Source organism: Cibotium barometz, chromosome 40 (assembly GCF_041138505.1).
Source record: "Cibotium barometz isolate CiBa-2024 chromosome 40, ASM4113850v1, whole genome shotgun sequence".
Classification (NCBI taxonomy): Eukaryota; Viridiplantae; Streptophyta; class Polypodiopsida; order Cyatheales; family Cibotiaceae; genus Cibotium; species Cibotium barometz.
The window spans coordinates 1882740-1954828 of NC_141085.1; the positions used below are offsets into that span (position 1 = coordinate 1882740).

General features: G+C 41.0%; 2 protein-coding genes across 2 annotated transcripts; one reads left to right on the plus strand and one right to left on the minus strand.

Moving 5' to 3' along the window:
* Nucleotides 1-723: 723 nt before the first annotated feature.
* Nucleotides 724-5023, minus strand: LOC147615102 (putative pentatricopeptide repeat-containing protein At3g05240). The gene is made up of 2 exons (XM_086779077.1): nucleotides 4266-5023; nucleotides 724-4130 (listed from the first exon to the last, which is right to left on the minus strand). Exons 1-2 carry the CDS (start codon nucleotides 4274-4276, stop codon nucleotides 1727-1729), a joined length of 2415 nt encoding a protein of 804 aa, XP_086635203.1. The 5' UTR covers nucleotides 4277-5023; the 3' UTR covers nucleotides 724-1726.
* An 18069-nt stretch (nucleotides 5024-23092) lies between these two features.
* Nucleotides 23093-40588, plus strand: TAP46 (2A phosphatase associated protein of 46 kD). The gene is made up of 10 exons (XM_086779078.1): nucleotides 23093-23225; nucleotides 23535-23663; nucleotides 23750-23872; nucleotides 38505-38591; nucleotides 38690-38794; nucleotides 38906-39067; nucleotides 39461-39496; nucleotides 39634-39696; nucleotides 39805-40082; nucleotides 40162-40588. Exons 2-10 carry the CDS (start codon nucleotides 23547-23549, stop codon nucleotides 40394-40396), a joined length of 1206 nt encoding a protein of 401 aa, XP_086635204.1. The 5' UTR covers nucleotides 23093-23225; nucleotides 23535-23546; the 3' UTR covers nucleotides 40397-40588.
* The last annotated feature ends 31501 nt before the right edge of the window (nucleotides 40589-72089 follow it).

A 72089-nucleotide genomic window follows, 5' to 3' on the forward strand; every position in this document is an offset into this window, starting at 1 on the left:
CACAATTTGGAGGCCAAATATGACTTTTGGGGGCATTATTATGTAGGTCAAAAAGGCCAAACCAACTTTGCATAGTGTGTCACAACACTCCAACTCCCCTTTACTCTCCGTTGGCTGGCCTAAACATGCTCACTGCCTTGGTCCTAGCACCCTCTTCTCTATTGCGCATCAACCTAGGCTATGGCTGCCCTGTATGAGGCTGGCATCGATGCTTTCCACAAATCATAACCCTCTGCCGCCCACATATCAAGCCTAACATACTATGCATAGGCTGTATAGCAGCTCACAATTAGGGTTTCTCGTGAGGATCCTTTCTGCATATGACTCACATATTCCCCCTCTCAGAATATCCACATACAACCATGAGAGCAAACCTAATAAAACCATGAAAGACACACAAACCTTTGTAGACGCATTTAGGTCACTTTGATACAAAGGGTAAGAGGCGAGGCCTCTTAGGCCTGTCTAACCAAGATCTTCTAAACACAGTCCAAAACAAGAATAATAATATTACTTCAATAATACTCTTGTAACTAGCACCCTAATGCTGCAGCCCGACCTTTTTCTCTTTTTCTGGTATTCCCTATCCTATGCATCCTCTTTTTTGCAGCCTCCATGGCTGGGTTCTCCTGCTCCAGTCTGAAGGGGAGCATGTCGGTGGATTATTAACATAATTAATCAGCAGAACTAATAGCATATCACAGATACAGACATAGACAAACAGAGAACAAGAACCCTCCATTGTATGGGTTGACCATATATTGCATGCGCTTAGTGCTGATTACATAGGCTTACATATAGAATAACAATTGTAACTGCCGAATGTGGTGATAAATATTCTATGAATATGTGTCAGTCGGTATCTCTGCCGAAAAGTAGTTGCAGACAACTTGCATGACAGGGAAATGGAAGTGAGATTGCCAGGCAATCTGAAAGTGCAGGGTTTGGAAGGACTAGGCACCTATCAAACCTCTAAGTGCCTGTCACTAAAGTTCAAGCCGTATAGCACAAATTCCTCACAAGACCCAGCATGAATGCTTGGCAGGTCTAACAGAAGCACAAATTGAGCTGGCAAGGCATGTTTTCATGTTGCCATTCATGGTTCTTTGAAGGTCCCTTCCTTCCTGCATTCTCAGCTTCCAATAATAACCTTACACGGTTGCAGAAAGGGTTTCCTCCAAATTACTTCTCACCACAAACAGATGCCCAACAAGTCTCTTGAGCTGGCTGTGGCATTGTCCCGCCAAGTGTTGAATCTGTCACCTGCTCACTGTAACATTAACTTGCACCACTGATAACGGGCTCAGCTTTCAGTTAGCCTTTGATCTCATCAATGCTCATAAATATTGCATACATTTGCCAAAAGTGATGTGTCAATTCACAAGCCATTTAGATCATAACTGCACAAGATACGGTATCCTGTGTTTCTTGCAGAGCTTTTAACAGGCATAATGCTTGTCATTACGGTCAGGTAGGTACCCATGCTCCCTTATTTGTGTAGATAATTATCAACACTTATTTGGCAGACCCGATATCACTTTGCAGGTGGCTTCAATCTCCAACAATAAAACTATGCACCTTGTTCTTAAACTCAATGAAGGCCCTAGCTGGCTTCTTCCAAGCCATTGCAAACTTTCTGGCATCTTCAACTTGGTGTTCAGACTCCAATATGCCAGAATGTGCATATATGTTGGACATAAGCACATAAAAAGAGGCATCAGTGTCATCAACACTTAAAGCATCTCCTTCCTCGCTCTACATCAATGTGTCTCCCACAGTCTTTGAGCAATGATGTCCACCCTACAATGTTAGGTGTCAGAGGCATACTACACAAGAAGTCCTCTGCCTCATTCAAAAGTCCTGCATTGCCAAGAAGGTGAACCATACAGTTGTAATGCTCTAGAGTAGGTACAATACCTTGATCCTGCATCATGGACATAAATATCAAACTGCCTTTATCCTTAAGTCCCATACGACTGCATACAGAGAGAAGACAAACAAAGGTCACAGCGTCTGCCCTCACACCTTCCCTCTGTAGCTCCTCAAAACATTGCAAAGCTCGTTCATTATCTCCAATTTGAGCATATCCAGCAATCATTGCATTCCATGTGACCACGTCCCGCATTGGTAAGCCCATAAAAACCACATATGCGTCCTCGATGCTCCCACATTTAGCATACATGTCAACCAGAGCACTGCTCACTTGTGCATTCATGTTGAATCCAGCTTCAATGAAGCTAGCATGAGACAGCTTTCCCTGATCTGGGGCAAGCATTGTGGAACAAGTTTTTAAAATTGAAACATAAGTAGCCTGATTTGACTCCAAACCTGCCTGTTGCATTTGCTGGAACAGTTGAAGGGCCTCTTGACTCTGTCCACACTGGGCACAACCCACAATCATGACATTCCATGCCACTGGAAGTCGGGTTGGCAAGTTGTCAAAAACCATCTGTGCATCCTTAAAGCTCTCACATTTGGCATACATATTAATGAGAGTGCTCCCGACATATGCATCCAGCTCCCAACCACTCATGGTGATAAGAGCATGTCCCAATCGGCCCAATTCTAGAGCTGCTAAGCTGGAACATACCTTTAAAAGAAAAAGAAATGTTACCCAATTAGGCTCAATACCTTCCCATTGCATCTGGTAAAAACGCACCAGAGCATCGACATTATGGCCATGCTGTGTGTATCCTGCTATCATGACAGTCCATGCCACTATATCTCGCTTGGGCAAACGGTCAAACACTGTGCATGCATTGGTTAGGCTCCCACATTTTGTGTACGTATCAATTAGGGTGCTACCAATAAATGTGTCCATATCAAATCCACTTTCAACTACTGCTGCATGAATCAGCTTGCCCTGATCTAGACTTGAAGCACCGGAGCATGCTTTCAATGTGCTGACAAAAGTCACATTGTTTGGCTGAATCCCTTGTTGCTGCATCTGCTTAAAGAGATGGAGGGCCTCCAAGCCATTCCCTTGCTTGGCATATGCTGCAATCATTGCATTCCATGCCTCCACCGGTCGTCTTTGTAGTTTGTTAAACACACTCCGCGCCATATCAACACGAGAATTCCCACTCATGATATCACGTGTAGAACAAGCCTCTACAAGCTGGAGGGCTTGATCCTGCATCTCCTCTTCTAGGGTTTCTGTCTTGGAAGAAGCCCTCAAAATGCAAAGGAAGGTTATATAATCAGGCTCACTGCCCTCCTCTTGCATTTGTTGGTAGAGATTTAAAGCGTCTTCACAAACACCATGTTGAGCATAACCTGCAATCAATGCATTCCATGTTATGGTGTTTGGCTCTATGCCCTCCTGCTTCATTTCCTGGAGAAGCCTGAGAGCTTCATGGCCTTTCCCCTTCTGTGCATATCCTGAAATCATTGTGTTCCATGTTGTAATGTTTGGCCTCATGCCTTCATGCTGCATTCGCTGAAAAAGTTCTAGAGCCTCCTCACAAAACCCATGATGGACATACCCAGATATCATAGTGTTCCAGGTCACTAGATCTTGCTTTGGCAATCTGTCAAACACCCTCAATCCATTCACTGTGCTCCCACATTTACAATACATATCCACCACTGCATTTGCAACATGTAAAGCTGAGTCAAACCCACTTTCTAGAATGTCAGAGTGAATCAGCTCGCCCTGTAGCAAGAAACCGCCACTGCCACATGCTTTGAGGGCTGCAACAAAAACATGCCCATCTGGCCTGACATCAGAGTGATGCATTTGATAGTACAGACTTACGGCTTTCTCATGCTGCCCAAACTTGACATGAGCAGACAGTATTGCACTCCATGAAAACACATTTGGTTTTGGTATTCTCTCAAAAATCTGGTTTGCTTCTAACAAACTCCCACAAGATGCAAACATACGAATCAAGTGGCTGCTAAGAAAGGAGTTGACATCAACCCCACTTCTCAAAATAAGCTGATGCAGTTCCTTGCCTGCTGCCAAATCCTCCTTGGAGATGCACCTCTTCAAAATGGCATAAAATACTTTATTAGGAACCTGATATCCTTCTCGTCCAAGGCGGTCCACAGTTTGAAACGCTTCCGTCAGCTGCCCTTCTTTGCACAACTTTTCCAGACCTCCAAAGAGACGACAATTCCCTCCTGTCCTGCAACATCACACAAGACAAAGGAATTGAGCCATGGAGAGACTACACACACTAAAGGGGCATCTTTAGAATCGGCTGACTCCCCTTCAGCAAAAGATTCACAATCGAATATGTTCCTGCACGATAAGAATTCACCTTGCTTCCATGTTACTGGCTCTGCTGACATTGATGTATACCTTCGCCAGTTGTTAATCCAGAGGGCCTCTCTCATCATGGCATGCAAAGTCAGTCACCCAATCCACATGGCGAGGATCAACTCAGCAGTGCAATGAAGATTCGAATATTTATACTATCAGCATGAAGAGATTACCAAGAAAAACGATAATACCATTTACCACATGCCCCAGGCATCCATAGGGACATGCCTTCAAGGGCATCATGATAAACACTTATGCATCATGCAACAGATAGCATTCAATGGTTAAGCAGCTAATGCATAAATGCATGCATGATAAATAAGCATGAAATTGACAGAGGCCTTTGAAGCACCTTTACGACTCTAAAAGGCGTCACCAATATTTCCATCCTGAAAAAAACCCTAAACCCAGCTCACAACCGAACCCTAGAACTCAATATCCTAAAACTCTCACCTTTCTTGCTCCGTTTCTGCAAGACTTGTGCTCTCAATTTAAAAAGCCAGAGATAACACGGGGGCTGTTGGACGCGGGCATGCATCCATGTGGCCCGTGGACATGGAAAGCTTGTTTTCACACGTGTGCACTAGAAGCTTTTATGTGGGCTCAAAAAGTGGGGTTAGAACACCCACGAGACTAAATGACATATTATGCATAGGAGGGATCTAAGGTTGAAAAGAGGCGTCGCGATATTGCGTAATCTAGACCGTCGGATTCTCGTCAGGCAAGTGAACTAGGGGTGAACTCAGGGTATACCATGGGGATTTTTGGGACTTAGAAAATTTTGGAGGGGTTGAGCTCAATGCAAAAAAGAGGATTCGAACTTGGAACCATCCGCTCAAGCTTTCAACATCTAACCACTATGCTATACTTTCTAGCAGGTTTTGGAAAGTGTTTTTAAATTTAAATCTTGATATTTTGGTCCCTAATTTACTTTCTTACCGGAAAATGTTTCCCTGGTTCACTTTCTTGCCAGAAAAGGTCTCCCTAGTTCACCTCTCGAGTTCATCACCCCTAGTTTACTCCCAATTTTACCTGCAGTTCACTCGTAGTTCACTTGGGAATCTAAGCGTGTTAATGAAATCTCGATCGCGACGCCTCTTTTCAACCATAGATCCCTCTTGATTCATGATGTGTCACTTAGTCATGTGAGGAACAGAACATAGATCTGAGAGCTGATTAAAAGTAGCCAAGAAGAGGACATGTGACTAGGGTTTGTTTTTACAAGTTGGGGTACTCTCAAGAGAATTGAAGAAAAAATTTGAACCCTCAATAGAAGATTAAAGTACATCCCTTCTCTTAATTACATCAAATTTTGTAAAGGGTTCCTTTTGTTAATATTAATATATATAACTATTGTTTCCAAAAAAAGATTAAAGTAAAAAAATAGCCCTTCTCAAAGAAAGGCAAAAAATGACCTTTCTATCGAAGGATAACTTTTGAGATATATTTTCTATTAATAAATATAAAATCATGCTTGTTATAGCTTCTTGCCATTTAGAGGCTGGTCAACTAAACCTTCTTGAATGCTCAACGACTTGAGGCCAGCCTCCTCTAGACGGACTTGAGTCCGAACCTTGGCTAACCCTCGAAATTAAATTGCCCTCCCAAGTTTTCATTTGAAGGGCTCAATTTTTTTTTGTGAAGAGATTGGAAGGCAATGTAGGGCATACTACTTGCACGATGCACTAGCAAATTCAAATGTCTATGTCTAGGCCCCCCAACTTCCAACTTCCAAGGCTTGGAGTTGCCAACTTTAAAGGCAGTCTATACGTGACGGTTAGCTATCAAAGGTTACGAAGGTCCCGTTTGGGGGCTGACCATTTCCTCGAGCAGCGACCTATTTGCAGGATAACGAGGGAGTTCATGGCTAGCATACTAAAGACCATTCACCCCACGACCTTTACAATGAGTGAAGTGGAGATGCAATCACCATGCAAAATGGATAGCTGAGAGTCGTAGTAGTCAAACTATAATCTCTCGACTCTCAAGTCCAGGCTCCTAGAGCCTCGTGCTGTGTCGACCAATGCCACGATCCACTATTTAAGCTCCCCTACATCACACCTGATAGCCTAAGACATGTTGTCGTTGAACGCCTCTACAGTCCAAGCTCCCACGCTACTACCAACTCCCAAGCTCTATTCATTTCACCATCCACGACCTCAAAGAGATGCAGGGGAGAAGGGAGCTTAAGCTCTTGCAACCACACACACACTCTCTCACACAAACCCTAGAAGAGAACACACAAGGTGAGCGACTAAAAATTGTTCTTCTTGTTCTACAACAAAAGAGGTCTACAAGGAGATAAAGTGACTAACACACATACTAGAGTATATACAAGCGGTCCATAATGTGAACACGCTAAAGTGTAGTGGATAGGTGTGGACTAGTCAGTGTAGTCCAGATGTAGAATCTCTAGTGAAAATATATCGGTGCCAACTACCAAACCCACCAGTGACGTAAATGTTGAATGGTCATGCAGGCGCCTCGTGAGTGTCAGCTCATGTTGAGCTTGACATCTCAATAGTCCCCCCTCAAGCTCAACTCCAACTCGTGAACTCCAAGCATATCTCGAAATCTGCGGAGATTCTCAGCTCCCAAGGCCTTCGTGAAGATGTCAACAACCTGATCCTGTGTGCTAACGTAGGCCAAGTCGATGTCACCTACCAAGACTCTCTCCTTGATAAAGTGGTAGTGTACCTATTTTGTCCGCACATGGAAAACTAGGTTCTTGGCCAACTGTATACTGCTAAGATTATCACAATATATGACAACCTTTCTCTCCACATGCAAGTAGCTTGAGTAACCAAGCTACCTCACACGCTACCACCGCAGCTCCTCTGTACTCAATAAGGCAACTATGGGCTACTTCTTGTTGCTCCATGTCACAGCAGCACTCCCTAATGAATACATAAATCCACTGGTAGATCTCCTGTCTGAGATGCTACCTGCCCAATCTACATCTGTGTACCCACATAGCTCCAATGGTACACCTGCTACATTAAAAAATGCATAATCAATAGTGGCTTTCAAATACCAAAGTTTGTGTTGCACACACTGTCAAGATCTGGTTTGCGCGGAACCTGTAGAAATTGGCTCTCTAAGCCAACAGTGTAACTCAAATCTGGCCTGATGATCGTGACTTAGATTAAACTCCCCAAAATCTTCTTGTACATAGTGGGGTCCTCCAACACATAACCTGCATCCGCACTGAGCTTGCCATTTTGATCTAATGGCATCGAGATTAGCTTACAACTAGCCATCCCATACTTGGACAACATGTCTAATACATACTGTCTCTTTGATAGCCAAATACCATCAGGTGTGAGAATGACCTCAATGCCCAAAAAGTAGCGCAGATCTTCCAAATCCTTCATCTCGAACTTTCTTTTGAGAAGACTTTTCACATGCTCAATCTCTTCCAAGTTGTCACCCCCAACAATAATATCATCTACATAGATGGTGATGATCACAATACCCTTATCACTCTTGCGCACATAAAAAGAGTAATCTACATCTATCATATGAAAACCAATAGTGACAAGATACTCAACAATCTTGTCATGCCAAAGTCTTCTACATAACAACCATCAGGGTTAAACCGCACCTGTAAACCCTGCTAAATCATCTAGCCAACAGAAACCAGATTCTTTGTAATGTTCGGAACATGAAGTACATCTAAAAAGTACTTCACCTTAACATCCTGCATAGATAATGGCATATCTCCAACATAGGCAATTAGATGAGCAGTGTCATCCCCTATTTCAACAAAACTTGGTCTTTCAAGACTCTTCATTTCCTTGAACCACTCACCATGACTTGTCATGTGGTTTGAAGCACCTGAATCAACATACCATGCATCATCTTTACATGTTGCTACATCATTTCCAGACACAACATTAACTACATGTTGCATAACAAACAACTTCTCATTATTCTCATTATTTATGCTAGAGGACGCATAGTTATTTTGCTGCACTTTTCCATTTCGCATGTCATTTTGCTTCTTATAGCAAAATCTTCCTACACATGCCCAGGCTTACCATAGTAAAAATAGCCTCGTGTATCATTATGTTGCCTTTGCTAAATTACCATGACCTCTTTGACTCCCCTTGTCTCTAAACTGGCCTCTTCCACCTGTGTGTTGTTGTGATTCATGGGACTGTTGCTACTGTTTGCTGACCATAATTTTGATTACCTGTTCGGCCACCACCTTGGCCATGCCCATGGCCTCTACCTCGTCCTCTACCCAAACTTGTGTAGAAGGCCTACTGCTCTGAACTGTTTTTGTTTTGTGTGAAGACTGTTGATCTTCGCCCAAATTCTTCTCTTCAATGATCTTCATTGACACCAAATCTATAAAGTTGGGAATGTTTTCCTAAGTTTGAATATATGTCTTGAATGCCTTGTATTGTGGCCTAAGACCACGTAGACATACTTCCACCTTATCATCATCATCAACAAAAACACCAATTCCACAATGCCCTTGATTTTCAAGGCATAATCATTCACAGACATGTTTTTCTTCTCTACAGTATGAAGCTCATTCTTCAACTGAATCTTTCGTGCCACTTCCTCTAATGGCTGAGTTATTCCAGGATTTGGTGTAGTAACTAATTTCTACTTTATTTTCATTATCAAATTTTCCCATGTGGTTACCTTGTTGCTTTGTGTTACTAAGCCTCACTTTGTATTTTGATCTATTTCTCTCTCAATCAATGCAAAATCAAGTAGAATTAAAGGAAAGAAGGCAAGTGGGTAGTCTATTATGAGGGAAGAGCTCTTATTGAAAATTTTCATGAGACCAAACTAATACCTGAACCAATATTCTCTTTCATTTGAAGAGAAGGAAAATATATGAACCTCTTCTAAATGTTCCATTGTTCACGGCTCCTCCAAATGATACTCAATAGTTAGGAAGCATCCTTTCAATGCCATAAACTAGCATAAAATGTGTAAACCATTAGAAGAGCTAGGAATACATCTATAAGACCACAATGTAGCATGAACCTTCTTATCCCAAGAGCTTTTATCTTCCACCACCTCATCTTTCTTAGAAATCATTCTACAAAAAGTTTGATTAAACCATTGGAAGAGCTAGGAGTACATCTATAAGACCACCATATATCATGAACCTTCTTATCCCAAGAGCTTTTATCTTCCACTATCTTACCTTCCTTAGAAATCATTCTACAAAGAGTTTCATTAATTATCTTCTCTACCAATCCATTTGTGCTAGGTTTTTAAGTTTGTCGTGACACTATGCTTCATGAAAAAACTATCTATTAATGTCACCACTACATCACAACAAAAGTTCTTACCTAGACACTAACTCCTTCAAAAAGTAAGTGATAATTCTTTCATAGATGAAGCATGTAATCTCTTCTCTTATGGCATTTTGCATAGGTCCTTCTTCAACACATTTACTTTTATGAATATGATGAAGAGTTCCTTGTGTGGTTTATGTAAAGTTTGACAGATATGATAACCTCATATTGTGTCAAGGATAAATCTAGGCTCATGGCTCTAGTTTCTCATGCCATTTTTGGGGTCCTAAGGGTAGAGTACATATAGGATTAAGTCACACACACAATTGAAACAACACACAATTGAAACAACACACAATAATGTTGACCAAGTACACACTGACCATAACAACTACAGACATAAGGCCTTTCTTCTAATAAACCCCCCTCAAGGGCTATCTCTCTTACTACTGTAAGGATAAATCAAGTCTCGTAGTCCTATTTAACATGCCTATAGTGGTGCTCTCAGTTAGAGCTAATAACCAAGGAGGAGGACCAACCAGATCATACACAATCCACATGGCCTACATCATAAGGTGACTAGAGGTGGTTAAAACTATGATAAACACCATAACTTGGTCTAACATACAAAACATGAACACATATCTTGACATAGAAAAGACACAAAGAACTTTGACACACATAGAGAAACACACACACACACACACACATTTGTTCTGTGTAGTAGCATCACATTTATCATTACCCCCCCCCCCTTGATACCAATTTGGCCTACTCATTTGGTGGCTCAGAGATTAAATAAAGCATATTGTTCATTCATCCCTTGGAAAAAATTAGGGTTTCTAGAAATTGATGCTATAGGAGGCTATAGTAACACTCTAATATTTATAGTGCACCCTCAATTTTGAAAAATGTTCCAAAATTAGGGTTTCTAGAAATTGATGCTATAGGAGGTTGTAGCAACACTCTAATACTTGTAATACACCCTCAATTTTGAAAAATGTTGAGAAATTAGGGTTTAATGCTCTAATTAAGCAAGATACTACAAAAAAAATAAAAAGGCCCAACAAATCAGTTTGTACTTTCTTGTCAGATGCTTTAATTTGTGCTTTGAAATTTTCTCCTTTATTGTGCTTTTTCTCATTGATTTTCTCACCCCTTTTTTTTCTTGATAACAATTTATGCTTTTTAGGTGTTGTTATTCACTCGCCACATGCAACAGCTTCTGATAGGTAGCCACCACAAGGCTTAGCATGGCATGGTTGACAGATTGCACATGTAAACAGCAGCTAGGTCAGAGGTAATAGAGGAGGAGGGCAACATGGAATAGGTTGTGGTGGGTAGCATCGGCAGTAGAGGATAGATGGCTGTTTGATGGCAGTAGGGGAGAGAGGGCTACAAATTGGTGAGCAAATACCAAATGGAGAGCTTCAGCCCAGCTGTATGGGGACTCAAAGGGGAACATGGTTATGGCTATAGCATTACACACAGGAGAGAGAGAGAGAGAGAGAGAGAGAGAGAGAGAGAGAGTCAACACAACAAAAAGGGAGAGTGAAAGTACACAAGTCAATGATATGACACTTGCTTGATACATTCCATGAAAGTACATGTAGCTTTATAGGTTATAAAGATTCTTTTGTGACATCGTTGTTATGTCAGATACACACAAATATCTAGATATTATTTGATACCCCTTTAAGAGGTATTTCATACATAGAGTGAGTTCACACAAGTGAGACCTTAATTCCTAGTAATACTATAGTGATGTTGTCTCCATCACTCCTTTCATAAGCTATACACCTATATCATCTACAAATTTGACCACCACTAGGCCTATCCTAGCAATGATAGAGACTGACAGCAATTTCTTTTTAATGCCTGGCATAACAAGACTTTTGAGAGAGTGATTATCCCACCATTTATAAGAGTTGAGAACAACCTTACTATCTCCTTTTATTGGATACAAGGAGTTGTTTGCACATGTAATTGTTCCTCCTTAAGGAGCAGACTTAAGTGAGAAAAATAAATCACACTGGGAAGTAATGTGCCTACTAGCACCACCATTAAAGTACCAGACATGCTGATCTATTACTAACATACATGCACATGGATAGAAGGATCATAACTGTAATACACAATGAATGCCCAATCATCATGTGTATAGTTTATGACTCCTTCTTTTCAACACGTGGTCTATTGATACGTCAACCATGCTTGACTCTTTCTTCTTCTTCTTCTCTAGCCTTTTTCTTCATTGGTTGATGTAATGGCATGGCTTTTGATAGTAATTGCCTCTCTTCTTAGGTTTATCACCCCCCTTCTCAGTATTGGGCTAATTCTACCTTTAGCTTATAGCCGCCTTGAGAAAAGGCTTTGCCTTTAACACTTGGTGCTGATGCATCAGCTGACTCTTTCTTCTTCTCCTTCTCCAGTCTTTTTATGTATTCATTGATGTAATGGTTTGGCTTTTGATAGTAATTTACGTTTCTTCTTAGGCTTATCACTACCCTTCTCAGCATTCTTTCTGAAAGACTGGGCTTATTTTATAGAGCTGCCTTGAGAAAAGGCTTTGCATTTACCTTTTTGGAATGCCTTATCTCCCACACGTACTAGTTCGGTTTTGCCGAGATTTCTCTTCTTGCAATATCCCTGTAATAACTAACTCATCAAAAGTAAGGGCAAGGGAATTGGGGCTACCAACTCATCAAAAGTAAGGGCATTAGGGTTACCCTTCATCATGAGCCAAAGTGTAAATGTAAAACCCTTGTATGAATTTGGTAGAGCTATGAGAACAGACACCAAAGAACTATCCAAATATGCATCATCATCAATACATGCCATCTACTCCTCCCTGAGATATTTAATCCTTGTGAGGAACTCATCCATTAAATCTCCCTTATTCATATGTTCGGAGCTAGCCACTTCATTAAGAAATTGAGGTAACTTCATTGGAGGTAACTATGGTTAAGATAAAAATAACCTTTTTAAGAGCATAAAATGTAATTATTATGCTTTCATGCTAGTGTATAGGCTTGATATGCAAAGCCATGAAGGTTCTTAATATAGTAAATCTTGAAGGTATTTGATATAGCAAAGCTATGAAGGTCTTTTCAATGGAAGGACATACTTCTTATGCTATTTCTCCATGGTTTCCTTCTTCTTGGTTGAGTGTTGGTGGGAAAAATGGGGTTTGATTCTTCCATTGATGAGGAATTCTTGCTAGAAGAGTCCCTAGTGATAAAGTGATGCAAAATCAACCCATCAATCCTAACCATGATTGATGTAGCTTCTTTGACTTGAGTTCTATGCTAATGACATTGAATGCACTAGAAAGAAAGGCAACCACTCGGCCTACTCTTTAGGTTCATGAGATCACCATTACTAATGCATGCACTTTTTAACTCTAGAAGCTAAGGACCTTCTAAAGGATTATCATAAAATATATATTTTTTCCCATTGTGGCTTAAAGGAAGCAGATGGGTGGGATAAAGACAAGAACCTAACAAATGTTTACACCTTGTCACCTTCTCCACAATACATTGCAAGGACATAGTATACCATCACTTCTAAATCAACTTGACATTTAGGACAGATGATTGTTTAACCCATGACTAACATCCGCAAAAAAAAAATATCGTGTCATCAAGTAAAGAGTCCTTATCCTCTATGTGCATATGAGATATTTAGCACAATGGGGATAACACGAGGTCTTTCTCTCTTTGAAAAAAAACTATCCTCTTTAGAATTATATCAATATATGTGTACCCCAAGTTATCTCATACTCAAGAATATGAGGAATGAGAGGTTGATTTTCTCATGCCCTTAAGCAAAGAGTCCCTACATGCATTAGGCATATAAGGTGATTACCAGAATGGAGATAACATCACGCCTTTCTCTCCTAAAAAAAGAAAAAGAAAAAGAAAAAGAAAAAGAAAAAGAACTCGCCCCTTTACATTAGTATCAATATATGTGTACCCCAAGTTCACTCATACTCAAGAATATGAGGAATGAGAGGTTGGTTTTCTCATGCCCTTAAGTAAATATTCCCTACATGCATTGGGCATATGAGATAATTACAAAAATGGGGACAACATTATGCCTCTCTCTCCTAAAAAATGGGGACAACATTATGCCTCTCTCTCCTAAAAAAGAAAAAGAAAACGAACTCGCCCCTTTAGAATAGTATCAATATATGTGTACCCCAAGTTCTCTCGTACTCAAGAATATGAGGAATAAGAGGTTAAGAAGTTTGTAAGATTTAACGCATCTGCATTGTTCTTCATCGGATTTTGGAGTAGTTTTGTCAGATCTAATACTATAGACAGGTGTGTAGATATACAAGAAAGCATCAACAAACACTCACCATGCCGAATCTGGTCTACAAGCTACACTTCAGCAACATTGATCTCTACATCTTACGAGTAAAATTTCTACTCACTTTACTCTGCACTTCTTTCATACACCTTGCAGGTCTCCATTATCAATATCTTTATTATTTTAGTAGCCACCTTGTTTGCATCAAAGGATCAGCACTTTGCAGGTTGTGTGATTACTTGCTTGGGTATTATCAAAAATGGTAGACAATGATGTATTTCAGATGTTATCCCCCCGCTGAGGATAAGCTTGACATGACCAACTACCCATTATGGTCCTATATGATGCGACATGTATTGGTAGCCAAAGGACTATGGAATGTTGTGGTTGGTATTGAGAACCGTCCTAGTTCCTTCGATGAACATGATGTAGAAGGCACATCTACAAACACAGACTCAATTTCACATGGTGCATTACCACATCATAGCATACCTCCTACACGGGAATAAACAAAATGGGATGGAAGAGAGGAGTATCATTCCTCACATTTGGTCCTGCAAGATTGCTAAACATGCTTGGAATGCACTTGCGTCATTGTACCAGGTAATGAAGCACATGTTGCCTATATACGCAAGCAATTAGGTAAGAGCATATGGATAAGGGAGGCTCCATGGACAGTTTCCTTGCAAAAATCAAGGATTTTAAGGAGCAATTGGCCAATGTTGATGAAATATATCCTAACAGTTCATTGGTTCTTACTGGCTTGAATGCATTGCTAGACTCATATCAAGGTTTTTCTTCTACCATCTGACTCATGATGAAAGGCAATCCAAATGCCTTGAAGTTTGAGGAGTTGGTTTTTGTACTCTTGCAAGAAGAGCAATCTAGGAAAAATAGATCTGCCATACGTACAAGAGATCAAGCTTTTGTTACTTCCAATCAACAAAGAGGTAAAGATAAATCCTTTTCTCAAGGTAGCTACAAACCGAAATCAAAGTTATCGGGCAAGCCTGCACACAAGGAAGGCGACAAGCTAAAGAAAAAGGGCAAATGCAACTATTGCAAGAAACGTGGTCACTACATTAAGGAGTGCAGGAAACAACTAGAGAAGGAGAAAAAAAAGACTCAAGTAGCTGATACATCAGCATCCAATGTAAAAAACAAAGAATCTAAAAACTATCCACATGATGATTGGGCTTTCATTGTGCAATGCAGTTATGACTCTTCGCATAAGGATGTATGCATAACTATTTTACAGATGTATATGTCTGGTATTTTGACAATGGTGCTAGTAAGTACATTACTTCTCACATCGCAGTTTGTTCTCATCACTTGAATCTTCTCCACAGGGAAACACTATAACATGTGCAAACAACTCCTCATATCTTGTAAAAGGAGTTCGTAAAATTCTTCTCACTGCTGCGATCGAATGGTGGAACTATCACGCTTTCAGATGTTTTATATGTACCAGGGATCAAGAAGAACTTGTTATCTATCTCTACCATTACTAAGCCTGGCTTAGTGGTTCAGTTTGAGAATGAATGATGTATTGTTCATAATCATAGTGATGGCACGATAATTATTGCTTCTGGTACTTTGTCTCATGGCCTTTATAGGCTAGATGCATATGAAAGACAAAGGCATGTTGTGTGTACAGTTTCTGCCACAAAGGCAATGGGTGATGCTAAGTTGTGGCATGCATGCTTTGGTCACTTGAACTTTGGCAGTTTGGGTAATCCCAAATGCCTCCAGGAGCTATTACACATATTTGTACTGGCTAAGAAACACTCCATCGATAGACCTCCATCCCAAGAAAGTAGTGGAGAAATCCTAAATCTCACATCTCAAAGGTGAGAGCAAAATCTAGCTAGAGCTATTCAATCTTGGCAAGATGTGAGCCAATGATCAATAAATAATCAACAAATAGCAAAGTATCTTGAGCAGAGACATAGAGATTGTTATCTGTAAAGTATCTTTGGAATCCAAGGGAAAGAAAGAATGCATCAATGTTATCATACCATGCCTTGGGTGCTTGTTTCAAACTATAAAGGGCTTTGTGCAATCTGTACACCTTACTCTCATGTCTGGGAACATGAAAACCTTCAGATTGTTCAACATACACCTCCTCATGTAAGTCACCACCACCTTAGGAAAGGCATACTTGACATCCATTTGGTAAACCGACCAGTGCTTATGACCAAAAAGAGAAAGAACTATCCAGACGGTGGTGTTTATGGCTATAGGAGAAAAAGTTTCCTCATAATCCACACCCTCGATCTAAAGAGTACCCCTTCATAACCAATCTAGATATGTGTTTGTCTATCAACATGAAACTCAGTCTTAAAGACCTATTTAACCCCAATGACCTATCAATGTAGAGGCTGATCCACAAGCTCCCATGTACGATTCCTCTCAATGGAATCAATCTTGGCCTCCATGGCTACCCCTGCCACTCAGGGAGCAAGAGCCTCTTTAGCTATAGTAGGCTCATATGACTGTATCATGGTACTCATCAAGACGAGGTTACAAGAATGACAAAGCTGTTATAATCTCCGTGCATGTGTCAAAGATTGTGCTAAAGAATCAGCAAGATGATGAAGTTCCATGTTGAAGAGATGAGAATCATGAGAACAGTGGTTTCCAGCCATCGTGAAATCTTGAGGGCAATCCTCTGTTGCACAGGAAGAGGGCAAGCTAGGGAAGGAGGAAGTGGGGAGGCAGGGGCTAAAGAAATTGATTGTGGAGAAGCTAGTGGTGGAGTTGGGGTGGTCGAGGAAGGAGGAGGGACCTCGATGGTAAGCTCAGGATGAGAGCAAGAATTATATGATGAGGGTTCAACAAAGTGAACATCACAAGAAATCAGCAAGGATCACGACTCTAGATCCCATAATCTGTAAGCTTTGGAATGAGAGCTATATCCAAGGAATTTACACTTTGTGGACTTGGGATCAAATTTAAATCTGTCAAAATCAAGGATCTGAACATAGGCATCACAAGCAAAAACCTTCAAATGAGAGACGAAAGGTTTTTGTCTAGTAAAAGTCTCCTCTGGGGTAATATGAGAAACCTCCTTTGTAGGAGAACGGGTGATGATGTAAACAACTGTGCTCACAGCTTCTCCCTAGAAAGAGGAAGGAAGATCAGAAGAAGAAAACATGGTACGAGCCATCTCCAGAACAATCATATTCTTGTGTTCAACCACACCATTTTTCTGAGGAGTGTGAGGTGTGGAAAATTGACAGCTTCTACCTTTCTATGAGAAAAAGTTATGGGAAGGCTTTGGAGATGAATTATCCTCCATTGTCAGAATGGACTTGTCAAACCTTCTATGTGGTCACAGTCTCAACCAAAGTCACCCACTCTTGGAAGCATGAGAAAGCTTGAGATTTTTTTGCTAGAGATAAACCCAAACTTTGTGTGAGTAACCATCAATAATAAGCATAAAGTACTTGGCTCCTCCTTAGGTAGCAGTTGGCATGGGACCGCATAAGTCCATATGAATGAGCTCCAAAATAGGAGAAGCCTAATGAGTAGCCTCGTGAGGAAAGGCATCTCGGTGTTGCTTGCCTTGATGACAATCCACACAAGTGGAATGGGAGGGTTTCAGTGGTGGAAGACCCTTGATCATCTACTGAGACGACATTAGCTACAAAGAAGTATAATTCAGCTACCAAGGCATGATTGCTGTGAAGAAGTTGCAGTAGACGAGATTGGGACTCAGTCAAAGAGCCTTCAAAGTCCTTCAACCCCGATACAGACCACCTTCTTGGATACCCATGGCAACAATCTCCAAGGTGTTGGTGTCGATGATCTCAAGGATGGAATTGTCAAAGTAGACACCGTATCCTTTCTCTACAATTCAAAAAACTAAGAGGAGATTGTTGGGCCTTGGGAACATAAAGCACATCCCGAATGTAGAAGGTTAGCCTAAGGAAGAGTTAAGTCGCACATTACCAACCGAAGAGGCCCCAAGTTGGAAGCGTCACTAGACACCGTTGAAGAGCTGGGAGGACGAATGTCATAAAGAATGGTCATGTCATGACTCATGTGAGTAGTACACACACTATCAACCACCCAATTTGTAAGACGTGAGCTGGAAGGAGTAGGAGAGTTAGAGGAAAGCTCCTCAATGCTGATGAAGGCAGTCTCCTTGGTGGAAGAGGATTTTTTAGTTTGAAGAGGTTTGATTGGGGGTTTCTTAGCAGAACCACCTTCTCTCTTCTTCTTGCAACCAATCAGGTTGAATGTGACCTTCTCTCTTCTTCATTCAACCAATCAGGTTGAATGTGACCTTTGAGACCATAGTAATGACAAGTAAGCTCTTTATGAGAGGTCTCGTTGGGTAGATTTGTGGTCACCTTTCTTGCTCATGGAAACCTTGGATTACCATTTGCTTTTGCCCTTAGCTTGAAGAGGGTCTTGGAAGTACCTTGGCTGGTCTTCTTTCTCATGTCCCTATCATAAAGCATGCCAACAATGGTGTGTAGATGAGGAGTAGAAGAAGGAAGAAGTGATATAGCATCACAAAAAGCATAGAAAGTCTCAGGCAATTTGGCAAGGAGTCGATTGACAAAGTCCTTGTGTCGGTAGCTTTGTTCCCCAAAGAGACCAACTACCTTCTCAGTAGAGTTCTCATGGTGATACGTGCTCTGAATGGTATCCCACAATTCTTATGCAGTTTCCTCATCATTGTCTTTGTTAGTCTAGGTAACAATCTTAGCCTGAGGAGAAGTAGCATCGGGAGAGGCATTAGTACCAGAAACAATACCCCATAGCTGATGATGTCGAAGGAGAGTCTTCATTTGTAGTGCCCAATCAAGATAATTGGTTCCATCTAAGATGGATTCCTTGGAAAGTTAAGGAATGGATGAAGAGATGACAGTCGGTGTAGAAGCCATGGAATCCTTCTCTTCAATTTACAACAAAAAGGTTGTAAGTAAGTACCGGGGTTGCCCACTCCTCCCTAGATGCTAGGTGAGGTGAAAGAAAGATATACAACTATACTCCTACTGGAGATCAAGGCACATGGGTGAAGGCAGGAGGCTGAGTTAAAGTGGACCCCTTTGCTTGGGTTTTTCTAGAGTTCTGTCTGATGTCGCTACAAGATGAGACACTCCGTCTTCTGATGACCTAGCACCTTGTAGTAGTACCATTAAAAAGTTGCACCTGGCGCACATCCACGACTTCGTCCTCCATAAGATCGGACAGTCCATCTTTCGATGACCTAGCACCTTGCAACGTAGTAACATTGAAAAGTTGGCACCTCCACGACCTCGTCCATAAGGGCGAGCCTATGGAATACTTGTAGTGGAGTGATTGATTGGTGTTGCACTGAGACTTTGGACTGAGTTTGCTCTGTGTGGTGCTGCAAATGATTGACTTTGCCATTATACCAGCAAGCCTTCGTAACATTAGTGGTGGTCTCGTATATAGCACAGTAGATAACAAGTGGACATTCTTCCTTGGTATGACCTTGCTTGGAATACTTTATACACTAAACATCAAATCGTAGCCTTGATCTAGCTCCTCTTGCACCTCCACTCTGAAGTTTAGCCCATGCTACCACAAGCCATTCCTCGATTGCCTCTAGCTTTCGCTTTTCTTCTTTTGGTCCTTGTGCTTGGATTCTAAATTTAGCTCTACATCTGAATCGTCATTTGAAGTCTCTTCCTTTTGCTTATCTTCTAAAGAATCCTCTTGAGGCTTCGTTTTTTCCTTTTTCAATTCGAAGTGCAACTCTTCCCTAGACTGTGCTCCGATCTTCAAGTAGCTTCCACCAACCCATTAAATCCGGTTGTAAGATCCACAAATACCATCGTAAGTTTTAACTTCTTTTGCAGGTCTCAAACAAACTATTCTCCCATGAGGGCTTCAATAAGCTAATCACTAGGATCAACCCGACTCTTTAGAGTACATAATTTAACCTCACAATCTTCCCTTGGGCAAGCTCTTTTGTTTCGGACAATGCAATTTCTCTAAGACTTTTGAAGAGGTCTTATCCTGCCCAAAACTGATGCAAAAAGACATCGTGTAGGGCCACATAAGTTTGAGTTTATTACCCAAGGAGGAGCCAAGTACTTTATGCTTATTATTGATGATTACTAAGCAAAGTTTGGGTTTATCTCTTTGTATAAAAATCTCCTACTTCCAAGAGTGGGTGACTTTTGTCGAGACTGTGACCACACAAAAGGTTCGACAAAGGAGGAGAATTCATCTCCAAAGTCTTCCATAATTTTTGCTCACAGAAAAGTATAAGCCATCAATTTTCCAAAATTCACACACCTCAGCAGAATGGTGTGGTTGAATGTGAGAACAAGACTGTTCAAGAGATGGCCTCTACCATGTTTTCTTCTTCTAATCTTCCTCCCTCTTTCTGGGGAGAAGCTGTGAGCACTGCTATATACATCATCAATTGTTCTCCTACAAAGGCAGTTTCATGACTCCAAAGGTGGCCTTTACTAGACAGAAACCTTTCATCTCTCATTTCAAGGTTTTTGGTTGTAATGCCATGTTCATATTCCTAATTCTAATAGATCTAAATTTGATCCCAACTATAGGAAGTGCAAAAGTCCTTGTATATAGCTCTCATTCTAAAGCTTACAGCTTATGGGATTTGGAATTGCGATCCTTGTTGATTTCTCGTGATGTTCACTTTGTTGAACCCTCATCAGATGATTCTCGCTATGATCCTGAGCTTACCATCGAGGTCCCTCCTCCTTCCTCGGCCACCCTAACTCCACCTCCAGATTCTCCACCATCAACTTCTTTATCCCTTGCCTCCCCACTTCCTCCTTCCCCGGCTTCTCCTCCTCCTCCTCCTCTTGTGCAATCTCTTGTGCAATGGAGGATTAACCCCAAGATTCCACGATGGCTGGAAACCACCATTCACGATTCTCATCTCTTCAACATGGAACTTTATTAGCTTGCTGATTCTTTAGCATAATATTTGACAAATATCTTGGATCCTAACTCCAAGATCTCCCATGATGATCCCTCTCCCCTCTTTGAGGACAGTACACAGTACTGGAGGCTTGTTGGTTCTCTTATTTATTTGACTTACACCGGGCCCGACATTTCTTACAATGTCAATGTTCTCAGCCAATTTTCTTCCAGTCTTCAACATTCTCATTGGCAGGTTGCTCTAAGGGTTCTCCAGTACTTATCCGGTTCCTTGGACTATGGTCTCTCTTTCAGAGGAAGCAATGAGCTTGTTGGATACTTTGATGCTAATTAGGCATGTGATCAGGATACTCAAAGATCCACTTCTGGTTATTGCTTCACTCTTGGTTCCGGTCTTATTTCATGGAGATCCAAGAAGCAAAATATATTTTCATTATCTTCTACTGAGGCTGAGTGTACCGTGCTTATTTGGATACTTGCTGTCAACTGTTATGGTTGTTCCAAATGTTGATAAATCTTGATGTACTCTCGGATTATCCGATCTGTATCCTTACGGACATAGTGCCTTGACATTGGCACAAACTTCATCCTTCCATGGCAGGACTAAACATATTGAGGCCCACTTTCACTTTGTTTGTGAGTTGGTCCCGACGTCATCATTATGATGGAGTATTTTCCTTCTCAAGACAACCTTTGCTAATCTCTTAACCAACTCTCTTCCTCGAGTTACTATTGTGAGAATATGTGAATGTGAAGTGGAAGCAAATAGAGATCATAAAAGAGAGATACTTTAGTGTAATGATGCCATCGGTGACTAGCTTATGAACAAAGTGAAAGTGGACCTCAAGGTCATGCCATGGAAGGATGAAGTTCGAGGCAACGCCAAGGCACTCTAGCTATCCGTAATAAGAATACGGATCGGATAATCCAAAAGCACATTAAGATTGCTCAACATATGAAACAACCATTAACAGCTCATAGCAGGTATTCAGATAAGCACGGTTCTCACCCTCAGTAGAAGATAACGAAACTATATTTTGCTTATTGGATCTCCATGAGATAAGACCGGAACCAAGAGTGAAGCGATAACCCAGAAGTGGATCTTTGAGTATCCTAATAATTTTCCCAATCAGCACGAGAGTATCCAACAAGCTTAGTGCCTCCTCTGAAAGAGCGACCATAGTCCAAGATACCAGATAAGTATCAGAGAACCCTCAAAGTGACCTGCCAGTGAGAATGTTGAGGAGCAGAAGAAAACTAGCTGAGAACATTGATACTGTAAGAAATGTCGCACCTGGTGTTGCTTGAGTTCCATGTTTTCATATGGATCTCAGTGGATGGGATTGACTTTTGAGGTGGGGAGCACCCCCTCACTTCCTTTTTATTCACCATACTCTTTAGGTGGGGGAGCTTCCCTTGCTTCACTCTTTGGTGCATGGATCCTCTTCATCAACGCATCTTATGGATCCTTGGTCTTGGGTCAAGCTTTACATCGACACATCTTCAGCACGATCGTTCTTTTTGGGCTTCATCGACTTCGTCCTTATCTGTTTTCTTGCTCTTTCCCTTCCATTTTACTCATTGTCGTCTCATCCGACCACATCTGAGACCAGATGTGTATTGAATGTGGGGGGAACTTTTAACGTTTGTATGCTGAACAATATTATAACAATTTTAACCAAATACAACTAGTGTATGGCAAAAAGGATACCTAATTTAACAACTAGGATTTTACTTGTACTTTATCGTGCAACACACTCAAGGCTTTTATGAGTGGACTATTTAAAAAAATCATTTACACTTGTACCTTTTTTAAATGAATCTTGATGTACTTAGATGTTAAGTTTTAACCCCTATGGTTTTCTAGGGAGCAATGGAAGTCACACTCACCTCTTGATGGGTAGCAAGGATGATTTTTGATGGGTTGAGTCTCTCTTCAAAATGACGGGAGGGTTGAGTCTCTCTTCAAAATGATAGGAGTAGAAGAAATAGTGCCTATTTTTTCACATTTTATCTTATTTTTTACGCCCACTCAAAATAAATGGTTGTATATTAAGTCCAAAATATCAAAAAACAGTCATGAGTCTATCAAAAAGCAGTGTCATGTTGTTCTTTATGGATCTTATGTAAAAATCTTAGTGTTTATTAGAAGAGCACTTGGTGTCCAATGCGTTTATGAGAGTACTTTAAGCATTTTATATTTGACCCCAAAATTATGTTGACACCTCAATTATATATATACATATATATATATATATCTTGTAATGCGAAATTTTCATTTGTGCTAAAAATATAATTGACACCTCAATTTTACATGTATATATCTTGTAATGCGAAATTTTCATTTGTACTAAAAATATAATTGACACCTCAATTATATTTTTTAGTACACCATTTTAAATTATTACGAATGAAGGAATGAAGCCGAGCTACATTATTTAGATCTGGTGGCATCTTTCCATCTCGCTGGAAATAAACTGGTATGCGTCTCAATCTCTCTCTCTCTCTCTCTCTGTGTGTGTCATTAATGGTGCGATTTTTTGCTTGCCATTGAAGCGAAGCAGTGGCAAACGTGACAGTTACTGTTTTTCTTAGAAGGCCTAACTTTTAAACACAGTAAACCATTTGGTGAGGTCTAGACATACACATATGTGTGTGTATATGTTATGTACGTATGTATGTGTGTGGATGCTATGTATATGTCAATGGGTATATATACACAATCGCTGTGGCTACTTGTTGTTTAATCTTTCAAACAATTTTCCATTTGGCTGATATATATGGAGCAGATTTCGATTGCCATGGATGATCAAGGACAGCAGTCGATGGAGCAAGGGTTGGAGCATACACCCTTGCCTGCCCTTTTTGACAAGGCCTTACAATTGCACTCACGTGCTGTAGACTCCCAAGTTACATCTGTGAGTTCATCTTTACGTGTGCAGGCATGCGTGCATACACGCACACCCTCAAGCTGGTGATTAAACTTATCTTGTGTTGTTTGCAGGATGAAGCAAAGAAAGGCTGTGAAATTCTTCGACAATGTGAAGGTTTGATAGATAAGCTTGGCCTTTTCTCTCCTAATGAGCAAAAGGATGACATCAGTACTGGTGACCTGAAATACCTATTGGTGAGTACATGCTGAGGTCTTCAGCGTGGTTTTCCCTTTCAAACATTTCGTCCGATATATCCAAGTATCTGTTTAAAGCTGCCAATGTCCTATGCGTGTTTGAGAAGCAGGATGATGGTTGCTCATGTTGATGCCAATATATGGCGACTAAGGCATGCCTTGGTGTGCTTGTTTCATTATTTGAAGTGTGTTGGATGACGTGCCATCAATTGTTTGGGCATTACCATCATAGAGAGAGAGAGAGAGAGAGAGAGAGAGAGAGGGGTGGGGGCAGGCCAGGTTATATATATGCCCGAGAAAAAGAGGCTGCCGACCAGCTCACGATTGGGCAAAAAATAGCCCACGACCCAATAAATGGGAAAAAAGGTGTGAGGGGTGGGTGACCAGCCCCTCATGCTAACATGGTCAGCCCTAGGGGTTCAAATAGGACACCAAAGAGGCGCCAGCAGCAAGGGGATGATGATGTCTAACATTCAGTACCCCTTGCAAAAAACAGCCCATGACCCAATAAATGGGAAAAAAGGTGTGAGGGGTGGGTGACCAGCCTCTCATGCTAACATGGTCAGCCCTAGGGGTTCAAATAGGACACCAAAGAGGCGCCAGCAGCAAGGGGATAATGATGTCTAACATTCAGTACCCCTTGGACTTCCACCAGGCTTTGATACCAATGTAATGTGCGGTTGTCTTAAGATCTCTGCAAAACACAGATGAACGGAGAGGAGATGTTGCTGAACAGTGTCTGTTGTATGTATATCAAGATGGGGAGGGGGTCGGCCCATTCCGGCCTCTATACGGGTGTCACACGTGCAAGCTCCATTTTCAGCATTTGTGGATGTTTTGTCCAACTTTATGTTTTATGCAAAGTGATGATGGATATGTGTTAAGGTTGTGGCCATGTTTGTACCAGGAGATAGGTCACATGTAGGCATAAGGTACAGGAATGGACACATGTTTGGTACAGCCTTGCTACTGATTGGACAGGGGACGGGGAATCCATGACAGAGATGGATAGTACCCTTGGAAGGTAGAGAGGGAGTGTACAAGTGTGTCTACTGAATGTCTTTAAAACAATCTTTCAATGAAATCATAGTATTATTGATCATAAATCTCCAAAATATTGAGTCCATTGATTTACAAAATATATGATGCAGAAGCACTGGATGTGTCAGGGTGTGATGCTGTTCATAGGGTGAGAGGCTATGGATGGTTGTGGCAACCTTGATCATGGGAGAAAGCTTCTGTATGCAGACTCAATGTGTGAGTCTTTTGATGTGAACAATGGTTGGACTTGTTTGTGGTATGAAGCCATGATGCAGGGTCGTTGCAGGCTTCAGGAGTTCTACTATGACAGCTGAGTTTCCAGCCTTATTGTAATCAAAGCTCTTTTAATCAATTAAAGAAATACCTCAAGGGACGCCACTGCGTTTTGGGGCCAATCGGTGTTCTTGTACTGTTTGCAGGAGCACTCTAGCTCCCCCAGTTTGTTTTCCTTTTCTTGGTCCTCAAAGGTGTTGAAGTGTTTTGTGTGCGAGTGTTTGTTTCACATAGTGATACCATTCTCCTTGTATCTCATGGACAAATTAAGAAAGTAATGAAAAAGAGCGTTTTTGCGTACTCGATTTTTGTACGAGATCATGTTGAGAAAAATAATGTACATGTAAACACTCTTAGTAATGATAGGTTGAAATTTTTGCAAGAGCACAATGATTGTTTTGCTGATGAGTTACCAAATGAGTTGCTACCTTAACGACCGGAAGATCATCGCATTGATCTTGTGCCGGGTAGCTCACCACCTAATAGGCCAGCCTATCGTGTAAGTGCATCCCAAAAAGAGAAGATCATGAAGCAAGTGAATGAGCTTCTTGAGAAGGGTTTGGTTTAGCCAAGCTCTTTCCCATATTATTCACCCGTCCTCTTGGTTCAAAAGAAGGATGGATCCTTTCGTATATGTGTGGATTATAGAGCTTTGAATAAGCTTACCATTAAGAATCGGTTTCCGATTCCACGTATAGACGATATCCTTGACAAGTTGGATGGATCGGCATGCTTTAGTTGAATTGATCTCAAGAGTGGATATCATCAAGTGCATTTAGTGCCTGAGGATGTACACAAAACTGCTTTTAGGACAGCATTTGGGCTTTACGAGTATCTTGTTATGCCTTTTGGTCTTACAAATGTCCCGGCTACATTCAATAGAATGATGGATCGCATATTCCGTGGGTATAGGAAATTTACAGGTGTCTTCTTTGATGACATCCTAGTCTTCTCGAAGACCGAAAAAGAGCATAGAGCCCATTTGGCCATTGTTTTTGAAGAACTCCGTAAGCATAAACTCTTCATAAATGCAAAGAAGAGCGAGTTCTTCTTGTCAGAGATACATTATCTTGGGCATATTGTGTCCAAAGATGGAGTGCGGATGGATCCTGCAAAGATTGATGCAATTCGGAATTGGTCCGAATTGAGTTTGGTGCATGAGATCCGTAGTTTTCTTGGATTATGCTCTTACTACCGGAGGTTCATTCGGCACTTTGCATGGATTGCTTCTCCTTTGCATGATTTGACAAAGAAGAAGGCCGTGTTCAAATGGACTAATGTAGAGAGGGATGCATTCCTCAAATTGAAAGATGCAACTACTCATGGTCCAGTGTTGATCATTCCGGATTTGCAAAAGCCTTTTTGTGTGGAATGTGATGCATCTGGAAATTGCATAGGAGCTGTCCTTAATCAAGAGGGACATGCCGTGGCTTATGAGAGCCGTAGATTGCATGATGCAGAGCTATCTCTTGGCATTTATGAGAAAGAGCTCTTGGTTGTAATTCATGCACTTACTATATGGAAACATTACCTTCTTGGGGCTGATTTCACTGTGAAGACAGATCGCCAGAGTTTGAGGTATTTTTTTAAAACCCAAACTAAGTTGTCAGAGAAGCATATGAGGATGGCCAATTTCCTCTCTATGTTTCATTTTCAGATCTTGCTCACCCTGGGAAAGAAGAATGTAGTGGCTGATGCATTGTCACGAAAGCCGTATGTAGCAGCTATCTCGGTTGCCTCTCATGGGGACTTGTCTACCATGCGTGATTTGTATCATACGGATGCTGATTTTGCCACTATTTGGGCTGATTTGATGGTTGGTCATGCACATGCCTCATATGTGATCAAAGAGGGTTATCTCATGAAAGATAATTTGCCTATGTGTGGTGTCTGACATGAGGCAAAAGGTTTTGGATGAGTGCCATGCTCCTCGATATGCTGGTCATAGAGGCATAATGCCTACTACGCACATGATTAAGCGGTATTTCTTTTGGCCAGGTATGCGGAAGGACATAGAGGCACATGTACGTGCATGTATCACCTGTCAAAAGGTGAAATTTGATAGGCAAAAGGCACCAGGTTTGCTTCAGCCATTGCCTATTCCCACGCAGCCATGGGAAAGTATTACAATGGATCTCATTATGGACTTAACAGGGTAATGATGCGATTTGGACAATTGTGGACAGGTTTAGCAAGCAAGCTCATTTCTTGCCGGTCAAAAAGACCATCAAAGCTGAGCATATGGTTAAAATATATCTTGCACAAGTGTTCAAGCATCATGGAATGCCGAAGTCCATTGTGGGGGATAGAGATCCCAGGACTACAAGTCTCTTTTGGCGGGCCTTATTTGATAATATGGGCACCAAATTGGACTTCTCATCAGCTTATCACCCTCAAATGGATGGGCAAAGTGAGGCTGCAAATTCAGCCGTGTTGGATCTCTTGAAATGTTATGTGGCGGATCAGAAGTCTTCTTGGGAGAAGTACTTACCGCTTGTGGAATTTGCATACAACAACACGGTGCATGCATCTACGGGAAAGGTCCCGTTTGAGATTGTTTATGGTAAGGTGGTTTTGCCACCCATCCTTCGTACAAAGGATGAGATATTTGCAGTTGATGAGTATGTAAGAGACTTGGATATTGCTTTTGCTCAGGTGTGGACAGCCATTGCAAGGTCACAAGACAAGCATAAAAAGGCTGCCGACAAGCATAGAAGGCAATTGGATGTTAAAGAGAATGATTGGGTATTGCTGAAATTTGAGAAAGCTAGACTTGCAAAGAGGCCTGGCAAAGAGGGTGCATATCCTAAGCTTGCAACCAGGTAGTATGGGCCTTTTCGAGTGATCGAGAAGATCAATGAAGTGGCTTTCAGATTGGCATTACCTAGTCATTGGCACATACACAATGCTTTTCATGTGAGTCTCCTTCGCAAGTATGTAGGGCCGGAGCCCAGTGAGATGGTCATCGAAGATGCACCAGAAGTGGATGAGCTTGAGGAGATCTTGCAGCCAGAGCAGATTGTGTATCACAAGGAACGCAAGCTTGCTGCTGCTGCAGGCAAAGTTGTTAGGTGTTACCTTGTGAAGTTTAAGAACTAACTTCCCATTGATGCTAAATGGGTAGATGAAGAGTTTTTCAGAGATTGCCCGCATGTTCTTCAGACATATTTGGATGCTTTTCAGTTGCGGACAACTGTTTAGAAGCCGGGGGGGATGTCACCATTTGGCCACCCAATTGGTCCACCCGTGCTTTCTTATCATGTATATACATTGGACTGGTGTCCATGACTACACATTGGTCAAGCAAGCATGAAAACAGCATACAATTTCAATTGCAAGCAAGCATATAAAGATGCTACTCAATGCAACATTGGTATGGACAATCCCCGTTCGTCAGACTATACCAAAATAGACGTGCTCCAAGCAAGTACACGAGGTACCTGACCCAATGGATTATGGAATACCAATCCACCAAGCATTTCCGGGCATGTACACGGAGGCACAAGTCCCAACGGAAAGCCAAGTCCACAGTAACACATGAGTGGCATCAATCCCCGGCATATACAACTGCTCCGGGTAAGGGGATGCCCGCCCGCGAACCGTGCATGTGAAACTGTCTGCTAACATGGTTACGTGGCATATGACAGGTGGTAAGTATTGGTCATAAACTTGTCCTTAGGAGTTAGCGCTAATTTATAAGTGAGTGTGTACACACTTTATTAAGTTTTGGGCGACCAAAACTCACTTATAAATTATGACCAGGCTAGTGTTCACACACGTTGATGTCCCAAGGTGGACATAACCCAATGTTCAGCGCCTAGACCTTATCCCCTTTGTACAAAGGGAGTAACCAGCCATGTGTCCACTCTAGCTTGCTCCACAAAGCACCTGCCTACCACCTACACTGGACAACTCACCACCTCTCTCCTCCTCCTCTCTAGAAATTGGCGCCTCCTTCATGAGGGCTGTTGGGCTGCATTTTCTGCACATTCTCCTTCCCAACTCCATTTCCAAGCTTGCTAAGGTGATTTTCAAGCTTCCAAGAGTGTTTCCGGATGCTAATCACTCTCCTACACACTCCCAATGACTGAAATTCAGCAAAACAGTTCTCTTTATTGCATAGTGACATGGGACGGGGGGAACGGACCCTAGGGACGGGGAACGCCTGGGACGGGGGCGGGACGCCCGCGGGACGGAGGGACGGGGACGGCAGCCAGACAGCGCAACGGGGACGCCGGGAACGCGTCCCGGGAACGTTCCGGGAACGGCGTTCCCTGTCCGTACGGGAACGGTCAAACTGACCGTTGCGCAGTTTTTGACCGTTGGGCGGGGCTTCAACGGCTGTCTCTCCTAGCCGTTTGGTGATGCGCAACTCCTCCTCAAGGCTGAAGCTCTCCCACATGGCTCCCCTTCTTCTATATAAGAGACCTCCATGCTCTCCTCAAGCCATCTCCTCTCCAAGCTCTCCCTCTCCAAGACCCAAGGCTCAAGGCTCAAGCTCTCCCTCTCCAAGCTCTCCTTCTCCAACATCCAAGCTCTCTCTCTCCAAGCTCACCCTCTTCAAGCTCTCCTTCTCCAACATCCAAGCTCTCCCTCTCCAAGCTCACCCTCTCCATTGTCCAAGCTCTCCTTCTCCAACATCTCCATCCCAATTCTCCATCTTGACTCTTTCTCAAGCTCTACCATCCATCTCAAGCTCTACTCTAGTCTCTATCACTATGGCATCCTCTTCTCAAACCCCTTCCTCTCCTCAACCCGGGTCCGCCGCCGCCTCCACCACTTCAACACCCGCTCCATCACGAAGGAGGAGGCCCGCCGTACATCGATGGAGTTGGTGGGATGAGGTAGAGTGCTCACAATACGGTCAAGGGGGTGGTTCAAGACCATGGGTATGTAAGCTTTGCGGCTACAAGCGAACCGGCGGTGCCCACAAAGTGCGTGCTCACTTCTTGCATGAGCCCGGCAACGAAGTGCAATTTTGCAAGGAGGTTTCGGCCGAGAAGAAGAAGGAGCTCCTTGAAAAGCTTGTGGTTTATGAGGCGGCCGAGTTGGCAAAACGCAATCCTCAAGTGGCCGTCGACCCCACATCCTTTGTGAGGACATCAACGCCGCATGTACCTCGTTCATCAAGAGAGGCATCCGCTTCTCGGGGACGCCAAAGTACGCTTGATGAGAATTGGAACCCTCAATTGAAAGAGGAGGTGGACATGGCGGTGGCACGATTCTTCTTTCATGACCACATAGCATTTCGGGCGGCACGGTAAGTCCTTGGCACTATGCTCATGTACTATTCAAAATTCAAATATCATGCTCTAAACTTTAAACTTTAAAGACTAAAACTTAAAAGACTAAATGATGGTAAAAATCTGAATTTTGTTTGTGTTTTGCATATGGTGTTTTGGATAGATCTCCATACTTTCGGGCCATGTGCAAATTGATAGCGGAGTATGGACCCTCTTATGTTCCCCCCTCTTCGGAGACCATCCGCACCTCTCTCCTTGACAAGGAGAAGGCAAGCGTGGAGGTGGCGGCCAACCACATGAAAGAGCAATGGGCTGAAAATGGTGTTACCCTCGTCGTTGATGGGTGGAGTGACACTAGAAAGCGCTCCATCCATGGAGTTGTTGCCTACTCACGAGGGGAGACATACTTTGTCGACTCCCATGATGCTTCCGGGACGGGGAAGAGTGCCGAGATACTTGCTGCGGAGTGGGCAACAACACTAGAGACGGTGGGGGCGGAGAATGTCATTGCCATATGTGCGGATGGAGAACCGGCAAATAGGGCGGCGGGGACAATTCTCCAAGCAACCTATCCTCGCATCACCGTGTGCTTTTGCATGGCCCATTGCCTCAACAACCTTATCAAAGACATAGGGGCCTTGGATTGGGTTGCACCTGTCATTGAGGGTGCCAACAAAATAGTGACCTTTGTCCTCAACCATCACAGGGTGCAGCACGAGTTTTCCAAGAAGTCAAGCCTCTCTCTTCTTAAGTATTCCGAGACGAGGTTTGCATTCAACTTTCTCATGCTAGGCCGCTTGTGTACATGTAGCGGGGCATTGAGGGGACTCTTCCTCAGTGATGAGTTTGCACGCACTTCAGAGGCTTCCACGACGGTCGGCAAATTTTGCAGGGAAAGGGCGGATGATGCGGCATGGTGGGAGGAGGCCAAGGCGCTTGTGGAGATGGTGCAACCGATTATTGATCTCCTTAGGGTGGTGGATTCCACTCAACCATGCATTGGCAAAGTGTATGAGGCAATGGATCGCATGACAGAGAAGCTAAAAGCAATGTTCAAAGTCAAGCCTCACTATAAACAGGTCAAATCCCTATGTTTGAAAAGGTGGCAAGCCTACCACTCTCCCCTCCATGCTGCTGCCTACATTGTTGATCCTGAGTTTCAAGGCAAAGGGCAACACAAGGACAAAGAGGTGAGCAAAGGCCTTCGACAAACCTTGGATCGCCTTTACACTAGTGAGGAGGATCGCCGCACAATCAAGGACCAATTGCAGATTTATAGAGAGAAGCGGGGGGCTTTTGGTTTGGCAGATGCACAGGCGGACCGCTTCAAGGTAGGGTCTGCACTTTGGTGGGAGGATTATGGTGCGGAAACTCGAAAGTTGCAGGAATTTGCTGTGCGCGTACTCTCACAGGCTTGCAGTAGCAGTTGCCTAGAGCAACTCTGGTCAGTTTATAGCCACATTGCCTCTAAGAAGAGGAACCGCCTTGGTGTACAGCGTGCAAATGATTTGGTGTTTGTCAGTGCCAACTTGCGAATGCTTTGCAAGGGCTTGACAAAGAAGGCAGATCCTTTCACCGAATGGGAGCAGGCACAGCAGGACCCACATCTCTCTGATCAGCAGAGGGCCGAGATTTTAGAGGAGCTTGAGGTTGTGCCCGAGGCATTGTCCCCCCCACCTCCCCCTCCCCTCCCACTTGAGGACCAGCCTATGGAGGACTTCACCGAGGAGGTCACGATTGATCTTCACCCTTTTCACCCTCTTGCCTAGTCTCTTGACTCTTGAGTCTTGTATCTTGGCACTTAGTCATTTTGCCTTGAGTGTACACCCTCCTTGGGCCTTTCATTATGCCATTTGGCATTTTTGTTTAGATTGATGATTGATCATTGTACACTCACTTTTGTTTATCACGCCATCGGCGCCCCATTATAGTTTTTTGCTAATACGACTATGCATTTCTCCTCTTTTTGGTGCAATTTTGTGCTTAATGTCTTGGTTTCTAAGTGTAAATCAAGTGTGTTAAAAAAAATTGCAAAAAAACAATCGTTTTCAGATTGCCGTTTTTTCCACCGTCCCCGGGACGGCCTTTTGCCCTGTTCCCGTCCCGTTCCCCGTCCCCGTCCCCGTTCCCGTTCCCCGTCCCATGTTTCTATGCTTTATTGTTGTAATTCTGGTCTTTTTGTTGAAAACCCTAATTTCAGCCCTCCTTTCTCAAGTTGAACCATAGGGGAAGCTTTCCCAAGGTTCCCTTCATCCTCTTGAAGACTTTTGTCGCGAAGAATTGTGACAAATCGAAGATCTCTTCACTCCAAGGACTTCCATCGCGAAGACTCTACTGTTATCGACTCTACTTGCAATTGGTAAGCTTTAATGCTTAAATATGGAAGCAAGTAGCAGGAGGGAGGAACCGGATTACAAGATCACATACCCTGTGTAGTGTTCTCTTGTCCTACGTGCTCTCTTGCAGATTATTGCTACCATGTGTTGGTGGAACAATAGAGAGCAGATGATGGTAGGGAACATGGGCACTTGAGAGGGTAGTGTGGATTGCAAGTCTACAACGACACCCACTTGTTTGCAATACTGTATTCATATGCATTGGTATGGAAATCTGGTCAGAAATGCCATGACACTATGTACTTGATTCTCCCAAGATCAATATACTTTATTTGAGGGAGGAGTCAGCCGTTCCGGCTCATTGTGTGTCTCTTGTCAATTCAGCAATTTACTTCTTGTATTTGAGCAAGTGTCCATCAAACCTTAGTGTATTTAAGTGTATTGATTAGCATTGTGTTCAACCAAGTTTCACACGCTACTACTGTGTGCGGGCTGCATCTTTGTGCTGCTTTGGGAGCTTCTTTGAGCTCTACACTGCCTTGCTCGACTTGGCAAGAAATCAACATAGCTTCCTTTTTGTTTATTGAGCTCCTTAAGTTGAGGGTTAAGCTCTTAATGAGCTTCAAGCTCAATGCTTCTCTCACAATGAGAGTTCTTGAAGATACAATATATGTGAAAAAGGCTTGTGAGGAATTTAAAAGTGAATGGTGAGTGCTACGTGAAGAGATTCACGGGAGAGATTAGATAGGATTTAGTGAGCAATTAGTAAACCAGTTAAGGATAATTAAACTAATGCATTTGGAGAGCTAGACGTAGGCTCTCATACCATGTTGAGACACATGGATCAAGCTCTCCTAAAGACAAGACAAATATCTAATTAGATGCTAATCCTACTGCAATGACAACACAATTAACATGACTAATCTAAGGTGGGTGATACCTAAGTGAACTCATGATAATGAGTATGTGCTAATTAAATTACACTCAAGTTAATTAGACTCCAAGATAGATTAACTTGGACACACAGAGAAACTTGAGATAAGTGCAAGTGATATATTTGCATTGCTTGAAATGGGCTCCTGTTGTAGGAGAAGGTATAATCCACTTTAGGTTTTTCTTACATTGGGATAATGCCCAACTCTCATCACATTCTCTCTATCTCTCATGTCACCTTAAATCTCAACATGTGACACACCTACAAGTATGCAAGGCAGAGCGAGACATCAGATAATAACCGACGGGCAGGGTTGGACAACGATGGTGACATGATGTGGCATTGCTGACATGGCAGTAGGGTAGAGTTGGACAACAACAATACTACTGGCCAACTAGGAGCATTGGTGCATATATATACGTGGGTAGCCAAATTGTCATATTCATTTTCTTTCCTCAGTGTTGGACTTCACAGAGTGTTTCTTTGTAGGCGAAGTGCTAGTCGGGAGTGTACAGTAGGTCACAGGGTTGTGATTTGACGTCTTCATTCTCAACCACATCTTGTACGTGAATTTCACTTGTATTACTTCTTTCTTGTACATAATACAGAGCGGTAGTTTATGACTCTTGTGTGTGCTGTGTGAGAGATTTGGCCGCACTCTTCTATCTTTGGAAAACTCTAGTACGTAGGTGCAAGTGTTCTACAGTTGTTATCAAAACCCAAGGAACTTGCAAATTTTTTTTTTCTTTTCTGGCACCCGTGTGCATTGACTACATAGATAGACTCTAGAGTAGAGCTCATTGATCATGTTTTTAAACCCTAGAAAAGGTGATAAATTTTATCAGCAACATACCACAACATTCCATTGGGATAAGCAATATGCAATGCCAGGCGTCCCCGGCAATACGTATCCCTTCACACATCCATGCAGGCAGGATATGAAAACACGTCATTCATGAGCAAAAACCCTCTAATGCATTCACATGCATGATTGCATCCATGATTTATGCACATGTATGTGTAATGGAAATCCCCCGTTCTTAGTACTTGTACTATTTTGGGCACTTTGGAATTCCCAGAGACCTTTCCCATAGGAACATGCCCAATTTGGTGACATCTTCCAGGCCTTTTAAATAACCGCAACTGTGATAGTTCTCTTGCGAGAAAGAACTCCCAGGTGGACATCTATCACACGCTGTGGAGAAAGAGCCGGTGGGCTCCAGTCACAAGTAGAACTCACTTATCATATCGGTGAAGCATGTCCTTGGTTGTGGAGCCTCTTGAAGGAACACCGAGTCTCACATAAGCCTTGCTTGAGTGGAACTCTCAGGTCAATATCCAGTCTCACAACCATATACCCAAGCCTCTTCGCAAGGGAAATAGTATAAACAAATACTGTAGATATAGTCAAGATAGCAAAAAATAACTACTTCAAAACAAATCCACTGCAGCAACAGCTCCACTTGGCTATAAAGCGAATCCTTGTTATAAAAGATACATTTGGATAGAACATTCTTCCCAGAAAATAAATCGATGTATAACATCTTGAATAATACTGTATCACTTGGCTTTAAGCCCTTGTGATAACATTGATCCTGCATAAACATGCAACAAGAAAAATATCCAAAAATATTATTCATTATTGACTGGTCACACCAGTTGGTTATTAAAAACCAAAAACTTAAGCTACTTTTTAGACTACTAGATGAAGTAGAAAATTTTAAAAAGGATAGAATACCTTGGGTTTTATATAAACCCATGTAGGCATGCCCTCAAGAGCTACCAAGCCCTTCCTGAGGAAAGTATGGTGGTCCCTTCGGAGTGTAATCCTCTTCACCACCAGCTTGAAATGGTTGCAGGGAAGGAGAAAATCGAGCACTCATCTTCTCTTGCATTGCCTTTCGAAAAGCTGATTTGTTCCTTGTTTTCTTAGCTTTTCCCTAGGATGCTCTTGTGCCTTCAAAAGCATGTGCTTCCTGAGAGTCACTTGTACTCATGAAAGTTCTCTTCTTCTTTGAAGCACTTGCTGTTTGACTCACCTCAATGTGCACCTAGTAGTTTGTGGGGGCTTGAAACTTGATGAGTGAATCCTGCTTATCTTTTGGCTTCAATAAATACCCCTGAGGAAGTACGAGATAGCTGATAACCCTTTTCTAACAAGAAAGCAATGGCCACCTCTCTTGAATTAGCCTGTACAAGAGGGATGGGGGATGACTTTGCCTTAAATTTGATGTTGAGAACCTAGGCTCTGATACCACTGTAACGACGCGGGCATCCAAGTATATGCTTCGATCCTAGTTTGAATACACTTGGCAAACAATGAGAAATTTTACATGAAAGCTATCCTCTCTTTCATATCCACGGACACCTTGCTATGCAACACCTAGCAACACTTTCAACGACCACCATTCTTTCCCTTGTTTTGCGTTGATTCACAGGCACCATGTGAAACCCATGCTCTAGCCTTGTGTTGCAGCAATGGTTTTGCTTTGCTTTATGATGTGTTGGCCTCCCACAATGTCTTGTTGTTGGCCAGGGGGTGGTGCAACAGGTAGAATAGCTAGAGTCAGTCAAGTCGCAGGTATAGAAAGCAATCAGCAACATGTATAGTAGATTCTAGCGGCAGGTATAGCTGGTACGTTACAGTACAACACCGCAGACATAGTAGAAAGGAATCGACACTTGGCGGTTGGTTCAATACCCGATAGCAGGTGCAGCAGGGACAATACGTCGGACAACAGCAACTTGAGCAAGTAGAACTCGGGCAAGTGTTGCATGTACAACAGTCATCGCCTGGCGACTAGGAGAAAATGTACGTCAACATGATGGAGTGAAGGGCATCGCCTAGGAATCGTTGCCAGGAGAGTTTTCGCACCAACCAACCTGTGTGTTGATCATTGCGAAGGTGACCTGGTTGACCACCTTTTATGCATACAAGCTTATTGAATTTTTTAGAAAGCCACATAAAAAATGGAAGTTTTATCTCTTGGGGGTACATCTAGCGACTTTTATACGTTTCCTTTCCATGAGTTTTGTTGCCAAATAAGTTGTCCATGATACCCAAACTTATCAATAATGTCCTTCATTTAAAGAATGTGAACACAAAAGTTTATAAGTTGGTCGCCACAATAAATGTACTCTTTTTGGGCCTCTTTTCTCATGTTTTTAAACCGTGGAAAAGGCGATAAATTTTATTAGCAGACAATAACATTCCATTGGGATAAGCAATATGCAATGCTAGGCATCCCCGGAAATACCTATCCCTTCACACATCTATGCAAGCAGGACATGAAAACATGTCATTCATTATAAAAATCCTCTAATGCATTCACATGCATCCATGATTTATGCACATGCATGTGTAATGGAAATCCCCCGTTCTTAGTACTCGTACTATTTTGGGCTCTCTGGACTTTCCAGAGACCTTTCCCATAGGAACATGCCCAGCTTGGTGAAACTTTCTATCCTGGAAAACCCTAGCACACAGGTCCAAGTGCTATACAATGTTTACACAAATCATACCATTTGTGAATAATAGTCCATTCCGAATAAAGAATTGGTTCCTTACCGTTGCATCAGAGGCTGGATTCTCTAAGCTATTGTCATCAATTGTGGAGCTCCCATCCTGGACTTGCTACTAATACCGATTAAAATGCTCGTAGGTCCCACATAGTGCTCATTATACAAATCAGCCCCAATCTTGGTGAAAACTCAGCTAATTCACCTCACCAATCCTACTCAAAGCATTGGGAATCTGATTTTGGCTTCCTTTTCTGTATTTAATTTCCATATCAAAATCTTGCATTAACTCAGTCCACCTTACCTTCCTTCCTCTCAACTCAAGCTAGTCACATACTATAAATAGTGTCTCCATATCTTCAAAGCATAGTACAGCATAAAGCTCCTCCTTCTGAATAGAGTACCTCACCTGGGCTTCATTGAGCTTCTTGCTCCAAAAAGCAACCTGTTTATCCTCCTGGAACAAAGTTGCCCCTATCATAAAATCACTAGCATGAGTCTCAACCACAAATAGTTTGCTAGGATCAAGTAAGGCCAAGGTAGCTGAATCCTTCACCGTCATTTCAAAGCTTCGAAAGGCCTCATCCAGCTTTTCATTCCAATTAATAGGACTAATTGGACTTGCACCCACATACTTTGAGCAGGTTCGTAAATGACAAAACCACCTTAGAATAGTATCACTTTTGAAGGAAATTACCGAATCCCGAAAAAGAGCGAAGCTGTCTTACAGTTTGAGGAATTGGCCAATCTAATACTTTTTGTATACAGTACTCTTGGGTACCCATTCCTTCTTGGTGACCTCCCTGACGGGTTGTTGAGGTTGAGATTTGGGGGGTGGTCTTCATCTCTGACAGTGAGGTTTTGGTTCTTCCATAGGGTTGGAGGGGCTGATCAATGTGGTGAGGTAAGAATGAGGTGTAGTGATAGAGGTTACCTGTTTGCGGTGGCGGCATGTAATTGGAGGCGGCGGCTTGGGGGGGTGTTGATAGATTTGAGGTGACCTCGTTCACCAAAGGTATGATATCCATTCCAAAGGGGAGCTCAAGCATCGCAGTCCTCCTTTGCCAGCTAACAATGCAATCCGTGGCTGCGACTCATCCCCTTCCGAGGATGATGCTCTCTTTCAATGTACCTATAGGGGGCTAGTGGGACTAACTTTAAGTGTCTTAACTACAGGCCTTGTTCCTTCTAAACAAATACTCCACAACTAAGAGAGAGGAAGGGGGGCTACTCTACACTCTTATGTTTATGGACTGATCTTAACCATCGGCTTTCGTTTTTGGCAGGTCCCCTACTTTCTGGCAGAACTCATGGAAAAGGTTGAGAGTTCAGATCGCCTGCAAGCATTGAGATTGGCAAGCTCACATCTAAAGGTGCTCTTGCTGTCTTTTCTAAAAATCAAAGAAATTTCAAAGCATGTTTTTTGGAACACTCTTAAGACATCTATTGACAATTGCTTTGGGATGGTCAGGTCTTCATATCCTCATGTGAAAGATTGGAGCTTTTATCAGATGCGGAATTGAGATCTTACAATCAAGAGGCTCCAGTCACAGCGGACACACGGAGGGCAACAAAAGTGCGGATTGTGTCCGGATAATATCTTTGGTTTCAGACAACACAGATGATTGCACTTCTTTCTTACCTCCATGTGTTCTTCTAATGCATGTTGGTTTCTCTTGTTGTTTAGATAGCCCGTTTTAAGCGTGCGAAGGCAGAAGAATCAAAGCTACAAGAAATTAGGGAGAGAAGAGAGAGACGAGGGCGTTCTAGGGGAGCTTCTGCAAAAGGATCTACTGCTGATTATGGAGAAGATGACATAGAAGATGAGTTTGAGGAAGAGGAGCGCGAGGTACAAAGCTATGCTTGACCTTTTGAGGTGTGAAGCATGTGTGGTTGTGGGTGCATTGTGTGGATCAGGAGGATGGCTAGTTACCAGTGCTAGCAATGACTCTATGTGGAGTGTCTCTGTGGGTCAGGAGGATGGCTTGTTGCCATTGCTGGCAATGACTATGTGGAGTGTCTCTCCCTACAGTGCCGTCATTTATCTTATGCACTGTAGGCACACACTGGTCTCTGCTAGTCAATACTAAGTTAGATCTCTTGCTTGACTAAGTGGAGGCCTAGCCAGGTGTAGGAACCTGGATAAGTGTAGCTTGCTGTTTTTTTCAGTGAAATGGTGGCTTGAACCTTAGGCTTGTGATCACCTATCAACTTTTTAAACCGCTGGATTCTTTGACTGCAGGCATGGCTTTCACGAATATCATTATCTCTGTGCAAGGTGAGTTATCGGATTGGCATCTTGGCAGAACTTTGGGATGATGACCACTTGTTCTAAGGAAAGAGGTTTGGAGGTTTTCTAAGGCTTTAAAAATTCAGGAGACTTGACATGACTGGTTTTTTTGGGTCATGTGGCAGGCGTTGGACCTTGCAGAGATGTTGAAATTGGAAGAAGAGGTTTTGGGTGTCAAGCACAGTGAGGTTGGTTGCTCAAAGTTAATGAAGGTTTTTGTTTCTTGTTAATGTGACGAGAAAATAACCTCTTTTATGCATGTGTTGTGGGGGGATTGCATCTTCTCTATGCAATAGAATGGTCAGGAAGTGCTCACTAGGGCAATGCTGGATGAGAGGACATCCAAAGTTGAGGCATGGCACAAAGGTGCAGCAACGAAGGCGAAAACTTCTAAACCAGCCCAGCCGATCACATGTGCCACATTTGCACAAGATGTAATTGAGGGAAGAGCTAGCTTAGGTCAAGGACATGAACATAACCATCAGCCTTTGTTTGGTCCAGCTAGTCTTGTTGGAGATCATATCACAACAGAAAGGCAGAGAATTGCAGCAGAAGTCTTTCAACCAAGTCACAGGTTGGTTGCATGTGGTATTAAACATTCAGATATCTGCATGCTTGGATCAATTATGTCTAATGCGATGATTGCTTTGTAGATTACCAACTATGAGTATCGAAGAAGCGGGGTTGATGGAGATGGAAATAATGAGGAAGTGGACGGAGAGGAATGCCAAGATCCAAGAAGAGGCAAACTCTTCTTGGGCAAACGAACCCAAGAAGGACAATGAGAGCGATGATGAGGCAGCTGAATACAAGGCAAGGGCATGGGACGATTGGAAAGATGAAAATCCACGGGGTTCTGGCAATAAAAAACTTACCCCTTGTGGTTAATCCACACAATCTTTCCAGAAGACCTTGTTAAATGAATAATTTCAGAACTCTGCAGCTTGCGTTGTGTAACATGGAGTAGCCACTTTGATCAGGGTTCAGAAGAGATTTCAATTGGATGTAATGCTTTAGAATGGCCAACATGCAAACATTGGAAATGGTTTTTTTAAAAGAAACTTTACACAGTTTTACTGATGATGCTTTTGTAGAGCCTTCACTTCTGTGTTTGCAAGCAAGCTTTCTCGAGAATGCTTGGTACGTTGACCGGATCGATAGGGTGAGAAATCAGAATGAGCTTTGGCTCACCAAAACATGCAATTGGATGGGGTGTGGCTGAATGTAGAAGAACCGAGAGCTTGTGCACGTGTATTCACTTTGTTTGAAGAAAAAGCGTTGGTGCATGTATAGGGCCAAGCAAGAACTTAGCTAAGAAGTTTTGGTGCTCTCATAAGGGAACAAGTAGATGACCATGATGATGATAGACCTTTCGATGGAGGATGTATATGTTGTGTGATGCTATATTATCTTTTAACTGAGGTCAGTTGTTTGAAGCCTAGGGGATGTCATAGGCTGTGCTTTGCTTCGCAATTTCCATGGTGGATTGATAACAAACATAACACACGATTCATATTGCATAGAACATAAAGCTTCCATTAAACGTGCATGCTTTCCTTCAAGGTATATATAGCAGGGGAATCTTGAATAGCAGCACGAACACCATAGGACCCCACTGGCCGAAGCGTCATCAAATTTCGCTGGCAGTTGCACCCCCTTGGCTGACTTTAGCAGCCTTTGTGGTTGGCTCCTTCCACACAAGGTAGGGGAGTCCTCACATGTAGCCAGCTTCACCAAGGTCACGCTGGCCTTCTATCTCCTCGTTGCCCGTTTGACTGTGAATTCATGAAGATTATAACTTTCAGACAGATTCTCAAAACCAAAGCGTAAGGTTAAACTATCAAAGGGTTTTTTGGGCTTATCATTAACATCTTGCGAGAGAAGTGGCCTCCTCGAACTTCGAGCAAAACTCTTACTTTGCTACTTGGGTGTTTTTAACAACAGTGAATAGCACTTAAAAAGTAATGTTGGCCTCTCCAATTTGTTTGCTAAAAAAAAAAAAAGTCTACCCCTTTCTACATCCTTGCCATGGAGGAAGAGATGTGGTTATAGAGGACTTCAGAGGAGATGCTAGAGAGAGTGACACGTGGCAGGGGGAAATGTATGCATAATCGAATAGATGTTAGAGAGAGTGACATGTGGTAGGGGGGAAAACCTATGCATAATAGAACAGTGCGGCGCATTAAGTTAGTGTTTCCATGCCACTTGATGGAGGCCGAGGGGGATCGAACCCGCGATAGGATGAGAGCCCTCACCAACTCGCATATATATATTTATATATACAAAAAATTAATATAATAGTATAAAATATAATAATAGTAGTATATCATTTAATATCAAATATTCATAATAATTGTATTAAATATTAGTACTAAATATAAATATATATTTTTATATTTTTATATTCATAATTGTGTATATATCATATATTGTAATAAAAGTGAATTTTAAAATTTAGGTTAAATATATGGTGTGGGTGTGTGTGCGTGCGCGTGTGTGTATGTGTACACACACAAGATGCACATGGGTTGAGGGATTGGTAAGCTTCATACACACACATGCACACAAAGACACACACATATGTGCATATACACATGCACTCGTGTGCACATATACATATACATATATACACACAAATATGAACTTGCACACACACTCGAGTGCGGGAACATGTGTATATACACATAATGTACACACATGCACATGCACATGTGCGTGCGCATAGTGTACACACATGCATACTCGATTGCACATATAAGTACACACACACACACACAGACGCACACATGCACACTCGTGCATGCAAACGTACACACATAGAGACAACGATGCACATGCACACACGTGTACACATACACATACATAGACACACGCACACGCACACATGCATAGGCTACACGAAAATTCGACACACGTGTATGTACGTGCACACAGTCACACACATGCGCGTACAGGGGTGTGCATGTGCATATGTGTGTGTGTGAGAGAGAGAGAGAGAGAGAGAGAGAGAGAGAGAGAGTCATGTGCATGTGTATGCGTGAGTGATAGAATGTCTGTGTGCGAGGGAGAGAGAAAGTGCATGTGCATGTTTATGTGTGTGTGCATGATATTAATAGATACGAGTATATATATATATATGTATATATGTATATATAATTAGATCTATATATATGTTGTGTGTGTGTGAGAGAGAGAGAGAGCATGTTCATGTGTATGTGTAAGGAGAGAGTGTGTTTGCATGTGTATGCATGAGAGGTTAATTGTGTGTTTGTGTGTGAGAGAGAGAGAGACACACGCACACACATACATGCACACGTATACACGTGCATAGGCACACATATACGCACTTGTACATATAAACATACGCACACACAGATACAAGTACACATATGCTCGCATGGATAAACACACATACACATGCATGGACCCTCATATACACTTACACACAATCCCACACTTGTATACGTGCACGCATATAAGTAAAAAACTTTATACTGCAGCACTGTGTGGGTTATAGACTTACTATCTATTATGCAAAGGTTTTTTTCCCATGCCATGTGTCACTGTCTCTATCCATCTCCTATGCTCCTCCTCTCGCCACGTGGTCATAGTGTACAAGAGGGATAATTTGTGTTGTATAGCAATAGCGCGAGCCAAGGATATCACATTCTTGCACTCATTGACTGCCTCGATTGTATCACTTGCGCTCATGCCCGCATAGGTTACACCCACGTTCACGTCCTAAAACTGCACAAAAACACACACCTTCACACGGCCCACCTTGGTGCCTTCTCATATATATATATATATATATATATATATATATATATATATATAGAGAGAGAGAGAGAGAGAGAGAGAGAGAGACCAAGATGTACATACAAGTGAGTAACATAGAGAGATACACATGCGTGTTGGAACATTCATTCTATGACGTAGCAACCCATGCACATCAATGCCGTGCATCAGTATATTCTATATTATTTATTAAGCAACCACTTATGAGATTAAGTGTGAATGGGTTACGTTTGTGGATAACGGTTAGGACAAAAGACACAGTGGTGTAGCATGGGGGTACCAACGGGGACACATGGGGTGCATAAGTAGGCTAGTAAAGTACGCACTGGTGGGGAGCGACACTCGACGCTCAGGATCATTGATATATAATAATTGGGTGGTTAAATTGATATATAATAATTGGAGAGAGACACTCCGATGTGCCTGGGATCGTTGACATATATAATAATTGGGTGGTTTAGGGCTTAGGAACTCAACGATAACGATATGGACTTGTATAGACAGACCCATATTAGGGTGTAGAATCTTAATTATGGCTATTTGGCTTCAAAAAACAACTATTTTTGGGTAATTTTCAAGTTCCTTACTTTTCTAAACTAGTTCGGGACTGTGGAAAGCTTATGGGACCATTTCTCTTTACATGTATGTGTTTCGGAAGTGATTTTATCATGGCTATACTGTTGGATATTGAAGACGAGTTTCCATGGCCTTGAGTGATATCTCCCTTCTTGGTGATGCAAACAAGCTCAATAAAAACAAGCTCAATAAAAACAACTACAGTGCATGGAAGTTCATGATACACACTCTACTAATGATTAAGATCATGAAAGGTGAAGAAGCAAGACCATCCCATGCTAGAGCGTAGAGAAATAGTTGGGATAGAAGAGCAAGCCCAAGCTCAAGGTTTTATTAACATTAATATTAATGATAACATGATTAGACATATCAGGTCTTTTGCAAGTGCAAAGGAAACATGGAACATTCTAGAAAATATTTTTGAAGGCAAGTTTTGAAGGCAAGAGTACTATTAGAGCTATGCATTTGAAAGAAAATATCAACGATGATACTACCAAGATCCCAACGAATAGTGTGCGTAAAAACATATTTAAGCTCAAGAATATCCACCATGATGAGGAAATTGGTGAGTTAATCAACGATGAGTAGACGGAGAAGTTAACCAAGTATTAATTATATCCTAATTAATTGATAGAATATGTTAAGGTAGCCCTAATAATACTGATAATACAATGCCATTTTTTATTTTTTGGTTTTTTCCAAGATTAATTGACATTTAAGCTCACTGTTAAGCGTAAGAGGATCGTACCTTACATATATTCGATTGTCATGATGTTCTACATTGAGAGTAATGAGAAAGCAATGCGAATGGATTGAGATATAATTATTCTTCCAAACCTAACTAGGGTTGTATTAAATTATGACTTTATAAGAAATAAAACTTATAGTAATATAGTTTGAAATTCTACGCATAAATATTTAAGCATGATCACTATTGTAAGGATAGAAATGAGAAGCTTACTTGGAAGTGTTGGAATCATTCTCAAAGAGAAATATTATTGCACATGCTATATGGTACCAACCAATTTAAAAGCAGTTCTAGGATTCATATATCTTGAATTAATTAGTGTCAATTTTAAATACATAACGTAATTAATGAATGGGTTGAATACGTACTCATATGCTGTTGGGGAAGTGCATCATGGTAAAGTGTTAGATAAACAAATGTAGATATAACTGATGCAATTAATATTCATGGATAAGAAAATTTACCTCAAGGTATGATGAGTTGAGAAGAATAAAACAATAAAAGTGGTGTTCCAATATCACAACAATAAAAATATTAAAATTCTCAAAGATTTGCACATTGTTGTTGATAGCCTGAAAATATTATAATCTCCGCGTCACAAAAATAATTAGACTGGAACAGAGAATTTAAAGTCTCTTCTAAGCCTTGAAGGAAGGCCTTGGAGCAACTTCTACGTTTTGTGAGAGAGAAAAAAAAGCATGGGAGATTTAACTTAGATATTAAAAGGATTTTTAAAATAGGAAATAAAAACATTTGGAAGCTTTAGCATAAGGTTTTCTGAACTTTTGTAAAAAGGCTCTCAAAAGCTAAGCTTTGAAAGCTTGAATGTAAACCTTTTTAGAATCTTAAGTATAAAGGCCTAAAACCTTTGAATATAAATTCTTTAATGCTTTTGAAGCTTCTGCATGACTAACACGCAACGCTGGCCGTCGATTTGAGGAAGAAAAGAACCAACGCGTGGGGTTTTAAACCGGCACGATTCCATCTGTGACGGATCTGGCAGTCGTGTGGTTTCTTCAAGATGACCACCCAAGGGAGGCCGTCGGCTGTTAAAAAGCTTTTTTTTCTTTTATAAGCTTTTATATTATAGAGCTTACTAATAAGCTTATAATATATAAGCTTTATTAGCTAAGCTTTTAAAAGCTTTGAAAGAAAATGGCGCAACGCGCGTTTTGGAGAGGAAGAGGAGGAGAGGAGGGTTTGGATGGGAGAAACCCACTTTTTGAAGAAGAAGATGGTTTCATGGTTTTCTGGAGAGTGGTTTGCTACCCACTTTATCCTTTGGGCAAAATATTGATGGGAATTCGTTGTCCAATGGTTAACAACAAGCCTTCTTTCAACCATACATAACCATTAACGTATTCTTCTTCAAATTAAGTTAAAAAATTATCAAAATCGTTAAAAATTTACCAAAATTACTTTTACCTTGTCTCTTTCACCTCTTTGTCCACAAGTCTTTGACAGGCTTCAAGAAGCTTAAATTAATCCAAAGCTTTGATACCACTGTTCACGGGATCTTTTTGTACTTCTTGAAGAAATAATTAAGAACTCACAAATACATCAAAAAAATTAAAACAAAGACTTGAATCAAATTGATATCAAAGAGCATAGCATATAGCACAAGACAAGAGAAATAGAATAACATCACCATCAAGACAAGATTGTGTACCATCTCCCCTCTCATGCGTGTAGCTCTACTTCCACGACATGAGTATTTAGAGAATTGTATTCCATAAAAATAGCCCAAGGAGCTAATAATAGTTGTGCGTACAATTTGGGCTTGCTTTTCCCACTTTTGGGTTTTGCTTTACATATTATTAACCGTATCAAGTTCCTAAGGCTTGTACATATCAAAACCTTTGCCCAAATATAAATGCTAGTGGACCTTTACACATGCAATAACTTTGTGCACACTCACACATATAATAGCCTTGTACACATTCACACATTTAATAACCTTGTGCACATTCACACATTCCATTAAGCTGATTTCTGTACACATTAAATCAAGCATATTTTTCTACGAGTATTAAGCATAAAAAATACGATAAAATATATACATGTATAATAGATTGAGAGAGAGATGGTGTGAGAAGTGAGGAAGCTTGCTAGCTTCTCCCTCATGAGTGATTAGATTAGTGAGGTCCAAGCATTGGATTGGTAGAGCTTGAGGGCTTGATCAGTCTTGAGGTTTCCATTCCCACGTTCCATTAGGGGATTTAGGATATCATTTTTGGACCGTTTAATTCTAGAGAGAGAAGGGTACTAGAACAATAAGTTAAAGGTATCGATAATGCATTTTATGATTTATCGCTTCTTATTTCTTAGTATAACTTAGTATAGTATATAAATATACTAAAATATCTCAATAGTACTTCTGAATACGACACTGATTGTACTTAAAATCTTTACTAAAAACTCATGCATTACGTATAACATCTCGTAAAAGATATACTATTCATTAAAAACAAGTACATTCAATATCATCTTCTTCAGTAACATCTCGTAAAAGATATTATTCATTAAAAACAAGTACATTCAATACCATCTTCTTCTCTTTCTTCTATTACATTTCTTCCTTATTGTCTATTATATGTGTATCTCTTATTTGTATGTATATCATTTTTTACTACATTATTACAAACAATGTTTTGGTTGCTCTTCTTTGTTGATTACTTATATTTCTATATCAGATACACTAGATGAAGATAACAATTGGATACCTACAACGATTGGAAAAGAAAGTCGTGTTCTTCTACAAAAACATAAGTCTCGAAGATCAAGTTTGAATGAGTTTATCTCATCATAGAAGGGAAGGATAAAAGATTTTAGACTTGGACAAAATTAAAAAATCTATCAAAGAAGTTCTTGTACATGCACAAAGAGCTTCACTTGTCAAAAAGACACAGAGAACTTCCTCTCCATATCGACCAAATTGTAAGAATATTTCTTTATTTTTAACATATTTTTCATAGGTATATCTTTCAATACTTACATGAAGCTTTTTATTATTTCTACATATGTGTATCTTTCAACTCTTATGGATTGGGAACCTGTGGAGTCTATTATAGGAATCTTTGATGTTATTCATGCATTTATTGAGAGAAACAATATAGAGGAAGAATTACAAGATTACTTGCACAAAGTGGTATATTCTTTTATGACTCTTTTTATAATGCACCACATAGTAATGACCAATTTGGGTCACTAGGAGTGGTTACTTCCAAGCCCTTACACTAGTAAGAGCTTTAGATGCAAGATTTTTTGAGAATTACAAATACATCTTCCCTATTGACTCAGAAGTGCATTGGTGGTTGAAATATGTAGGGGTCGCTGAAGCACATAAGTACTTCAGCCAAGTTTGACAAAAGGAGCTCATTAATGCCTCCTTCCTGGTCCATACCATCACCTCTAAATGGAAGGAACTTGTTGATCCCCAACTTGGACCCCAAAAGCTTTGCCGCTCCACATGCAAGGCATGAAACAAAAAGTTAGCTCTTACCAGAAAAAGAAGCCAAAAAACTAGTAGAGAAGAAAGTGCTAAAGCCGAGGAGACTAAACAAGTCCCCAAGCACTTGAGAACCTTCAAGATGTGGCCGATCGATTTGTACAATATGACTCAGTCCAAAGAACCCATAATGGAGAGCCAAGGACCTCTTATGATGGTCCAACCAAGGTTAAAGAAGTTAACCTGGCAGGCTCGAGCAAAGATACGAGGCTTATCCATGTAGGGGAGAAGAAGAAAAAGTTTTGGTCGCTCTCCTCACATAATTTTAGGATTGCTTCGCCTAGAAGTACACGGATATGAAGGTGTACCTCTCCCAACGTGGTCAAACATACTATCGCTATGGTAGATGGAGCTAGACCAATAAAGCAAAGAGTGTACCCCATGAATCCTAAATACTCGATGTCAAATGCATATAAAATCTTGTTATGTTTATGTAATGTATTATAATGTGTTAGGTCAAATTAGACCTTTTGATCATTTACTTGAAAGAAGTGTGAGGAAGCTCTATGTTTTATTCATTTTGCAAGTCAAATCTAAGTTGTGCCAAAGAACATTTTTGCCTAATGGATATTACATTAATATTATTTTCATGGATAAAAATGTCAATATCCATGAGTGGATTATCACAGAAGTCATTCAAGATCTTATCCAAAGGAAGAACAAAGATAGCAAAAAAAAAATCGAGTCCCTATCATGTATTTACATGACAATGAATCTAATAGGACTTGACATTCCACACTGTTTTCTATTCTCTTATTCCATCCTTAATCTAAGAATTCTAAATCTAGAGACTTGCATATAAACATTGTGTTTGTAATTCAAATATCTGAATTTGAGAATAAGTTGACAAAGACATTCACAGGCATGTTTATCTTTATTTTTATTTGTTTGGTAGCTATATGTGGTTCCCATCAGGTTTACAAGTCTTGCGTGGATGGTTCCCCCATAATTTTCCTCATTGTTGTCATTTTTAGGCTCATGATTGGTGACTTCGAGCAAACATGCGGTGTCTAGCATGTAGAAGGACGTGATTTCTTGCCCATCAGCTCTCGCGAACCGAGTTCCTGTGCATCTTAGAAGTATGTCCAAGATAGCAAGGATATGCATCCGATTCTCAGAGTGGCTTTGGAAGGGCTGAATATTCCAAGCTATCCCTTTCCTTATCAATCATTTTGTGGCATGTTTAGCATTAGTGGATTAGGTGGTTGTTACCAAATTCTCTGCAAAGGGTCAGCCACTCATGGGATGGACCTTCCAAGTGCGGAGGTTGATCTTGACTGTTTGTTCTTTTTTTTGGATATATATGTGATCAGTGTCCCAATCATGGATCATTTTTGTTTCTCCTATAAAGGGACGTCCTAGGATGCAATCATATGAAACAGGATATTGGCCGAAATTCATCACCACAAAGGTGTGTTGGAAGTTGGTCCCAAGGATCTTGATCTTGAAGTCCCTTATGGACCTTCGGTGGCTCCATCAACAAGTTTTATCAATAAGGTTGTGTCATCCATGGTAGGTGCTCTCCATTTTTCCCAGCATTGTTTAGTGACAATGCTTACTCCAGGTCCTCCATCCAGGATGGTGCTGACCTGAAGGCCATTGAAGGTTATGGGTAGTGTTGTGTTGAGTTCATCTCCTTTCAAAGTATTGCCCAAGTTTGTTAACTCGAATAGTTGGGGTGCAAGTGATTCCATGGGGCTCTATGAATTCATCTTCATTAGTCTCATTAGAGTTGTCTAGCTCTGCAACTCGTGCATTCTTGCTCCTAGGCGTCCTTCCATCCAATCTTTCAGATCTTTCCATATGGGGATTTGGATTTGAGAAGAGAGGAAGGAGGAGAGACCTGCAATGTCTCTAGAAACGGGTGCAGTTTCTTGAGTTAGATCACCCTTGTCCATTTTTAGGCTCTTGTAGGTGTAGGGTATTGGGATCTAGACTTCTGTGTCTGTCTTTTTTGGGTGGTCGTCCCCTAAGTTTTTGAGATACTCTATTATCGAGTTTCCCTAGTGGGGGTATCTACAATAGTTGGTCTCTAAGGGGGTGCTCGATCTTTGAAATCTCTGTCATGATCTTACGCTTCCTCAGTTGGTCTTATGTCAAAAATTGAAGGGCCTGGTTTACATTATGTTGTCAGAGGCTCGTCCTCTAGTTGAGCTTGACAATCCCTAACCAGCTCTTGAGCTACCTTTAGCCTTTCCTTTTCTTCAATGGGGTTAGGGTATTCGGTTAACTTCGTGGGTAGCTAGTTTTAGGATCAATCGGCTCTCTAGCTGCTGGGGGGGTTGAAGGTAGCAGTTTCTCCTCTTCAGATGAAGAGGTTGATGCATTGGTGGGTGTTCCACCTTTAGAACCGCTTTTTGTGATACCACGGCTATCCCCTTTACTACCTATCATCGTCGCCTTCTTTTTTCACGAGCACCTTGTCATGCGTGCGTGTTTTGGGAAATCCCTATGGGATAGAACCTTGGCGCGTCCTAAGTATCCCTAATTTTGTGAGGTTGATGTCTCAGCTGTATAGCAGCGTGAGTTGCGGGGCCCTTCTTCTACTTTATATTCTAGTCACTGCATTAAGAGGGACCGTGTGGATGAAGCCATCTCTTACACTTAAAAAACTAATGCTGGTGCTAGGATTAGCTTCATGGGCTTTTTCCATTGTGCCTGATCTTAGTGGACAATCCTTGTACATATGGTCGATTCCACACCCTATGCATAAAAAGGGTTAAAGTGGAAGAACTCACAAGAGTACTTGCCATCCCTTTTTTGATCGGACACTCAACTACTCAGTGAGGTCTTGCACAATGATAGCATTGCATGGGTGGTCATTTAGCCACATTGTTCAAGTCTCGTCCTTGTGGATTTGGGGTGGCTAGGTATACGGGGTACATCTGGTCTCCCTCCATCACATAGTGACTTAGAATTTGGGAATGTGAACTGTTTGATTCAAGGGGCTTAAACGTGGTCCCTTCAACGGCTTCCCCCTCACCTTCTTCAAAGATTTCAGTCAAGGTTAACTGATGAACAAGGGTGGCTCGAGGTAATGGGGGGGATATGGTGGAAGTACAGTGGTTGGTAAGGGCACTTCTGGTACCCTAAGAATTCCTCTGGCCAATGGTTGCCTAGGGTTTCCTATCAAGGCTTGGGGTAGAGGGCTCGGGCTTGAGAAGCTCTTTGGTGGTAAAAATTTAAAATCTCATGACTGTCCCATCTATGGCAATAAGTGCAATAGAGAGTGGATGGGGCCTCAAATGTGAACACTCCATGCTATGTTGACCGAAGGGTCCGATCTTACGAGCGAGGAAGCGTCAAGAGGATTTATGTCGTCAGAACAACATAGGGTTGTTCTGCACCAATTTACTCGCCATGTGTAAGTGTATGAATGTGGGAGGTAGTAGTGTTGGATCCCCTCTGAACATTTTTTTTCGGTGAAGGTAAGATTGTTTCGCTGGTTAAGGAACGGGCGTGGCTGATCAAGACACGTGTGTCCGCTTGAGAAAGACACGGATGTGGCTAAGGAAATGATACGGGCATACTCTTGCTGGAAGGACACGGATGGGGCTAGGCGAAGGGTATGGGTGTACGCTTGGAAGAAGGAACGCGTGTGTGCTTGAGAAGGACACGGACTTGGCTACGGGAATGGTACCGGCATACGCTTCTAGAAGGAATGGGTGTACTCTTGAGAAGGTATGGCTGTATGCTTGTCGAGTCAGGTAGACCTCTTAATTGTGCCTACATGCCTACAGGGTACAAGTGTCTTCCACTAATATTCCCCTGATAGTACATCATCACCCTTTTTGTTTCCCTTTTTAATGCTCTTTATATCCTTATAAATACAATTTACTCTCCTTGAATACACACTGCTCATATTAATGAGGTAGATTTGGGAAGATATGACCAGAAGGAGGGAATATGCATGTCTAAGGAAGACACATGCATGGTTCTGAGAAGCGTACGACCGTACTCTTCTCAAAAGACATACAAAGCCAAAAATTTGTTTATCCTCCTCCTCCTCTGCTTTATGAGATTTTGGGTCCTTCCTTGATGATTTTTTGTGTTTTTCTTTTTGTGAGTGGCTAGAGCTAGTCTCGAGCCACCCAATGATACCTAGAATGCTTAACAAAACCTAATTACCTAGAGATAATTGAGGGATTAAGCTATTTATGCAAGTTTGGACAAATGTTAAAGAAAACAAAAATTCATGAGCTTCAGGAGTTAAGTTAGGCACTTACTTGTGTTTCCTATGTCCGATGAAGACTCCCAAGCTCCTTATGCTCCATTGAACTCCATGGTTGAATTATACAAGATTAAAATCAAACAAAAAAACAAACAAACATCTTAAACATACACCCATCGATGGATTTGCATTCCAACCGGGCTATACAATGGCTCTAGCACGTGGTAGAGTGTGGAGGACCCTAAGTTAGATGTCCATCCCCGGTAGCGGTGCCAAAGATGTTAACCAAATAAACATGCTACCTTGCACAAGAGATGGAGAGAAAAAGAGAAAGATGCCATGCCTAATAAGAGTTAACTCCCTAATTATGTAAGGCCGCTAGGGGCTCACTCCACCTCCACTTGTGTCACTCAAATGGAGCTTCCACAAGCTAGATAGAGAGCAAAGAGGAAGGGAGCTATGGAAATTTCTACCTCTACTTAATGCCTATGTATATGCAAGAGTGATCTCAAGAAGAAGACAAGAAGAAGGAGAAGAGAAGGCAAGACAAGAATCATCACCTACATGCACACACCACAATCAAGCAAGCATGCATCAACCAATACAAGCTTACCGCACCATAGCCACAAGAGAGTGAGAGAGAGAGAGAAGGCAAAACTCAATTGTGATAATGGGATTTTGCCTTTTCATATTTCATAAATCACTTATATACATGAGCTCCCTTTTTACAATGGCCGGCTGCCCATTTACAATTGGGGGCCCAAAACTGACTTCCTAGCTCTATGTACATCTAGGCTCCTTCTTGTGACCATCATTACATAATTCGTAAGCTCGGTCATTCCATATATCTTTTCCATGAAGCACTTAGCACAATTACATAACAATGAGTTACAAGAAGCGTAACCGCACTTGAAAAATGATGTTAACTAGTGTGTTAACACTATCTTCGAGTGGTCTAGAAGGTCATCAACAAAATCTCATCGATCAATAACCAAAAGTAGGGAGAACCACCCAACGCAGTGGTTGGCATTTTATCATAAAGATATACATGGACAAGATCTAGAGAACGAGCCTTTACACAATTCTTGCTTTCTTGTGGAAATGCATGTTGATGCTACTTACTTATCATACAATCTTTACACACATCTGACATCTCAGAAAATGATGATACTACTTACCCATCATACAAGCTTTACACACATCTAACATCTCAAAAAATGGTGTTCGATGTGCTGTAATCCTAGTCCTTTATATCTCTTTCAAAACAACAAAACTCAAGTGCCCCAAGTCTTTTATATCATAGCTTGCTTATTTCCTCCCAACAACAACTTAGGCTATAAAAGCCGATAGCTCACAAGTTGTTATGTCAAATTTCTCTCCCCACCACGACATTGCCACACTCACATCTATGATAACTACACTAGCTTACAAAAGACAACCCTCAAGTCATAGTCACCTATAGCTACAAGAGTTAGCAGATATTCCTCTAAATGTCTGGTACATAAAGGACATCAAGATGGGGATAAAGTTTAAGTATCACCATTGTTGGAAACAAAAGAAATTGTACATGTTTCCATGGCTGGGCATTTGGCATCATTCCCCATAAGACAGACTCCCCCATAGGCTTGAGAGAGTTATACTAGCCCTTTTGGTTGGTCATATGTTACTATGGTCCACTATTGATGATCCATGAACCATGGGGTGCTATGAGGAATGTTCTACCTTTGCAAAGATTTCTTTGATTTTCCATAAATAGTTCCAATTCCACTTTAGCACTATTCTTGCACTCCTTTAAAGGTTTCAAAGTGTCTTTCTTCTCATTTCCATTTAATCTATATAATTTGATCCCTTAACTAGGCTTGTCGCACAGTAAAAACGCTTTGTCTTTGATTTCCATTTCTTCTCATGAGCATTAGGGTTACTCCTTCCCCCCCTTGCCTTTCTTTGCATTTACAAGAAATGCAACATCACCATCATATCTGGCTTTAAAATGTATATCCTCTTCCACTAGCATTGCACTGAACTCCTCAAAAGTAAGAGGTGGGTTATGCACTACATGTTCAGTAAGGTCACTAAGATGTCATACTTTGGGGGCAAATTTTTGGTTCTGGCATGATGCCAGTTTTTTTTCCCTTGTCTTGTGGTGGTCCTCCCACCATCACCATCTAATCTCCTAGATTCTTTGTCTACCATATAAACTACTTTATTATTTCTCCTTCATAATGTTTTTTTGCTACAAGTTGATTCTCAAGGTTTTGTATCCTTGTCAGATTTCTTATCTCAACTAGTTCATAAGGACTAGTTGTCAGTTTTCTTATCTCAACTAGTTCATAAGAACTTGCCATGCTTCAAAAGCTAGGTAATATGTTGGATCAAGATTATTATCGAATAATCAATGATGCTAGTAATGATGGCACATAGTCAGTGATAACTGAATAATCACTGAGTATTTGGTCACGTGATAATCGAATAATCAGTGATGCTAGTGACGATGGCACATAATCAATGATAATTATTCGAATAATAATTGATTATTCAGTTATCACCGAATAATCAGTGATGTTGGTAAGATGATGGCACATAATAGATATGCATTTCTTTGCCTCCATGTCAAAGCGAGAGCAAGATAGAAGGATCAGGTGTAGTATGGTCTATAATGGATTTGTTGGATCTAGAGTAAAACCTAGGTATGCATCAACCCAACTCATATGAATCAAGAATGGACCTAACTTGAACTTCCAAAGAGCGTAATTTGTCTCATGCAACTTCCCATCCCCAAAAAGTGAAGAGTAGGCACAGCAGCTACATTGGGCCATCTCTCTCCAAATATGCCTTCAAATAGAAAATTCCTAAAACAGGCTTTGCCTAGAGCCTAAGCTTTGATACCATGTAAGAATACACAATAGTTGAAGAGAAAAACCTTCATAACACAAAGTACTAAATTGTAGGCAGAAGTGGAGAGCAAACAATTTATTGCCTGCAAACTCTGATTATAATTTAATAGCTATTTGCCCACCCACGTGCTCTAGGTAAGGTGCTTTGATGGCGATCTAGACAAATTATGGATGGAGCACTTAAACACAATGAACTAGATGATAATAAAGGCTACCAAACTACTATATATATAGTACCTAGGCTTAGCATGGACGTAGATTGGCCATGTGGAACAACCCATAATTTGGTCCAAAATGGCCAACTAATCATATCATCCTCTGCTGTGACTATATTAGACTACAACACCATTTTGTAGGGACTTCACATAGCTCCTACGGCCATTTGAGACCGTTTGTGTTGGAAATAGGGTTGCACGAATGCGAACACACACACACACACACACACACACACACACAATGGAGAAGCTCAAGAGAGCACACAATGAGATGATAGATAGATAATGAATGTGTGTTGTATAAAGAAGATAAGTATACCCCAAGATGGGTGTATATTAGCACAGGGAAAAAAACCTCCTAAAGAGGGAAAAACTTCCCCGGTTGGTCCTAGTGTATTCACACATATCATTACCAAATATGGCTACAAATCCCTCCCTAGGAGTGATGATGTGAACAAGGGGTGAGCTAGCACTAGAAGTATATAGATGTGTTAGGCTCTTTGGAATGTGATAGGGACCCTAGATTAGTCCCCAAAGGGAAGTAAGTTTAAAGCTTTGCGAAAAGCTTCAAAGTTCTCTCGTGGGAGAGCCTTCGTGAACATATCTGCCAAGTTGTCCTATCTTGGCACATAAGCAAAGTTGATTTCCCCTACAAAGCATGTCTCCTTGACATAATGATAGTGCACCTTAATGTGGTTTGTGCAAACATGAAAAGTTGGATTCCTTGCAACTACCATAGTGCTTTAACTGTCAGTGAAGATGGTAGTGGCTGAGGACTCAAATCAGCAAGGAGGCGCATGAGCCAAACACAGTTAGCTAGCTGTAAATAGTGCCTTGTACTCAGCTTCACCAGCTAGAAGTGGCCACAATGGGTTTCTTCTTGTTAAGCCATGATATACATGAATCACCAAGGCGAAAATAAAAACCATTTATGGACACTCATGTGTCATAACATCTAGCCCAGTAGTATGAGTCTGTAAATGCATGCAACTGTGATTTACCCCCTTTGGATAAAATAACCCAAAGTACTTAGTGCCCTTTAGATAACAAAACACCCATTTTTCAAAGGCTACCAATGCTTTGTGCCTAGGCTATGCATAGATTCCCTCATAATTTTATTTCATAAAGGTTTTTCTCGACCATCCAAGATCTCTTCAGGTTTCAACTCGATATGTCCTCAATATTGAGGCTACATATATTGAATGTTAAGCTTAGTGTTACACAAAAAGATAAGGCATCCAATAGCTTCTTGATACAAAACATCAAAAGAGTCACCTGTCTCAAGACTCAGTCATAAACTTGGCTCCATAGGTGTAGCCATATATTTACAGTCTTCAAGATTGAATCTATGTATTTAACAATGCCATCATTATGCTACCAAAATTCAATGCCCAAATAATAGTGCAATGGTCCAAGATCTGACATCTCAAAGTACTTCTCCAAATCAGCTACTATAAAAGTTGAAATATGATCATCATTAGGGCTTGTGAGCACCATGCCATCACCGTATAACACGGTGATCAATAAAACATCCTTAGTCTCCTTAATATAGAGGGTACTGTTAGTTGGGCTATTGCAAAAACCTTGTGAAACCAAGCATGCATGTATTTTTTTGTACCATGCTTTGGGAGCCTATTTAAGACCATATAAAGCTTTCTTCAATCTACATACTTTTGATTCCTGACTTTTCTAACCAAAACCATGAGGCTGAGATACATAGACCTCCTTATACAAATATCCATTCAAGAAAGAAATTTTAATATCCAACTAATGTACATTCCAACCTTTATATGCTGCAAAGTATAATTAGATCTTGCACGTGTTCTGCTAGGCAAAGGAGTGGCCAATTTTCTATCACATAGTGTTTGCACCAACCATTTTGACATACTTTTAGACTCCTTAATTTTCCTTCTTTCCTCATCAACTGCATCATCCACATTTACCTCATCTCAATAAGTTGATTTGTGGGCTAAAAACATGCTGATTTGTAACCCGTGTGGGTTGATTTTTAACATTTCTTTGATTGCCCAAATGCTCTACATCAATGTGTCCTACATCATTGAACAATAGAAGGAGAGTGTCGAATATGTCCTGCAAACATACATTTTGCTATTTTTTACATGAAATCAAGGATTGAATTGCATCTTCCACAAGTACAACATCTCTACTCACAAGAATCTGCTTAGTAAAAACACGATGATAGAGACGGTAATCCTTACTTTTTGAGTTGTACCCCACAAAAATACATTTAACAGCCTTATCATCAAGCTTGCTGCAAAGTTGCTCGGGCACCAGTGCATAGGTAAGACAACCAAAAATGCGTAAATGAGCCACAGAGGGATTTCTGCCATTCTAAGCTTCAAAAGGCATAATTGCATGCAAAGCCTTTGTAGGACACTTAGTCAAAACATATATTTCATACATGACTGCTTCTAGCTAGAAACCATGAAGTAACTCCTGACTTTTGAACATACAACGTGCCATCTCCATGAGAGACCTATTTTTACGTTCAGCTACACCATTTTGCTGAGGTGTAAAGGGCATAATACATTGGTGTTTTATCCCATGATCGGTTATGTATGCATGAAAGTCCTTAGATATATACTCTCTCCCTCGATCAGTACATAGGGTACCAATCTTGCATCCAGAAGCATTTTGAACCATAGCAATGCCTAAAGCACATAAAAACCTTTTATTTCTATTTTAGTGCCATAAGAAGTAATAGATTGTTTTTTATGTTTTGTTGCTTATACAACAACTTTGCATTTCCTAAGTGTCCTCTTCCTCAATACATACAATTGGAGTATACGCTCATCTTGTCTCATGTATATTGAGCTACTAATTACAAAATTAGAATATACATACTATTTGTCTCATGTATTAAATTGTAATATTTACGATATGAAAGGGCTATATACTCCTCTAAGTGGAAAAGCATCATTGGGCTCTTGTCTTAGTGCCCTACATTGTTCAATATCGTTGTGATCATTTTTGTGTGAAATACTTCACATCCAATGGAGTGTAGGTTGCTAGTTGGCTCAACGGAGTGTAGGTTGCTAGTTGGCTCTGCTACAAAATAAGACCAAATATGTTAGATTTGAAAGTTACTATAAAAGAAAGTAAATGAAATAAGTGGATCTCTACCTCCTCGGAGCTTGATCATGGAAGTGAATTTAACATGAGTGTGACCATCAACTTGCTTTACAACTTTGACCCTTATGAAATTTTTTTGGTCGATATAAGTGGCATCTTGCCTCCACAACACTTAAAACTTTCTTAATAGACCTACATACAATATTGCAACTAAGTATCTACATATAATATTCTTATTGTTAATATTACAAAGATTAAACCACTTGTAATTTCACAGTTTCATGGTATCCTGCGAGACAAATTGGGGTAGTAGGCAATTTTTGGCGTTTATATCAATAATTACCAAGCTCCAATGTGAGCTAAAAAAGCTATCTTTCATTAGAAAATAGTGTGATTACTTCACTTATGAGACAACAAGTATATGGAGAAATTTAGCTTACTTTTTGTCATAAGCCAAGACAAAAAAAAATACTACTATGTCAAAGTTCACTCTTGAAAACCAATTTAGGATGTCCAAGAAGCTCTTATCGTTATGGTGCAAAAAATTGGAGATGATAGGGTCAAGAATATAGATCTTTGGCTGCATATCTTCTGGAAGTCCACTCACGATAATACTAAACACCATATACACATATAAGTCACAAGGAAATACAAAATATGTTAATATACATATAACACAACACTAAAGCAAGAATTTATCTAAGAAGAGAAATCATAATTGTGTCATTTATTTCTCTCATTTGGTTCTAGAAGATGTCAATTTCTTCTTCATGTAGAGTAAACTGTTGTGGTTCACTATGCATAACTACCGTCACAGTAAATCTAGGTCGAAGTTGTTACAGAGAGCAGCATTGTTTGCATGACCTATTTCCTTATAAAACATTCATCTCTGATTTCTTTGCCCTTTTTCTTGTGCCTTCTCTTCTCTGCCCCATGGTCTGTATTTTCCCCCCTTCTTTACTTCACCCAATCGAGTATGTCTCTCATGAGTTACTTCTTCTATCTTAATTTCGTCATTAGGCTTTTGAGCACATGGTACTTTTAAGATTTCATGCTTTTTTTGATCTCTAATGTATACATGCTCTAGTGTTGGATCTCTGCGATATCTATGCGGTGCAAAGAATTCATATCCTTGTCTAGTGCATGGGCCGCAAAGATAGAGTTGTCTTGAAAAAATTCAACGAGCCAGTCTTCTATGGCCTCATGCAAGCACAATAAGACCGATGATTGCCACCTCATTCTTATATTATACTGCTTGCAAATTTGCCTAACCAGTCTCTAGAAAGGAAGCTTTGGCATAGCCATATTTGTGCATTTTTGGGCTTTTCTGATTTCCCTGAGTGTATAAGTATGTTGCTTAAATCTTCAATTCCTTCATGAATTAAGGTTTACCATTGATTTCTCCTTTCCTCTAGATACTTTCTCCTTTCCTAGGTGTCTTCAATCCCTTGCTCGTAGATGTCGTCTTTTCAACAACCTTTGGGTCCCCATTAACTTTTCTTACAGCTGTAGTGCTCTTGTGTTAAAACCCTAAGATCTCTCTTTATAATTGTTATGCATAAACATGCATAAATCAGGCATAAACTCAACCACCCAACCACCCCCGAGCCCAAGGGATGCACACATGAATTATAAATGAAATACATCAACCTCTACCTTGATGACCCATACTATCAACCTCTACCTTGATGACCCATACTATTAAGAGGGACATCAATAGGTGCCCTGGGTTGATACCCATACATAAGCATGAACAGACTAAAACCAATATGTTTAAAACTATAGGCAAATTCCATCATTGGAAGATATTTTTCCCGATTTGATGCTTTTCTAGAGACATATGCACGAAGCATATACTCTACAATCTGATTCATACACTCTGTTTGCCCATCAGACTTTGCGAATGATTAGAGCAATTCACATTCAAAGTAACTTCCTTGTTGTAAACCATTCGGAATAAAGTAGAAAAACATGGCATTATAACAGCAGAAACCACGGATTCATCGGTGCCCCAACATACCCACATCTGCATATGGATCGACGTCCTGAGTTACCCATATCAACATAGAGAGTCATCAGCATCTCGATGAGTCACATATGTCCATCCGTAAACCATCAGGTTGACTATATAAATCACCTAAAGTACAGAACTAGAGAAAGAAATGCCATTAAAGGAAGAATCCAAATTTCCTTATCCGAACACAACAAGATAAACTTGTTTGAACTCTAAAGAAAGAGATTTCAACAAGTGAAAATGCCGACGAGATTACCCTCATCAAAACATGTAGGCTATAGATAAAAGAAATTTATCTAGAGAATGCCCACAGTATAACTTCTAGTGAATTTAGAAAATGAGATTGTCTTTTTAATGTTGAGGTCAACATGCTAAGTGATGTAAGCAAAGCAACAATCTTGAGCCCAAATTATCCCATAAGATAATATATGTGAGGGATCACTAGCATCCCATACCACCATGATACCACCCATACATACCTTAATAATTTGAAAACTCCCTAGTATGCCATCTAGGAAAATATGAATAAAATCCTATATAAAAGAAATAAAATGGCCTTATCCCAGACTTTCACATACTAAAACCTGTCTCTATATTCTTGAGACTACATCAAGGAATAACTCTTTCTGAGTGTATAATTAGAAAAGAAATTGAATTATTGACGCCTTTCTAATGATAACTACCCAATAAACTCAATAAAGTTAGGGTAGAAAAAAAACTCACCTAGATACATAAGCAACTAGGTATCTGAGTTGAAATATGTACAAGAGTACAAGGAACATAGTCCAAAATTATGTGCCAAAAAATGAAGGCAAATGCTACCCTCAAAGCACATGATATTATCAAAAAGATTAAAAGATCCTTATAAAACCATGGATAAAAGCATAGAAGCTCCTCGAATCCATGAAAACCATAGTTGATCTTAACAATCAATGCATGCTATCTAATGGTCATTAATCATGCCAAAAGAAGCAATAAAATTGGTGGCCAACTCATCAATTTGGAGTATATGAACATAGTGACGTTCAAAAAAAACTCCAAAGTAAGCAAGTGAAACACGTGTGTAGCACTCATTAAAAAACCCCTAGACACAAGTGATCTAGGTAGAACCTGATGAGTCCATATAAAACTTGGAAAACATCCAATAAATCCACCAAAACAAACCGATCAACTGACCCATGATAGAATTTATCTTAGGCTTAGAAAATTAAGCATAGACCACACTTAAATAAATGCAAAATAAATTATCATGTACAAGTGTCAAAGGTGAAACACACTTTGAACAGAGATTCTAGCCATCATTGAAGAAATTAAGGAACATGTCCAAAAAGAATGGCTAAACAAAGGCCAAAAATCATGAAAATATCGTTTAGAATTAATCCAAACAAAAATAACTACTAATACGAGGTACAATCGTATTAATAATATGCGAATAACCCGCATCTGTCTAATGTTAGCACGAGAAAATGTACTTCAACATTAAATAACCCTCGAAAATATTAAATTCTTGAGAAAAAAATTATCATGATTTTTTTCTAATTTTTTCTAATTTTCTAGGGCCTCAAAATATAATAATTTTGAATTCCACCAAACCTATCTTATGGCATTCCAAACCTATATTTTTTTTAAAAAATTTAGCAATTTAATTTGCCAAAATATCATTGATATTTTATAAATACCAAATTTTAGGATTTCTAAAAATAATTTCTAGAATATTCTTAATTTCTCTTGAGAATCCCATCGTTTACGAAATTTCCAATTCCGCTCTTGGAGACTTATACCATGATCATCTTCCTACTAGTGATGCCTCCTGGAGAGACGAAAGACTCTTTACACTTGTAGCAAGAGTAGCATGATCCGTGTGTAGCTCAATCCAATGGGATTTGCATCCCTTTCGGAGCTAGGGATTCAACCCGTACCGATGCATGGAAGCTTATCCACGAATGGAGAAAATGCTATGAACACCACTACCTTGACATAGACTTTACACACAAGCTCAATCTTGCCATAGCTCATTCACTCATCATCCCACTCATTCATGCATCCAATACAAGAAGAAGAAAGCTAAGCTAATGCATACACAAGCTCAAAGCATACTTCATTCTCAAGCTCAATCTTGCCATAGCTCATTCACTCATCATCCCACTCATTCATGCATCCAATACAAGAAGAAGAAAGCTAAGCTAATGCATACACAAGCTCAAAGCATACTTCATTCTCAAGCTTAATGGAACTTGAAATAAACATGCATTCTCATTCACTACTCAAGCAATGCCTTGCCCATGGATAAGCTACAGGCTATGGAGAAGCTTAAGCTTGAATCCACTACCACACAAAGCCTAATAAAGAATCCACAAGCATCAACAAAGAAGCATGCACACTAGAGAATAGAGATGAGAAGAGAGAAAAACATCATCTCATTGCATTGAATTAGAAGAGCATTGCTCATACAATAGTGTAGATGGGGAGAGAGAAGAGCTTGCACCTCTATGAACAAGAGGGAGAGCTAGTCTCAAGAGAGCTCAAGCATGAGTTTAGCCCAATGTGTCTGTGAGCTCTCAAATGAGCCACTATTTATACTAAAACTCCTAAAACTCCCAAAACTTCCCATGTGGGATTATTCTCAAGCTCACTCCCACACTCACCCACAACTTGGAACTCTCTACAAGAGCCCTAAATAAGAATGTCAAGTCTCTTGTTTTCCTGCTTCCATCTTTGTGTTACATCCTTGCATTGATCACCACTCGTCACGCAACATTCCCCCCTTCCTATTTTGCGCACGTCCTCGAGCGCGTAGATGCCAAGGAAGAGTAGAATCTCCAGTGTGTACCTGCAAGCAAAATAATAGGTGGTTTGTGTGTTCTCCTTTTTTTTTTACAGCAAAAGTACTGACAGACAATAACAAAACAAGCAATTTTATTGAATAAGACATGGCAATAAACGTCCAAATTAGCTAGAGGAAGGAAACATTGAAGCAGTGTAGAGATTGAATAAGTTAGTTCAAGTCTTAATAATTACTACCTGCAGCTAACTAAAGTAAAGAATTTTTTATGCCAAATGTATTGTTCTTTTCCTAGAAGGCAAAAGACAACAGTTAAGTAGTGTACTGAGCCTATGCTAAGTCAAAGATGTCGGTTCAACACTAATAAATCTAACATAATTATGTAGTGGCAGACTCTTGATATTGCTTAATGTTAAGGTTTAATATTTTAAGCACAATAGCGACCATCCTGGACTAAACAAGCATTCCTCTTGGTGCCTTTCTGTCCTTGTTTTTTTTTTGGGACAGGGCTCTCTTCAAGAGTATGTTTGCGTACCCGCGGTATGGCTATTCCTTGCTACACAAGGCATTGGTCTGGGAAAGGTATAGACCTCCCTCGCCTACCATGAATAACAAGGCAATAGGCCACAAACATATACACTTTTCTTTTATTTTTGTCATGCCCATTTTTGTTATGGAAGGTTTATTAGATTGTCCCTAAGCAATGTCCTAGTAAGGGCAAGATATCCACCACTGATGGTCCTATGATTAATTTAGTCTCTTTGTCCTAGGTCTGGAACTCTACCTTTAGCACAAAACACTAATTACTTTGTATTGCTAAACGGGTAAAAACAATTACGATCAAACTTACACTATCAAGTCTAAAGCCACTAGAATGCTATCCCTACTCTAGACCAAAGGAGATGCATATTGCCATGCTTAGTAAAGTGAAATTTATAAACAATCAAGCAACAAGAAAAATACAGAAAACATTAGAGATTGGCATGAGTTCACCTATTTCTGTTAAAGCGCTGGCTGGTGAAGAATTGTTTGCACTTGATTGTATGACTGTCAGTTGCGGAACTGAAGTGGAAGATGTAGTTTGGTGCTTGTATCTGTTTTATTCCGACAAAACAAACTAAACAGAAAGAAAATTAAAAAGACAAAACATAAAAAACATTGGTGCTAAACATCGGATTTGGCCGAGGGGAAAAACCCAATGGGAAAAAGTGCCCTGGCTTCTAGTTCTTATTAAGAGAGTACAAGTGCTAGTCTTGCACTGGGGGTGAATGTATGTCTGCATTCTCAGGTGGGTGGACATCAATAGCTTCAGGATGTAAAGATAACCCAAAACGTAATCCTACCCATGGAGAAGATGGCAAGGGAAGAAGTGCATCCTCACTAACATATGGTATGGGCACAGTAGGAAGGCTAAAGAGGCACCTATGGTTTTGAAACCGTTCTAAAGACTCACTCATATTGAGCCAAAACTGACATGTAGATTCATGGGGAAGAAGAACCTGCAAAATGGGAGGGGTTAGCAAACGAAGGGTGTCCTCGCGCCATGTTTGAGCTCTTTCCTCTTCCGGGAGTCTTTGTTGGTTGGGTCCACATTGCGGCATCATAATTGCCCAGAGATTATGTCGTTGAGGTGTGACCCCCATGATCTGCTGCATCATACCAGTGCCATAGCGACGGAAGTATGTGTGACACTGCCAACATATATGGGAAGCATTCCCCAATACCTTACGAGCACAGTCGCGGTAGTGTGGAAACGGATGATGTTGCTGGTAGTATAACTCCATAAATTGTCTTCCACAGCAATCCTCACCCACTGGGGCATAAAAATATCGGGAGTGCGTCTGAAAAGGTGCAATGCTGTAGCCCCCTTGATGGTCAGGGTGAGTTCTATCTAGGTCCAAAGATGGACTGCATGTGTCCAGCCAAGTCTCCATTTGGTTATTCTACACAACACATAAGGGAGTGTTCAGATTTTTTTATTTAATGCAAGTTGAACGAAGAATGCTAGTATGTACAGGCATGACGAAAATAGAGCTAATAGATTCGATAGATGAATTGCCAAAAAGTAGCTTTTGTAGCATGATAGCTCTTTCAAGAATGAGTTTGTTTTTGGATGTAACATTATACAAATTGTTTGTGGGGTGTTGACGTATGGCACAGGTTCCTTTTTGTTGGACTCTTTTTGGTACCCATTTCAGAGTACGTGCAAGAGATTGAAGTTTAGTCGGAGGTGAGATTTTAGCGATAGGCATAGGAAATGCATTGGGACAAATAGGAGGAGGTGTGAATGGAGATGTTTGAACACTTCTGAGCATTGGCAACCATATGGTAGCTGTGTTCTTGCCATCCCATTGGGCTTTCAAAATTTTCTTGAGTCTTCAGAGTGCCCAACTCTAACACCTATGCCTGTAGACTTATGGCTGGTAATGTAATTTGATTAGGGAAAGAGTAGAATACCGACGACATTCCAAATAGTTGGAGTTGTAGGAAGAACGCTCTTTCCTTGATAGTCAGGGAGTCTACTTGTGTAGGAGCCTGATTGAAAGTTCTCAGCTTTGTAAGACAAACTTTGACATTGCTTGTGTTTTGAGGAATAGACTCTGAACTTGATTCGGTTGCAATATCCTCCTTCTGATGTGTTGCCTCTGAGATAGAAGTGAGTAAAGGTACCCACTTGCCTTTTTCTTCCCATGTCAGTTTGGAGTATCCCTTCCTGTTCGAGACCTTCTGATGATGTCTGATTGACGCGTCAGCTTGTGTTTCCACCTGGACTCTTTCAGGCTTGGTAAGGCGTGGTTTCCAGTATTGATTTGGTTTTTGTAAGTGAGGTGGTATTGACTGCTTTTGTTCTTGAGTAGATTCAGGAACATAATTATGTTTTGCTACAGTAGTCCCTGCATTCTTTTTTGGTAGCCACAAGGTAGTAGCACCCTCGTAGTAGCCTTGTGCTTGCCAGAACCTTCTTTGGGATCCACCGTTGTTGAGTGGTCTTGTTGGAGGTGGAACTGTCGGTTTTGGTGAACCTCCTCTTTAGCTTTGTATTCCTTGGATATTCCTTGGTAGCATTGGGTCTTGGCTTGCGAGCTGCTTTAGGTAACCATATTTGAATTCTAAGTGCTTCCCTCCTTCCGTAGCCTTGTGCATATAAGAGAGATGTTGGCACATGCCATCCTTGTGTATTGTCATTGTCATTATTCACCCAAATCATTGGTTCTTTTGAGGTTGTCTCTATCACAGTGGTGATGGTCTCCACCTTTTGAAAAGATGGGAGTGCCGAGGCACTTGATCCTTTAAGGTTAGTAGAATTTACCAACAAGGTGTATTGTCGTGAGTTCCAGTCCATACCGCATATGGTGGTTCTAATCCATGATCTGCCTAGAACAACATCCACCACTGCTTGGCTCTTGTTAGCAACATAAAAAGTCACGTGCATAGATTGATCCTGAATGGACATATTAATATAGCACTTGCCTAAGGCTGGGGTTTCATCACCAGAGAAACTCTGGAAGTTCAATGATGCATTGGTGAGCAAAGAACACTATATTGGGGAATATGGGAATTTTTCACAAGTTTGGGACACATGGTCAAAACTTTGGACCTTCCATAACTTGAACATCACTACTCCAAATTGAGCGCACTATAGCTCACTAGATCTCATTTTTCAAGCGCTTTCCAATGATAGGTCACATGATAGGATTTTGAGAAACTTATAGGCATGTTAATCGGGTTCCACTTTTCTAGTATTCAAAAATGGGAATTGGGAGATTCCCAAATTCACTAATATGGTGTTAAAGGTTGGCCTAATGATGTCCACGCTTCATAAGACAAAACATTGCAATCGGCTCCCGAATCTATAAGTGCAGATGCTGCAAAGATTGCTCTTTGAGTAGGGATCCTTACTTCAATATGAAAGGGATCTACAAAGTCTTCATCATCATTCAAGTGGATGGCCATGATAGCTGCCTTGTGGCGCTCTCGTGCTAGTGCTACTCTAGCCTTAGCTTCTTCTTTTGCTTGACTTTGTAACAAAGCTTGAGCTTTTTTACGTGTCTGACTAGCATGTATGCGTATCAGCATATCATCTGTTAGAGGTTCTTCATAGCGCTTCAAGCGGCTACCATTGATGAAGTTAGTCATTGGCTCTCCATCTAAGGTTTCCAACCTTACTGCACCACTCGCACTAAGCTCGTTGATCACAAATGGACCAAGTCCTCGTATTTTCAGCTTGCGTTTTTGTTTCTTCAATGTGTAAAGCAACACTAGATCACCTCTCCTGAAGCGACCTTTCTTCACATGCGTATCATGCCAATGCTTTTGGTGTCGTTTTTCAGTATACATGCCAATGACTGCCAATAGCCCGTCTTCATCTAGCCTCTCCAATTCATCGATCCGTGTAGAGAATTCATGATCCGTCCACTCAAGTTGTTTTGCAACTCGAAGTGTAGGTACAATAAATTCTATCGAAAGGATAGCGTCCAATCCAAAAACTAGATTGAAAGGTGTCGTGCCTATGGACGTTTTGTAAGCAATTCGATAAGCCCATAGAACTGAGTGAAGTTTCTATTCCCAATCTGTTCTATGTCCCTCAACAATCTTTGTAGCGCAGTGCAAAGAGTCTTGTTTGTGCTCTCAGCTTGACCATTTGCTTGCGGGTGATAAGGCGCTGACCTCTTATGGATGACCATAAGGTCTTCCAAAAGAAAGGTAATGACTTCATTGATAAAATGCACACCTTGGTCACTCACAATCTCAATAGGTAAACCGTAGCGTGTAAACACATGTTCGTATAAAAACTTTGCAGTGGTCCTAGCATCGTTTTTTACTGTGGCTTTTGCTTCTACCCACTTCGTAAGATAATCTGTGGCTACAATGATATACTCAGCATGTGTATGGCATGCTAGTGGTTTAATCGGTCCCACAAAATCAATTCCCTATTTGGCAAAAGCTCTAACCCCCATAATTGGTCTCAATGACATGTCCTCATACTTGGTAGGAGGTTTGGCTCTTTGACATTGATCACATCGTTTGACATACTTTGTTGCATCATGAAAAAGCGTAGGCCACCATAGTCCTGACCATAGTATAAGTTTGGCAGTTGTTTCTCCACAGAAATGTCCACCCCCAACTCCTGAATGTGCCTGAGTCAATACGCTAAGGTAGTCACTCTCACAAACACAAGTCCGTAGGTTTCCATCTTTGCCCCTTTTGTACAGCTGGCCTTCGATAATCTGAAAACTCGCTGCTTCTACCTCTATGGCTCTCTTTCTATGCCTAGGCATCTTATCGTCCGTATGACCCTGCGTCAAATACTTCACAATGTACGAACTCCAATTGGGTGTTGTTGAAATATAAAATAGAGTCACATGAGGAATGGGTTTCCTTTGTTGACAAATTTTACAATTCTGTACGTACTCTTCTGTATCAGCATGAAGTGTTGGCCACCAATATTCTTCCCACAAAACTCTTTTAACCGTATCCTTTCCAGAGACATGTCTGCCTCCTAAGCTCACATGGACATATGAGATAATCTCATCATATTGATCAGGGTCAGGGCATAGACGAAGTATTCCATCTTACAATCGTCCAGAAAGAAGCTTATAAGGAGCACAATGCTCTATGGTCATTATCTTTTCATTGGTGGGACTAATGGAGTTAACAAATCCTATCGTTAAAACTTGAATGATGGGTTCTGTCCATCTTGGTGCTATCTCAACCAAGAATAGAGTAGCGTCAGGAATATCATCATCTATACCAATGGGTGCTTCTCCTGAAGTTATCCTGGAAAGATGATCAGCCCGCTGATGCATTTTTCCCTTCTTTATTGCTACTTCAAATTCAAATTCAAGTAGAATAACAAACCAGCGTACAATCCTTCCGGTTGCACATGGCTTGTTCACAAGGTAAAGCAAAGCTTGATGATCTACGAAGAATGTAAATTTGTTGGCCAAAAGGTAATGTCAAAACTTTTTCATAGCATAGATCATAGCTAAGCCTTCTCTTTCCGTGGTGGTGTAATTCTTTTCAGCACTATTCACTGGCGGCTAGCATATGAGACTGGAAAGTCCATTTTGTTCTCGCCTAGTTGAGCTAAAATACAGCCAATTGCAAAAGCCGAAGCATCTATATGTACGTGGAATAAATTATCCCAATCCAGTGACCTGAGAATAGGTGCCGTCACTAATGCTTTCTTCAGCTTTTCAAAGGCTTCTTCACAATCCTCTGTCCATTCAAATACAACAAGGAGTGCGTACAATGACCGTGCTATTTCATCGTACATGTAGATAAATCTACGATAGTAGCCGCAATGACCCATGAAAACTTGTACCCCTTTTGCATTGTAAGGTCTAGGTAGCTCAACAATAACAGCTATCTTTTCCGCATCCGTGATTTCTTAAAGTTTGAGGGGATATTTGTGGTATCCTCTTCTTCCTTTGAGTCATCACTCATGGAAGACCATGCTACTTTTAGCATTCTCTTCCTTTCTTGCACTAGAGCTTTACGCTCCACTCTCGTCATGGTGCTTTGTTCAGTCTTGACTGAATGCACTGAAGCCTTAGATTTTAACTTCAGTTTCCTTTTCCTCTTCTTCTTTGGGTTGTCACTCTCCTTCTCGTTTAGCTTTTGTACTAATTGAAAGCCGTATCTCCATTTCATCTCGTCTTTGATGCAATCATCATCTCCCAAGTAGTACAGGTACTCGTTCTTACCTACAAAGGTTGGAGGTGGAATAAAGTCTTCTTTATCCACATCTTCTCTTTCTTTTTGTTGTTGTTGTCTCTTTTCCTTGACTTTCTGTTTGAGAAACTTCCGGTGACTGTTGCAAAACTTACGTTTCGGTTTGTCACTAGGAATACTCAGCAAGACCTCTCTGCCCTTTAACAACAATCTTATCTTTTCTAACTCTGATTCAGGTACTTTGGCATCGTCATCAGAATCCTTCCCATCAGAGGATTCTAAGCATCTATCCTCATCTCCTTCGTCAGCTGAGCTATACTCAAGAGGGGATACTTCCTCTCCAGATACCATATCTCCTAGCAATAATGATTTGTTTGCTTCATACCTAGGGGCTTCTTGAGGCTCCTCTGGATAGATCGGTCTTAGCATTCTTACGAGAACAATGTCATACCCATCTGGATCACAGAACTGTGTTTGCCTTGGCAATGCACAAGTGTCTATGGTAGCTAAAACATGGTTCCATTCTAAGGGATCTATCAAGTTCTCAGGAAAAGGTATAGGGATATACGCCTCATCCGTCACACTTCTGTCTATGGTAACATTTCCAGGTTGTAAGTCTCGACAAGATGCTCCATAGATCCATAGATCAGCTCTTCCTTCAGACATAGTTGCTCCCGATGCTTTTGAAGAAGCGGAATCAAACTCATCCATAGGAGAGTGCGTCACATCTCGATAAGCATGGTTTTTCAGATTCACCCTCGTGTGGTTACATTCTCATGTCTGAGGTACAAGTAATTGTAACCCCAGTCTTGAATCATTTTGAATTGGCACATGAATGGCCTTCCTAGGATCACTTCGTAATTTGTGTTCTTGCCAAATTCTACGATAGCAAAGGTATGTCCGTACTCAATGCCACATGACTTGACTATAACGTTCTCAAGCAATCCTATGGGACTCTCTAGATTTCCATCTACCAATTGCAAACTCATCCTTGTACTTCTAATTGCAGGTTTTCCCCACATTTTCCATACAGTTTTTGTTGCTATACTCACCCCTGCTCCGCTATCTACAATAGCTATAGATTCAATCTTGTTGATCTCCACAGGAAGCGTAGTATTTCCTTCGTCGTCCTCACAATGCTTGCCAACTTTGTTCACAGGAACCGGAATTGTTTGCTTAAGCATTAGCTCAGAAGCCTTCGCCTTCAACAACTCCTTAACCTGGATGTTCTGGTTCCACAAACCTTGCTCAGTTAATTGTGTAGCCACTTCTCCCCACAATCTTGGCCTAAGCTTTAAGAACTCTGCGAGTGGAATGGTACACGTAACTGGTGCCGACATTAAAGCTTGTAAACTCCCTATGTCTCGTTCCTGATGAGGTTGTCATGTCATTGATGGTACTCGCATGATTTGGCTATGTGCTTTGTACAGTCCTAAATATGAGGGCAGTGTCTTGCATGTGAGCTTGTTGTTCCGAGCTGAGACAATAGTCTGAGCATCATCTGGTAGAGATAAAGCATCTAATTCTTGAACCCTTTGATTCGAGAATTCTACGATAGAGAACGGTGGTGACTTGTCAGAAGATGCTAGATCCTCAACTTGTTTTTGCACCGCTTCCTACATCTCCCTTGCTACTGCTTCCTCTATTTCAAGAATTTCATCTCCAAAATCCGTGGTAGTCAATGGTTTTGACTCGTCTGCATTGGTATGAGGTAAATCATCTCCTTCAGGCATTTCTGGGAAATGTAGAGATACAACTTCACTTCCCTTTTCCATGCTTGGCGTGGCTTCTGGTATCGTCTCTAAGTTAGGCTTCAGAGAAGTAGGTCCTCTTGCGTACATAGGTGGTGGGCCATCTATTAGAGTCTGAGTATCCCTAATCAACTGCTTTGGATAGCCAAGTTGATTGTCTCTTCACAAGGGTTGGGATATTCTTGCAGCTTCTTAGGCAGCTCGGTCAGAGCTGTGATCCTACTATTATACGCTTGAAGCGCTACATCTAAAGGCTCGTACACCTTGTCCACAAGGACTGATCCTCCTGAGCTTTGCTCAGACTCGGATGCTTTTCCCTTTTGCTCAGTTTGAGTTTTCTCTCCTATTTGTTTTGT

Coding starts and splice junctions, on each gene's coding strand:
- TAP46 (XM_086779078.1), top strand. CDS start 23,547: ATGGATGATCAAGGACAGCAGTCGATGGAGCAAGGGTTGGAGCATACA. Junction 38,795..38,905: donor ACACACGGAGGGCAACAAAA/GTGCGGATTGTG, acceptor CTTGTTGTTTAG/ATAGCCCGTTTTAAGCGTGC. Junction 39,497..39,633: donor TATCATTATCTCTGTGCAAG/GTGAGTTATCGG, acceptor GTCATGTGGCAG/GCGTTGGACCTTGCAGAGAT.